The sequence below is a fragment of the Heterocephalus glaber genome, unplaced genomic scaffold, assembly GCF_053883595.1.
Source record: "Heterocephalus glaber isolate CG9 unplaced genomic scaffold, H.glaber_assembly_v1.0 deba00001719, whole genome shotgun sequence".
NCBI classification, from domain to species: Eukaryota; Metazoa; Chordata; class Mammalia; order Rodentia; family Bathyergidae; genus Heterocephalus; species Heterocephalus glaber.
In genome coordinates, this window is record NW_028258432.1 from 3,325,492 (window position 1) to 3,397,580 (window position 72,089).

General features: G+C 41.2%; 1 protein-coding gene and 1 long non-coding RNA gene across 9 annotated transcripts; one reads left to right on the forward strand and one right to left on the reverse strand.

Annotated features, from left to right (window-relative positions):
* Window positions 1-2,249: 2,249 nt before the first annotated feature.
* Window positions 2,250-37,166, forward strand: Fgf9 (fibroblast growth factor 9). Of its 8 annotated transcripts, none has more exons than XM_087199458.1 (3): window positions 2,250-2,460; window positions 13,680-13,783; window positions 35,921-37,166. In XM_087199458.1, the coding sequence occupies exons 2-3, from the start codon at window positions 13,754-13,756 to the stop codon at window positions 36,164-36,166; spliced, it is 276 nt and encodes a 91-aa protein (XP_087055584.1). In that variant the 5' UTR covers window positions 2,250-2,460; window positions 13,680-13,753; the 3' UTR covers window positions 36,167-37,166. The 8 variants fall into 8 exon arrangements, with proteins under 8 accessions (XP_087055584.1, XP_004854914.1, XP_087055586.1 ...); XM_004854857.4 differs by lacking the exon at window positions 2,250-2,460 and adding an exon at window positions 3,797-4,895; XM_087199460.1 differs by lacking the exon at window positions 2,250-2,460 and adding an exon at window positions 6,734-6,987.
* On the reverse strand, window positions 5,987-7,927 carry LOC147821733 (uncharacterized). Its single transcript, XR_015446616.1, has 2 exons — window positions 7,741-7,927; window positions 5,987-7,598 (listed from the first exon to the last, which is right to left on the reverse strand). It is a non-coding gene; the product is annotated as an uncharacterized LOC147821733 (long non-coding RNA).
* Window positions 37,167-72,089: the final 34,923 nt, after the last annotated feature.

The following is a 72,089-nucleotide window of genomic DNA, read 5'->3' on the forward strand; positions in this document are numbered from 1 at the left end:
ACAAGAGCCCAATGAAGAATGTAACTGTATTGTATACCTAAAATGTATCAATAAACTTAATGGAAAAAATATTTCTTCATATAGACCTTGCACATTTTTTGTTAATTCTATCTCTAGAGTTCTTATCTCTCTTACTGTTTTGCCCTCATTGCAACTGGGGTCTTTTCCTTCATTATATCTTTTATTAGGTGGTTGTTATGTACACTCAGTGGTTGTTGAGTATATATGCTTGCTATTTATTTCGTGGAAACATGTTATTAAAAATTAAAGATATATGTCTGTAATAATACAAGGCATTGTTGCACAAGAGGAATTTGAGGTCCAAGACCTTGGCTTTGCCATTTATTAGTGGTGTGGCAATACTCCTGTTACTTAATTTCATAAGTCAGGTTCCTCATTTGTAAAATGGGATAAATAGTACTCACCTCACAAGGCACAAAAATACTTAGTAGTGTCTGAAGCACAGGAAGCAGTGAATAAATGCCAACTGCAATGGCTCTATCCTGTTAGCAAGCTCAAACCTCACCCATAGGATCAGACTGGGAACAGACTTCAATCTTCCCAAAGCACCCCTTTTCCATTCCATCTCCTCACACTTCCTAAGCAAAAGTCCATAAGCAGACCAAAGGGTTGTGGAATGGAAGGGGGGGGCAGGGTGAATGGAGGAAGGGCTATGCCTTTATCCTTCTGGGGAGGGACTGAAAGGACTCCATGCTGATTTGCTTTAGGAGGAGGGGCCAAGGAAATTAAAGGTGACACAAGTTAATGGACAAAGCAGGGGATGTGAACAGAGCTTTTTTTTTTTTTTTTTAAATCGCTACCTTAAATTTATAGAGGATTTTATAGCTTACAGGTCACTTTACATACATGCATCTAAACCATCTTCATAGCAACTTACTGGGACCTGCAGTCACACAGGGAGTAGGTTGGGGGGTGGGCGACATGTTTCAGATCTGTGGACTACTACTCAGGTGCTCATTCCTCTTCATAGCCCTCTTGACTTTCCTTGATTTAACCCCATATAGGTCTAGGTACTAAATTGGCAGTAGAAAAGACATGAAAAACATGATAGAAAACACAGGAAGGACCTGAGTTCGATCCCTGGTACAAAAAACAAACAAAACACACACACACACACACACACACACACACACAGGAAAAGGGAAAACATTTTGAGAAGAGATAGCATAAGAAAGCTCTGGGAATTGAATCAATAATAGAATTTGCCAAATACAGGCAGAAATTCGTGGGGGAACTATACTTGATCTTAGTCAAGTGTAAGGAAGAGTCTAGTGGAGGGTATGTGGTATGCTACCTGTTTCATGTGCACTTTTTCTTTTATTCCTAATCTCAGTCTTCTGAGGTAGGTGTTACTCAGCTGACTATACCACGTGAATCTAGAAAGCAAGGCCACAGGCTTATTTGAGCTTGTGAGTACCAGGAAGCCTACGCGTAGGAACTCGTGGTCATGCCATGGATGTGAAGGAACCTTGAGGGTTTTAGTCCCAGGAGTGAGGTGAATGCTGCAGAAAGAAAGGACTGCGCCAGGCAAAGCCACCAGCAGCTGGAGTTGGGGATGCAGATGACATGTGGACTAAGCCAACTGCCGTGGAAGAGCAGCCCGCAGGAGGAAGCTGCTCCATCAGCTACTTTGCCCTCCCTCTCTCTTCTGCATAGCTTTTAAAAAGTGACAGTCAGGAAGCTGCAGGATTTGGAAACAGCAGTGGTCTTTGCTCATTGGATGACAGTCTAAATTCAGACTGAAAGAATGTGGCTGGGGACAGCTGGTGGAAAAGGTCCCAGCCCAGTCCTCAGCGGCAGTGTCCACGTGCTGCTCCCCCTCTCCGCCCCTTTCCAAGCGTTCCCAGCCTCCGTCTCCGTCTCACTCTCTGCCTGTCTTCCGTCAGTCTTTTTTTAAAGTAATCCAGCCTGGTGCACTGTGCCCAAGTGGTCAAGAACAGCCTTGCTTCACCCGGTGCTGCTGGCCGCAGCGGTGATTAATGAGAGCTACTCTACTGGTTTATGAGAAGCGGCGCTTCCTCCCCAGCTGCTTTTATCTGCCACTGGGCAGTTAACATTAAAGCCGACTCTGCACGACCGCGGCTGTGCCTACAGTAAAAACCACCGGGCAGGGCCCTCCTTCTCTAGAAACTCGTGAGCAGGACGCAGTGAGCCAGTTCCCCGGATACCCAATGGCCCTGGACTGCGGCAAAGGGGTGTGGGAGTGGAAAGAAATGGGGGGGGGGAGCGCTTGGCCTCTCTCTTCTTCCTCCGCGCCCGTGGGGAGCGTACCCTGCACCCCGGGGGACAGAGGAAGGTCGCTCCAGGTGGCTGGGACCTTCAGCCTTCCTGCGTCCCCGAAATCTGCAGATTCATTGCTCCCTTTCACCTTCCGGCGAAACTCTCCGGTCCGGAGTAGGGGCTAGCTCCAGATCTTCACCTCCAGCCTTTAGCTGACTTGTAAGGCAAATCTGATTTCTCCCCGGTAAAAAGGCTTCGATCCGCTTCTCCCCCACAGGGGTCTTATCTCTGCTTTGGACTTAGCTTCCGACTCTTACGCCGCTGGCGCTGCGCTCAAGTCTCAGCAACTTTCTCCATCTTGACCCGCGAGTCGGGCCATTTCTAAGACAATGTGAACAAAGAGCAGCAGAGAAAGGAGCCAGGGCCTGCGGGCGGGCTGTGGGGCCAGCGCTTTTGTTCTGGGGGCCCCAGCTCGGCACCCGCAGCCTTGGGGATCCCGGCGCGGGAGGTGGCCCGGTACGCAGAGCGCGTCCCGCTGCGCTCTCCTGCTGCTTGGCCCGGACAGCGAGTTTCTTTGTCCCTGCCTGCTGCTGAGCGCGAAGGCCGCTGGCCGCGAGCGAGAGCCGGAGCCCGGGACCGAAGCTCGGCTTCCACGGCATGACCGAGCAGGGACGCGCACCCGCGGCCCCAGTGTCCTGCGAGCGCCCCGCGCCCCGCGCGCCCGGCGGGCTTCGGGCTCCGGAGGGACACGCTGGAGACTCACTTTCCGCTTCTTGAGCGACAGCAGGGTTCGGGAGGGCTCATCTCGTCCTAGTAGTGGGGCTTGGGGGCCACAGGGAATCCCCGGGAGCGCTCGCCTCCCTTCGGACTCTCCGAAGACGGGAGCGCGTCCCGGGCGCGAGCCGAACTCCGGCCCCGAGGCGGGTCTCTGGCGCCCCCCTGCCGACCATGCCACAGCCCCAGCCCGGAGACGCGCAGCACAACGCCCCTAACAAAATCTAAACGGTGGCCACATCTGCAAGTTGCGCGCGCGCGTGTGTGTGTGTGTGTGAGTGTGCGTGCGCGCGCGTGTGTAGACTGACCTCCAACTGCCTTACCTGCAATATAGTTTGCGCTATTCTGTGTGTCTGCTAGAGAATGAAAGAGAAACTGCCATGTCCATCCAAGCCCATCAAACCACCCCGTTCCCTTCAACTCTGTCAACTCATATTGTATAATGCAATGCAAGATCACGGAGTGCACGTGAAAACCACTTCCTGGTTTTACTCTGAACCTGCACCCGTGGAGCGAGCTAGGTACGAGGTGACCACCTTTTATTCCGCAGGAGAACTTGGAGTTTCGGGTGATTCTTTCCTTCCGCAGTGCATCTCTCCTCGGCTTCTCTTTCGGAAGCCAGGGCTTCTCGGCCGTCTTCCCAGGAAGTTGCACGCTCTGCCGCGCTGCGCCTGGCCTGCAGCAGAGCAGACGGAGGGGGAGGAGGGCGCTAGGACCGCGGGGATCCGGGCGGCACGGCGCTACCTTAAACCCAGCCCAATGCCGCCGCCTGCGCCACTCTGCGCGCGGCGGGGCTGCGCAGGAGGAGCGCTCCGCCCGGTGCCACGCTCCGCGGGCTGGCGCGGCGACACCTGTTCGCGGCAGCCCGGGCGCACGCGAGCTCCGGTCTCAGCTCGCCTCGCCGTCCGCTTGCCGCCCGAGCTAAGCCAGCGGATCTCTGCCGGGCCTCGGGAGAATTCTGGATACTAGCTCTGGACGCCTAAAGTTTTTTCTTCTTTTTGTTTTATTATTATTAATTTTTTTGCAGGGGGACTGGGAGGGAAGATTGGTCGCCGTGAGATCCCCCACCCCCCCTTGAAGGATTCATGCTGATGTCTGCAGAGTCGGTTAGAGAGTAAAAACAGCGCATGCCTTCCTGGAGTCAGGATCCGTAAATTCTGACGTAGCCCGTGCATCTTAAAAATCCCTATAATAACGCCTGGGCATTTAAGTGGCTATGGTCATTCTGATCTCAAAGCAAATGGAGAAACTACGGATTGTTTTCCTTATTACGGTCGGATGGGATGAAGACCTTCTTGCCTGCTAAGCGTTGGGGATCTACCTATAGAGATACAGTTAATAGATAATGTTCGCCAATATGTCAGTGTGCGAGTATAAAGTGGTGGTTTCTTAGACTCTCAGTGGTTTGACCTTGAACCTCTGCCAGTGAAACAGCAGATTACTTTTATTTATGCATTGAATGGATTGAAGAAAAGAACCTTTTTTTTTTCCCTCTCTCTGCAACTGCAGTACGGGAGGGGAGTTGGATATACCTCGCCTAATAGCTCCTGGGTTGACACCATCATTATTGTTTATTCTTGTGCTCCAAAAGCCGAGTCGACTGATGGCTCCCCTAGGTGAAGTTGGGAACTATTTCGGTGTGCAGGATGCGGTACCGTTTGGGAATGTGCCCGTGTTGCCGGTGGACAGCCCGGTTTTGTTAAGTGACCACCTGGGTCAATCTGAAGCAGGGGGGCTCCCCAGGGGACCCGCAGTCACGGACTTGGATCATTTAAAGGGGATTCTCAGGCGGAGGCAGCTATACTGCAGGACTGGATTTCACTTAGAAATTTTCCCCAATGGTACTATCCAGGGAACCAGGAAAGACCACAGCCGATTTGGTAGGTATAACATTAACCCTGTAGTGTCCACGCGATGACATGTTCGGTTTGTAACTATTAAGAAGGTGGCGGTGGTTGCGGGGAGGATGCGGGAAGGTATTTCTCTCTCCCCTTTCTCTGTGTCTTGCCAGCTCAGGGGAAAAGAAAGAAAGAAAAAAGCCTCCGGAATTGCAGATCTGCTGCTGGCACTAGTGCAAGTCTACATTGAAAGGCCTTTTTTTTTTTTTTTTTTAAAGGGGGTTACGATGTATGAATATAGCACAAGTCCCTAGTTCTTATGCATCATGTACGCGGGAGGGAGGATGGGGTTTAGGAAGTTTCTTTTGAATGGACTGACTCCACGAGCTTAAAGCTTTAATCATTAACTACTAAGAACTTAAAAATACATTCAGTTTCCTTAAATCTTGTGCCCAGATTAAGTTTTTTCCCCCTAATAAGTATTCTCTTGAATTGTAAATCAACCATATTGTTTATCTCCCCACCCCATCCCCCCTTGCGGGTCTGAGAGCCCCGTGGGTGAAGATTGCTGAGGATTGTTCTGTGGGGAGGTGGACTGAAGTCAGGTTTTTGACTTTGTGAGCAGCACCGGCAGAGATGTCTGGGGAAAATGACTTGGGAAGGGGTGGAACTCTCGCCAGGTGAGTTTGTCCTTCCAGCTATCAGTTATAACCTCTGCGTTTAAATTTCCATAGTGTGCAGCTTTGTGTGTGTGGGGTCCTGGGTGGCTGATGCTCCCCCCCCAGTGTGTGTGTGCGCGCGCGTGCAAAACCTTCGAGCTCATTTTAAAGGACATCCCGAGGATTTCATTTGCCACAGAGGGTATTTGTGACTCAGCACCGAGGGCTGCAGACTGGAGGGTGGTGACTCTGCCCACTTTGATGCCTGCACACACGTGCCTGCTGGGGCACCTGCAGCCCTTCAGCACGAAGTCAACTAACACTGTCTTGATTGGGGTGGAGACAATCTTGGGTATTCCGCGCCCCCCTACTTTAAAAAAGCCAGTTTGGGCAACCAGACTGTTGGAAGGAGTTAACTTCTGAGTGAACCCACCTGACAATACTTAAACTAGGTCGTAAAACAAAGTCCTGCAGTGATTTTTTTCCCTCATGCTTTAATGCCAGATGTTTAACACAATCTAACTCCACGCTTAGCTTCGTGGAGTTGTAGGTGATGCCAGAAGGTGAGGCGGGCTCCGGTCTGGGATGGAGGTCATTCTTGATACACGAGGCCCAGGATTTTTCTCCTTTTGCTTATTCCAGAGCCTGAGCCCAAAGCTGAACCTAGTAAAATTCTCTACCTGTCTGTCTTCTCTTGCTGCTTAAAAAAGAGTCGTAGCTCATTGCTGTGCAATTATTCAGCTGAAATATAAGCGGCTTCCCACCACCCCAGAAGCAAGGCATCTCTGGTTATCTGGAAGACTAAACTTTGCTAGAAGTGCTTTTCGATCGGGCCGCTTTAAGGGCTGCCGCCTGCTTAGCGTTCAATAGCAGAACAACAGGCAGTGGGCGGCAGGCTGGGAGGCTAGGGCGTTGGGCCGCGCGGCCACCCGCCGGCACGCGAACGTCCAGGCGGCGGGGGCGCGGGCTGGGTGCGCCCCGCAGCCGCCCCGGGTCCCGCGCTCGCGGCCAGCAGGTGCGGGTCAGCGGCCCCGCGGCGCAATCGGCGGGGCCCAGCCTGCTCCGCGCGGTCCTAAACTCTCTCGCCTTCTGGCTCTCTTTGCAGCGGGCTTCGAGGCGCCCTTCGGAGCTGCGGAGACCCCTGTGTCTGTGGGCGGCGGGCAGAGGCTCGCAAGCTTCTAGCCGCGTTTAGGGACTCTGATCTTTCTTTTGCCCGAGCTCAGCCGCTCTCTGCCTTCTCTCTGTGTGCGAGTGGGGTCTGTCCGGGCCGGCGGCTGCCGCCCCGGGGAAGCGCGGTGGTTTGCGGTGTGGGAACGGCTGGAGGCGCGCGCTGCTGCCGGCGAGTCGGTGGCGGGGACTGAGGACTGGCTGGAGGTCGGAACCAAAGCTCCGCGGTCGCGCCCCGAGCCCCTCCACTCTGGCCGAAGCGCACAGCCAGGGTTTGGAGGGTCGGCGCGCGCTGCGCTATCCGGGAGGTGGGTCGGGGCCCTGGCCTCCCGGACGGAGCCGCAGGGGAAGAGGTGGGGTGGGAGGACAAAGGGCCGCGGAGGCGGGTGGCTGGGGCGGCGTGCTATTGTTAGCCGCTCCGCCAGTGTGGGGCTAGGGCCGCTGGCCTTCCTGCCCCCGCCTCGGCGCCGGCCCTGCGCGCGGGAAGCCTGGGTGCGCGCGGATGCGACGGGGTCGCACAGCTGCAGGGCGCCGCGGCGGGGGGGCGGGCGGCCAGCTGCACGGTGAGAATTTACCGGCAGCTACGCTGGGTGCAGCGTGGCTGGGCCCAGGCGCGCAGAAATCGCGGGATGTTCCAGTTGCAGCTGTTCCGTGCACCTCCACCCCACCGAGGGCTTTTTTTTTTTTTTTTTTTTAATGCAGTCACCTTTAGGATAGGACGTTTGGCACACGAAATCGAGTCATCAGAAATTCAGTAACTCTGCCACCGAGGAGAGCAAGGATGCAAGGGTGGGCACCACACGGGTGGGCAGAGCAGGAGAGGCGCGTCCTGGGGTCATCCGACAAGGACTGCAGGTACAGCCGCTGTACAGGGGCCCCTCGAACAAAAACAGCTAGCTCTCCTCACCGCTCCTTGGTCCTAGAGGTTGGAGGAAGCTGTCGCCAAGGAAATGACATCTCCTCCCGATTCGCTCCGCACAGTACGTCCCCGGCTTCGAGCTAGCAGGTCGGCCCGGTGCTGCGCGGGGGAAGGGTGCGCGGGCGTAGGCTGTGCCACTCACCGGTGCTGGCTGGAGCTGCGTGGGTGGCTGTACGCAGTGGGGGTGGGAGGACGGGAGGTGGCAGGAGGGTGAAGTCTTTCGTCCGGTTGCAGCAAGAAGCGGGCCCCCGGGGTGACGGCAATGCCTCGGTCTCCTGGCAGGTCCCAATATTAGCAACCTCTGCAACCTTGTGCTTGTGCTGGGAGCCTCCTTCTGGTGCCGGCCCGGCCCTGCCGGAGAGGACGTTGTGGCCGCAGAGGCGCTAGGACCCGGCGGCGCAGGGCAGGCGGAGGGAGCGGTGGCCGCGTGGGGCCGAGGCGCTGCGACGACGGCGACCCGCGTCACACCTGGCGCTCGGGCAGGGCCTCTGCCCGCCTCCTCTTCCCCGGGCCCCTCACTTCGACTCCTCTCTGGGGACCTTGCCCCACCCTCAGCCTCAGAGTAGCCGGGGGTGGGGGTGGGGTGCGTTTGCGCCTTCAGTAGAACCGAAGATGCGTTTTCTGCCTGAGAGGGAGCAGCAGAAGGAGGCGAGCTGGGAAGAGGGGCTCTGCCGCCCCTGTGCAGCCGCAGGTGACTGCAGCTGCTGGCGCCTTGGCAGTGACCCAGCGCACAGTGCAGGGGATGTGGGTGCTGTGGGGCAGCTCGCTATTCGTGCAGGACCTGCAGCCAGCGGGGCAACTTAGGTGGGGTCTTGAGGGAGCCCTTTGTCTTTTTCCCTGGGGTGGGAGGTGTGGACCTGAGGTTGAACCCACAGAAGAGGAGCTGGGGATTATTTCTGTGGTCCACAGGCTTGTTGGGGTAGGTGGGGTGGTGTGTTTGTTCCTATCTATATTTTCGCTTTTAGGGCAGTCTGGCCTAGCTAGATGGGGAAAAGGGGGAGCAGAAGATCCGTTGGGCAGTGGTCATGTAGAGGAATAGAGAAGTGTACCGGGGCCTGGGGCAGCCCAAGCAGGCTCTCCTCTGGGATGGGATTGCAGCTCTGGACCTTATCAGGTCCAGATGACCACCCCAACGGAGCCTCCTTGGAGTGGGAGGCAGGTGTCAGGCCCAGGCTGCACCAGAGGAGAGAACGCATGATAGTGTGATTTTTTTTTTTTTTTTTTTAATAAACGAAGGTTTAGAACATCTTGTTGCCAGAGTTTTGCACTTTAAAACATTCTGTTCTTGGTACTGTATCTTACTTTTCAGTGCCTCATTAAGGGTAGGACTGCCTCTTTAAGGGACTGTTGTTTAGGCTTGCTTCAGATTCTAGAAAATTTGGTGGGGTTCTCCTTCCATTCAGTTCATTTCCTATGCAAACTCAGGATTGCTCAGGGTGATGCAGACTGGAACTTACTAAATACAGGCACAGAGGTGCGTGACTTGGAGCCTGGGGTGGGCTGCTCTGGGGGAGTTGAAGCTCTGCTGAGAAGGGGGAACCCTTGACTTCACAACTCCACGATGTGCCCGTCTCTCTCTCTCTCTAGGTATAGGTATATGTATGAAATATTAGGATGTCTGTGTTAGTTTTTTCTTGTTATCAACATGATAGAGGACATTTATTTATATGCATTCAGTTATTAATTCAGCAAACTTACTGAAGAGCTGTTAGAGCCAGGTTGACAGATGGTTTTTCAGGTTGGGTGGATGAAGTGGCTTTGGTCCTCCCTCCCACTCCCTGAGGCTGACCCTGCTACAGCCTTTGAGGTAAAGCCCAGCCCAAGTGGGTCCTAGGAGGCTGGGCCAACATGGGGCTAATGATCCATCTGGGCAGAGGGAGGGAAACCCCATCAGCCCTGGGACTGATCCCTAATAGCTCTGGAGACCCGGAGAAGGAAGAAGGCTTGATCAGGCCATTTTCCTGAAGTAGTGTAGACGTGGACCTGGTTTCTTGTTGATCCAGGGTGGGTGATACAGGGCTATCATCAGACCATGTGAAGCCCAATAAACCCATCCTCTTTTGGGACTGTTGGCCACGGTGCAAGAGAGTAGGGAGATGACTGCTCACCAGACTTGTACGCCCAGTGTGGCTCCATCGTTCCCCATACTTGGGCTCTTCTGAGGCACAGTGAGCCAGCTGAGGCTGTCTTGGTTGTGCCCACGAGGAGGAGAGACAGGTTGCTGTGATACTTCAGTGAGGACCATGATTTTTAATTTAGGCACAATTCCATCATTCCCTTCTTTCTTCTGTTCCTTCTTTTGCTTTGTCTCCTCTTAGTCATTAAAGGCTCAGGTATCTCTACGGAAAAGCCTTTTCCTGAGCTGTTCCAGATCCCACACCTTCAGTCTGCACAATGCGTACTTGTGTTTGTAGGGTTGACTCAGAGGACGGCTGGAACCACTCGCTGGGTACCAGTTCTGGCCCAGCAAGGGCTTCACAGACCTGGCCGAGGTGATGGTTCAGCATGGACAAGATGGTACCAGGAATGATAAGGATTCCAGTCTGGTTGGGTGGGATCCTGTTAGTGGATTGCCAGGTCTCCCTGACCTCAGAGTATTGATGCTCCCTGTGTGTGGGAGAGGGCTGTGACTCACACGTTCTGGTTGTCTACTGGCCCTTGGGTCACTAGGTGACCTCATGAAAACCTGGGCTATTCTCTGGAGATCTGTGTTGTCAAGGAGCTGCAGAGACAGGGTGGGTGGTTGGAAGTGATGAAATCTTATTCGCCGGGGTCACCAGATCATTCTGTCCTGTGTGGATAGCTCCTTAGAGACTTATCTCAGGTATTTAGGGGGAAGTTGCTTCTGACTTGCCTTCCTCAGACTGAAGGAACCACCTGCCTTTGAACACTGCCCACACCCTGAACATCTGTCTGTTCTCATGCCTTCACCATTCTGTCACTGCAGTTATCTGGTTATTTGCTTTTCCTGCTACAGTAGCCCCCTCCCATCTGCAGTTTCAGTTACCTGTGTCCCTTTGTGGTCTGAAAATATTAAGTGGAAAATTCCAGAAATAATTCATAAGCTTTAACTTTAATTATAATATATTATAAATGTTCTGTTTTATTATTATTGTTAACCTCCTACCCTGCCTAACTTGTAAGTTGAGCTTTATCATTGGAATGCGTGTATATAGGAAAAGTGTGGTATATATAGGATTTGGTACTCTCAGTGGCTGAAAGCATCCAAGGAATGTTACCCCCTCCCACATACAGATAAAGAGGCACTGGTGTAGCTGGTGAGCAGCCTGACAGTGCAGGGCCTCTGCGGGCTTATCCATCTTTATATCTTCAATAAGTGGCATGGTGCTTGGCTTATAGTAGTCGCTCAATAATAGTTTGTTGGATGAATAGATGGATGTGTCTGAATTTCAACTGTCTTATCGAGACCAGGAAAGACCAACATAGACAGCTTAATACTTTCATTTCTAAATTATGTATCCAATAATTTCTGAACATAACTATGTGAAAATGGCAAATAAATCACAAACACTTGAAAAAAGGTAAAACCAAATGTTAAGATGTGTGTCATAGTTAAGGAAATAGGTCTAAACTCTGATTGCTTGGGACAAGTTATTTAAACTTCTGAAATACCAGTTTTCCCATTTGCGCTTGAGGGGTTAAAACATTGTAATGCCTAGGGTTGTCCTTAAGACTGAGGGAGAGAAGGCCTCTCATTGGCATAGACTAAATGCTTAAGTATTTTAGCTATCATAATAATCATTATTATTGTTGCTGTTATCCTTGATGTTGTGCATACCAGCCTGTTAAATGGTTTTATGAAATCATGTTGGGCAGATCTGGTGGGCACTGCTGGCCACTATTTGTTATTTCTCAGAACTGCCTCCTGCTTAGGAAAAACAGAAAGATTATCATCTCCTGCTCTTACAGGATGCAAGTATCTTTTCGTTTTGTGATTAAACCTCTTTTTCACTGACTTGGTGAATTAGATTATACAGACTTGAAAGAGGGCAAAATGTTTCCTGAATTTCATGTTAAAATGAGAACAGGAGATGAATTAACTCCTTATACTAATTTCAGGATGTATATGATTGTGTGTGGTTTTCGGAGCTAAGAAGAGATTCATGTATACCAGACTCCTAATAGGAATAATAGACCACAGTTTTGGTTCTTTGTTTTGAAATCTAAAAGTTAGGAATGGTAAAATGAAATAAAATGGTTGCATCGAAAAGGGAGTACATTTCATGTGGAATGGATCCCATGGAAATGTTGGTTCTTTTACCCTTCCATTTGTTTTCCAAGATGGAGAAAGACTAGTTATAAATTGTCTAGCTGTAGATGCATTTTTCATGATATAGTCATAGATTATTAGAGTCAAATTGTAAATTCTCTATATACTTTTCCAGGTACTCTTTCATATTCTATTAAAATCAGTACCTTTGCATGTGCAGATATTCTGGAAACTGTATGCATGAGATAATTCGTAATATTTTGTGCTTATAAAAGAATTAGGAATGGTTTCCTGGAAGAAATAGCTCTTTTTTTTTTGCATCACGTTGAAACAGAGTTTCCTCCTGGTTAATCCTTTTCTTTATTAGATTTATGTAGTTCATGTCTTCATTTGATTACAGCACAGTCTTTTGTGACAGTAGCAAAATTAATTGTTTAAAAATCCACAAAGTGCTTTTTTATTAGTCACATGAGACTGACTATAGACAGTATTACCCTAAGTTTTTTCTAAACTCTTAAATGTAAGTAAATTTTTTCAATATTTGAAGATATTTTTAAAAGAGCTCAGTATTTGATTTGTTGATACAAGTTCCACACAAAGTGTAATATTTTATAACAAAAATGGGAAAATGGCTGAGCACAAGGAATATTAACAGTACCCTGAATATATTGTGGGATAATCACTTTAAAACAGCAATATGTTTACAGAAATTGAAGCTATTGTTGCGTGGCCATAAAATTCTGGATTTATGTCCAGCTTAGGTGTTGTTATTCTTAGTGAAATAAGCAAGGGGAGAGACTGAAATAAAAGATCATTATGTTGTTTTGATTTTGGGATATGGTATTCCATGCCTCTTTTAAATCAAGAGCATTTTTTGGAATCTAGGATATTTTTCCATCCAGAATATGATGCTGTCAGAATTGTTTAACTATCTCCTTGAGGTTTAGATAAGTGCAACAAAAAAAGATCATTAAAAATAATAAGTATTTTTATATCAATATAAGCTAGACTGTAGTTGGAAAATTGTTTAAGTAGAGATATTTGGGATATGTGTGGGCTAGTTTAGTTTTTCAGTTGGAACTCAATAAAGTTATGCAATAGAGGTGGATAATTTTCTGTATAAATCAATCAAGGCTTTAGTTAGCAGTTCATACTCTTATTTTGAGAGACATAAGACCATTCTTTAGCAGGAATTTTTTTCTGATCTGTACCTAATACAAATTTCTTTTTTTGTTTAAACAATAGATGTTTATTTCTTAACATTCTTAGAGGAAGTCCAAGGCGAAGATTCCCAGACATAAACACTTCATCTCACATTTATAAAGTAGAAGTAGCCCCCATATCCCAAACATCTCTGCTTAAACAATTTTCCACCCAAAGTCTTTCGGGTATCAATACTCTTCTAGTTATTAAACTATGTACATTGGCTGATCTGTCCTGTCACTTTTTAGCATGTCTCTGTGGATGGTAATTAAAAAAAATGGAAATGTTTCAGTTATTATGTCAGTCACCTGGGTACGTTGTGTGTTTCCCATGTTGCCCAGGCTGGCCTCAAACTCCTGGGCTCGAGCCATCCTCTGCTCTCACCTACCCAAGTAACTGGGGCTGCAGCCACCTACTACTGTGCCTAGCTCACGTTGCTAAGTGTTTTGGGGTCAAGATAGAATTTAGCTGGCAAATCAGTTCTTTTGGGCTGTGGTTTTCAAAGAGAAGACACTTCTTTAACTTGTCTGAAGTGACCTCTGCTGGGGCCTGGGGCCACTTGCCCTCCAACCCCCGTGGGATGCTAAGACTCTGGGATGTGGCCTTTGCCCTAACTTTTCCTCTGCCTTCTGATGTTTGGCTCACAGGCATTCTGGAATTTATCAGCATAGCAGTGGGCCTGGTCAGCATTCGTGGTGTGGACAGTGGACTCTACCTCGGGATGAACGAGAAGGGCGAGCTGTACGGATCAGTAAGTATGGGACACGTTGTGTCAATTTCCCTGTCCCGTGTTTTGTTTGACCTGCTTTTTCTCTAGATTAAAAGAGCTAGAAATGAAACAGGAAGGTGAATGTCAGTTTTTACTTTTTGAGGCAAGCCATTCCACTTTTATTAATACATCATCAACTGCATCTTCACTGGACCAAAGTTGCTAAGCAAATGCTTAATATGCCAAACCATCTTCATTATCAAGAAAATAAAAATTCACAAGTGTGAAAATTCTCATCTTCTTATATTGAATGGGAGTTATTTTTGAAATGAATTGAAATGATCTAAGCTTTGCCAAGCATTGTAATTAAAACTAGAAATAGACCATGCAGTGAGTCTCAGTCCTTTCTCTGAACGACGTAAGAGTTTAATTATGCAGGGGGAGATGGAAATTATTGTCAGATAGCTTGTATGTGAGCAAGAATATAACAACATTGTGATTATTTGCAAGTATTATGAGTTTTTTTTCCTCTGGCCTCACTTTCTATTCCCACTGGGTTGGAAGGTCCTTGGGGGGGCAGTGACAAAGGATTTATTATACCCTGCCAGGTGCCAGGCCCTGAGCTAGGTGCTGGATGTAGCTGTGAGTGAGACAAAGTCACTGCTTTTGCCGTGCAGGGAGGCGACTCACTGTACATCCTAGATCTCTTTGCTCTTCCCAGCACAGTGTCCAAAACACAGTGCGCTGCACACGGCAGGAACTTAGGTTTTGCTAAGTTTTGGGTGAGTATAAATGATAGATTGTTTGTTACTATATACTATCTTGGCGTTTCAACAATAAAATGGCAATCAAATAAACCTTTAGTTTTTCATAATTATTGGCAGTCAAGTGAGAATTTAATCCATGCTATCTGGAATATGAGAACTTTGTTTAGAGCCTACAAAAAGTTGAAAATTAAAAAAAAAAAGTCTCAGACTGGAAAAAGCTGTGGAGGCCTCAGTTGACAGAAATGAAAGGCAAAATTTTTTCTAGATGTACTCCTTTCCTATCCATATACTAGTTAAAAATATATGTACATATATATAATTCAGAAATGCTCTAGATAGGGTACATTTTCACTCAAATATTTCAGAGGACACGAAAGTGTGGACTGCGTAATTTGAATATAACACACGCCATTTTGAATGATTCAAGATGTGATTTTTCTACCTTGGTAAAATTTCAAACAATGGTTCATGTATATTTAAAGTGCTTTTTAAAAGCATATATATACATATATATATATATATATATATATATACACACACCTGTGTATAACTGTGTAGGTACATATATATATATATATGGATATATATATCTAAAGTACCTTTTAAGAAAATAAATTATTTAAAAATATGTTTGTTAAGTATAGAATTGATGTTAGCTTTTTAAACACAGCTCTTGGTTTAGGCAAAGTTATTTATTTCCTGAATGACTTTTGCCAACATTTTTTAAGTGTGAAGAAAGACATATAAGATATAGCATACATGAAGGAAACTTTTTAGCATAAATAATATAAAACGATGTTCTTTTTTGCCATGCCCTGTGTTTTTTCACTTTTATATACGGAAGGTAGCTTTAAGTTGCTCTCAGTTGAATTCAGTAAAGTGCTCTTTTGTGTGTGGAGCAGAAGTTCTATCCTTAAGTGGAAGGGACTGTGGGTTTATCACAGTGGTCTCCAAACTTTTCTCATCACATATCCCCACCGAAAAAGGTGATTTTTGAGTATCTATCTTAATCTGTGCACATTGAAATATTTTAAATCACACATACAGAATACAGTTCCTATATATTGTCTTGTTTCATAAAACATTTTTGAAGGGTATGATGAGCAAGTAAACCCAAGTGGAGGCCATATGTCATTTGCTCCAAGCTTTACCTATGTGCCTCTTCGGAATATTCTCCACAGCTGAGGGATGACCAGGCTGTCATCTAAAATCATCAGCATGATCCAGACGCCTGCGGTTTCTCAGGTGGCAAGGAGAGCGCATTTCATTTTGTGTGCAGCCAAGCTGCCTGTGGGATTGTTCACTGGGCTCAGCCTCATTTCCCTGTCTGTGTTATTTTGGTCGTTCCCTGAGTCATCTGTCCTCTCCCACAGCTGTCCTCTAGTCTGTGTATGTCCCAGTTCATAGAAAGGTGCTTGGAGCAGGTGAGCAGTACCTTGAATGTAGACCCAGTGAGCACCCGTGACCATACTGCAGGAAGTGGCATCGGGAAGTAGAGAGCTGGAGAGCCCCAGTTTGCATGTTGTCTGGGGAGCCAGACTGCCCCGTTAGGTTTCCCGTGAATCCTCACTGCTTCAAGTGGGGCTTTTTGAGCATGTGAGGGGTGAGGGGTTGAAGTGTGCTTTTGTGGCCACTTTACTACCTGATAGCTCCAATCATAGAATCCCAGCTGTGCAAAGGAGGGAGTCCAAGAAAAGACAGAATGGCCTTTCCTTTTTGTTTTCTTGAGAAATATAGACCTTTTCCTATGAAGAGTACCTTCAGATTTGGAAATTGCTCTGAGTGTGCCAGAAGAGACTGTTTTCCTCATTGTGATTTCCTGTGATGCTTCCCCATACTCCGCATCTTCCATCTCCAAAGTATTCTCCATGTTGCTGGCAGTTACTTTCAATGCCCAGGTATGAGTGTCACTCTCCCCCTCAGTCCCTTCACATACGTGCCTGGGAAGGATAGTGCCCACATACTTTGGCATAGTATTCAGTGCTTTTCATGAGCCACTTTACCTTGATCTGCATTGCTGACATAATTCCATTCTGACTATTTGCTGTTTTTCAAGCATGCCATGTAGTCTGACTTGTACATGTGGTCAGGTTAATTCCTCTTTCTGGAATGCCTTTCTCTGTCCTTCTCTGCTTGATGAAGCAGCACTCTTTATTTAATAGATCCAATGAAAATATCAATCTCTTCTGCAAACTCTTCATCCTACCCTGAACTGTAGCCCTAGTTGTTCTAGTTAGCATTTCTTGTGTTTTCCTGTTGGTCCAATGAATACTTTGTTTATATTTCCAATATTACATTGGTAGCAGTACAATTTGTAGTATGGCCCAGTATATTTTGATATTCCCCAATGGATCAAAAGGCATAGAGCACATTTTTTTCCCTTGTGTTGCCTAATGCACAGCGATGGCCATTGTACATGGTAGGTGCTTGGTAAATGCTCACTGGAGTGAAATGAATTAGAAGTTGTGATTTGTTTCCCTTCTCTTCATGAGCTATATAGGCATGGGCCTTGAAGTATATGCCCTAGTATGGGGGGTATGCACTCAGGATGCTAGTTGCAGGAAGACTTGCTGTCTTCCATTCCCTTGATTACTTGGCTATGGCTGTGTTGTCCGTGGTGTGCACAGCCTGAGGGGGCAGGAGACTGGAGAAAAGATTGTGCAGCAGCAAGAATAGGGTTGAGCTTTCATCAAGTCTTTGCTACTAAGTAGGCACTGGGCCCTTATTTTCCTCATCTCTAAGGTGGAGAACTTGAGTCCGAGATGTGTGATGGATCTTCCTATTATGGATAGAGTTTAGGAATTCTATAGTTTGGATTTTGCAGGTTTCCCTCTTGATTCTCTCTGCCACATTGTGATGCTTTCTGTGCACACACCGTTTAGGCAGCGAGATCTTTTGCTCCCTTGTGCAGAGCTGGAGGTGTGCTCCCCAGGCAGCAGGTATTTCCCTTTGGTCTGTACCTTCTGGAGGTGAGAGAGAGAGGGGGGAGATTCCTCTGGGGCTGGAATCTCATGTTTCCCATTGGGTGTGCGGTAATCATGACTGGCCTGGCAGTGGGAACGAGGAGCAATCAGATTCCTCATTTTTATTGAGACTGAGAAAAGGAAAAAGAAACAGGTGGTGAGTCTATTATGAAGTACACAGAAAATGGGGCTTCCATAATCCTGTGTGACCTTGAGTGAAGGTTAGCACACTAACGTGGAATTTGTTCCTAAATGTCAGAAAACACTGACAAGACTGACCTCATTATAAAAGAAGGTAAATAAGAGATTTTGGGAAATAGGAGTCACTTTTATGAAGTAAACTAATGTGTAAATTTAGCAAAAACCCATTTAGAATGTACTTTTGGAGATTAATTTGGTCTGTACATTTATATAATTTTTCTTTTTGGCCTCCAAGTTCACCTTGAGAATAGATCTAAAAATGAAAAAAGTAAGTGGATAATACTTGTTAGGAAACTAGATGGGATTCTGATATCTCATTAGTTTGGTTATTGTATTCATGTGTTAATTTATCCATGTGTTTATTTCTTTATTTGCTCATTCATTTATTTCCCAGTCATATCTTTTCCGTGTCTAGCATTGTGATAAGAGCATAACCATGAAACAGATATCTCAAACTCTGATAGAAGAAGCATCTTATAAATCACTCAGTGAAATGTGAGATTTACTAAAGTGGAGGAATGCACACACATCTTGGTAGCCCAAAGGACTGCTTAAAGAACTGTATAGGACACTTGGGTGGTAATATTTGAAGGTGATCTTGAGGGATGAATAGGAGTCGCATCAAAAGAAAAGCAGACAGGTTAAAGCACATAACCTTTCAAAGGTATAGGCCAGAATATGCTGCCAGGTTAGAATTTAGAGAGGGTGATAGATTGCATGTATGCATACACAACCAGAGAATTAGAGTATTACTTCACATTTGTCACTTTGATTTTTATTAAAGGGACTTGCGATAAGGCTCAGGTAGTTACATTAGGGGCTTAATCTAAATTGTCTTGAGTATTATCAAGATAATTTAACACATCAAAAATAATTGGCTATAATAAATGCCTCATTTGAAAAGAATGCTGTGAAAAAAATGAATCTCCTTTAAGAAGCTCACATTTCATGAAAGGTATTTATTTGATCTTTTCATTAAAAAATAGTAGCACCAGGGCCGGGGATTTAGCTCAGTGGTTCCGCCGCCTGCCTCGCAAGCGCAAAGTTCCAAGTTCAATCCCTGGGTACCAAAAAAACAAAAACAAAAACAAAAAAACAGTAGCACCAGCTGTAAATTGTAATGATGTAGGAATGTGGAGTGCCGAATCTGCAAAAGTGATGCCTAAGGGCAGCACCCAGCTGGGGAAGTACCAGCATCTCTGCTTTGTAGCTCTTTAGAGCACTTACTTTATTCTACCTACAATTTTAATTCTTGCTGGTCTCTCCCACTGCAGAAAGGTTTGGAAGTTACAGTCTTTGTCTTATAATCTTTCTATCTTCGGGAGGCTCAGCTGTGCACTTTCTTTGCAGTTGGCACATGGTAATGGTCATTGACCCAATTATTCAAGCAGTCCTGAGCCATGCACACACAGAGTCCACTGTATTTGAGCACTATGCAGTGATAGCACTGTGTACTCTGGAGTTGTTCACTTACAAAGTCCAGCAGTTTTCACAGCTATTACCTCATTTGTGTCCCACACCAAGCAAGGGAGAGGTTGATTGACTTGGTCAATGGCCTAGAACTTGTAGGTACAGAGTGAGGACTCAGGCTTACTTACAGTGCCTTGGAACCATGCCTGCCATCATCTTGATACAGGTGTTTGTTAAATAGGAATTTACTAGTGGGTTTAGTTATATTTCCAGGGTCATCACTGGACCATAATTTATATGCATCGGTAAAATCAACAGCCAAGGTAGAGTGGGTTTTAACTGTGTTTCCAATGCTCACAAACTTTCTTTAATAAGCACACTAGTTGGGGCAGTGGCCTTTCTGGGTAGAGCTATACTCATTAAAGAAGTTCCTTGCATGGTGTTTCATATTGTACAGTAGGTGAGAGGAGCCCTGTAGATCCATTGCTCTCAGAATTGTGGAATGTGCCCACCTCTTTAAAAGTAAAAACCCAAGTATGGTTGTTCCTTAATATCTGTGGGTGATTGGTTCCAGGAAACCCCATGGATATGAACATCTGGATGCTTAGGTCCCTTCTGTAAAATTGTACAGTATTTGCATAGGTTCTGTGCACACCTTCCTGTAGGTTAAAACCATCTCTAAATAATGTATAATATTTGGTACAATGTGAATGGTAGGTAAATTGTTGTTGATAGGGAATGACAACAAGAAAAATACTTGTACGTGTTTAGTACAGATGCAATTTTTAAAAAATGTTTTTTGATCCATGCTTGGTTGAATATGTGGATGCAGAACCCACAGTTAGGGAGGGCTGGCTGTATCTCAGATGCTTAGGGCCTCATATTGACTTATATTATTTTACTACATTATTTGAATATGTACAAACATAAAAATGGATATAAATTCCTTATACCTACACCTCTTTGACAACTTTAATAAAAAACATATTTCTTTATAGTTCAAACCAAACTATAAGGTGAAAAAAAATCCAAATTGGCATGATGGGCTTAGAATAATGGATGATGTTCCATGCCTGTAACTAGGATACTGCCTCCTTCCCCGTAATGGGTCCAAGAGCTGTGGCTCAGCTGTGTCTGAGCTCCACATGCCTGCTCTTTAGAGTGCTGGAGGTGACTGACTCCATTCTCTCCCTAATTGCCTCCTCTCTGACTTGCTGTGAGACCAAATGATGCTTCTGGTCCCCAGCATACCACTGATTGACCAAGTGTGCCTGTTAGTCCTGGTGGTGAAAGTAGCCTTGAACATAATTTTAAACCTAAAGACTGCCATCTTTCCATATACATGGAGTGAAGGAGGAATTGGTTTTAGGACCCTCCTTGGATACCAGAATCCTTGGGATGTTCGAGTTTCTTATATAAAGAGGCATAGTATGTGCATAGAACCTACTTACGTACTCTCATAGTCTTTTCTTTTTCCTTTCTCTTTGTCTTTTTCCTCCTTGCCCAATCTCTACTCTTTTCTTGCCAGTATTGTGGATTGAAATCAGGGCCTTCGCACTGAGCTATATCCCCAGTCCTTTATAAAATTTTGAGACAGGGTCTCCCTAAGGCACTAAGTTGCCCCAGCTGGGCTCAGACTTGTGATTCTTCTTCCTGCCTCAGTGACCCAGAGTGCTGGGATTGAAGGTGTGGGCCACTGCCCGGAGCCTCTTATTGACTTTAAATCATATCTAGATGACTTACAATACCAATGTAGTATACGTAGTTGCTGTACTATATTGTTTACGGAATACAGACCAGAAAACCTGCATCTGTGTTCATCACAGATGCATTTGTTTGAGCACTGTTGCTCTGTGGTTGGTGGAGTCCACAGATGTAGAACCCATGGTTGTGGAGAGCCAACTGTGGTCGTATGTGGTTATGAGGCAGTCATCTGGAAGACTCTGAATATTCCTCAGACCATTCCTCTACTTTTCCATTGAAATGGAACGATGGAGTGAAACGTTCTTGGAGAGAAGGTGTGGTCTTCCAGGTCATGTCCTCCGTCTTCTGGAGATCTGCAGGTGCCAGAGTTGGAAAAGACGTCCATGGCTGTGCAGCCCTGGGGAGGAGGAGGGCCTGGGAAGGGGGGGTAAGAGTTGTTGCTGCATCTGTCTGCAGAGTCAGTTCTGGGCATCCCTTGAAGAAGCAGCACAGCTCTGGGGGTTCATGGATCAGGACACCTTACCAAATGGCAAGGCACCACCGAAATTAGTAATCTGTTCATACTGCTTTGATGGGAGATATTCAGGTATGTCTGTACAGAGTCTCCAAAAAAATGTAATTCATATGAAGGAAGTGAAGAGGTTCCTTTGTTGAATAGTCAATCTGATGTCAGGGATGCTCAGGAATGGGTGGTTTTCCACAGATATTTTAGGTAATAGAGCTTTGCCTTGTATTTCATAAATGCACAGCCAGTTTTCAAAGGATTAAGTAATAACTCTTAGATGACAAAGAAGGCAGCACCCCAGAAGAGTGTCTTGTATATAATTTAGTGCAGACAGTCTCTGTTTTATTTATTTTCTTTTTTGAGACTGGGTCTCACTATGTAGTTCAGGCTGGCCTTGGACTTACTGTGTACCACATCTCCTCCTGCCTCAGCCTCTCAAGTGCTAGGACGACAGGTGTGCACCACCACACCTGGCCAGCCCTTGTTTTAGAGATGAGAGTGGAATTTTAGTGGCTTAGTGACTTAAGGTCATGCGTAGGTATCATGTAATAAATTAGAATTTGAATGTAGGTAAATTCAAGGACATCTTGTTCCGTGCATATGTCTGTCAACAGTGGCCACCCATTTCTGTGAATGAGTTTTTCTTTTCTTGCCAGGATTAACCACATAGTGGAGTAAGATTTTAGTATTTCTTTCACAGATACGACTTCTAGAGGGATTTTTTTCTTTCTAGTAGCCTACTTTTATTTGGTGGTTTATTAGTGGTTCATTTGTTTCCTTTGCATTTAGATGTCTGGCCTTTACTTAGTGGAAAACCATCTTTATAGTAATGTATTTGTTGATTTAATTTTAGTTAGGTTTACATTGTTGACCAGGGTAGCAACACTGACTGATTGCGATACACTTAAAACATGCTGTTAGTATGACCAAATTCATAGAACCCAGATCTTTAGACTTCCCAGATGTTGGAAAGGATTTAGTTCTTTTTTCCTTCCCTACCTCCCTTCTTTTCTCTGGGGCTGGAACCCAGCATCTGCTATCTCTGAGCTGTACCCCTAACCTGTTCAGGATTTAGTTTTAATTATGAATTGCTTCTGATAGGTTGGAGGAGAATGGCTTGGACTCCTAGGGAATATACAGAGGAATGGTCTTTCTTCAGGCTCAGGAATCCACATATGTCTTAGTTACTTTGTCATTGCTGAGACACAATACCCAACACCCACAACTCTAGGGGAGGAACAGTTTATTTTGACTAACAGTTTGCAGAGGTTTCAGTCCATAGTCGGCTGGCTTTGAGGCAAGGAGGTGTGGCAGAGGGGCATAGAGAGAAGGCATGGTCATGGCATGACAGACAGGAAGCAGAGAGAGGGATCAAAGGGGGAGGGAGGGTGACAGACCCTTCTAGGCCACTTCCCAGTGATCCACCTCCTCAGGCCAGGCTTTACATCACATTTAGCTGTAAACCCCAGTCACTCCCAAAAGCTCCACCTATGATTGCATGAGGGTCCAGGGATCATCTATATATAAACCATAACAACACGACAAATAAAGCTTTCCTGTGTGATCTTGAACCTTCTCTCTGCCCACCCTTGATTTCCTTCCTGTTCCCTGCTCCATGCTGCTGTGTCCTTGAGTCCTTCCTTCTCAGTCCTGGCTGGAGATAAGGCTTGAGAGAGAGGTTTGAGGAAGCTCCAGGTCAACTGCTTATTGAGTGTCCATTTCATACAATAACCTTGGAGTTGCAAGGTCTCAAGTTATGTTAGTTTCCCAAGGCACTCCCAGTACTTAATCCAGAGTCTTTTGTGTAGTTGGTGCTTAGTAAATATGGAATGGATGTATGGATTGTCAGTGGGATTCCAAATAATTTGTTTCTTTCTTTCTGTTTTTGGCATACAGTGACTTATAAGTGCCTAGTTTGTAGTAGGCACTGGAGAGCTGGCAAAGTTGACATAGAGACCTATGGTTCCTGATGTTTCCAGTGGAAGGGTCCCTTTTGGATAAAAAGTGTTAGGGAGCTCCATGTGATAGTAATTGTAAGTGTCTTTTGATGACAACAACTCTGAATTCATGAACACTACAAAATGAACTCATTACTGCTGCAGATTTGAAAAGAGCAGGGCAGTGGGTCTGTGTGGTAGTTGTTTCATTTCTGTGGTTTACAAGCAGGGCTGATCCCTGCTTCCCTGAGTCCTGAGCCCTGGTGGACACAGACGACGTCCCATGAGTGTGAAAGTTGGGGACGCTGAATACCACCAGGAGACAGCAGTGTCAGGGATAATATGAGCACTGGCCTACCACATCCCGGCTCTTCCTGTGTCCCCAGCCCCACCCCTTCCACATTGAGGAGCTCCCAGCCCTCCAGGTCTCCGAATCGTCCTTCATTGTGGTTCTCCAGCAGCACTGCTTATCCGGGGTACATTGTCATACAGGTCCTGAGCTGCCCCTCAAGTGGAGCCACAGTTTCTTTGACTGCTTTTGAATTGCAGAGCACCCTCCTCAGTCCTTGAGGGCACATTGGAAGTGCTCTAGTCAGTTACACACACAATCACATACTCATTCTTCACTCACACAGACTCCGTCTTTCCCTCTCACACAGCCCCTGGCTACACACCTGCTCACATGGTCTCTCTCCCGTGCACACACTTACCTGCTCACACGCTTGTTTCCTCTTCTGCCCAGGCATACTCTTACTTGCATACCCACACACTCCCTCTTTGTGTTTCTTTCACAGAGTCAACAAACGATATTGATTGTCAATTAGTACCTTACCTGGTGCTAGAAATACAGTCAGTCCCCAGGATTTGCAGACTCTGTTTGTGAATTTGGTTGCTGGCTAAAGTTTGCTTGTAACCCCCCAAATCTACGTTTGTTTCACTTTCATGATTATTTGGGAACTTGTGCAGAGAAGCAGAAATGCAAGACCCCTCTATGTGCGTGTCCCCTGCTGGTCATGGAAGGCCTGGCTCTGCCTTCTTGTCTCAGGTGTCGGCCTGTAAGTAGAGTCCTTCTGGGTAGCTGTTTATGCTATGTATGTTTGTGCCTTTTGTTGGTGATTTTTCCATATAAAATGTCCCTGGTGTAGGGCTGAAGTGCTGTCTAGTATTGCTGAAAGCCCAAAAAGGCCCTGATGTGTCTTAGGAAGCAAGATTATATGAAGCCTTGTTAAGGCCTGAGTTATGGTGATGTTGACTGTGAGTCTGATATTAACGAATCAATAATCTGTGTTAAATAAGGTTTCTTTGATCAGAAACATACAAAAATCTAGGCTAAGTACTGATAGGTTGACAAAAGTTTTATGACTAGTGGCTCATGGGAATCTCACTGTGTATTTCCCCCAGGAGATTCAGTATTCTGGGAGATTTTATAGAATTTAACTACCTTGGATAATGAGAATCAACTGTACCCACAGATGCAAATATACTTCCTTGTGTGAGTAATTTTAGAACTGATTCAGGAAGAACTTGCAACTTAGTTGGGGGAATGAGACATGTAAACCAAGAATTACAGTTTGCTGCAATAAGTGTTAGAAATATGTCTAAAAGGGCACAGAGGACTTGCAGGAGGGAGATGAGGTTCAGGGGAAGGAGAGAATGTCAGGATCATCCACAGAGGAGACAGACAGCAACAGGCAGGTGTTCCTAGAAGAGGAGAAAGCTTGGAACGTAGCTTTGCTGCAGCCCCAGTAGCCTAGTGCTGCTGGATGTACCCTGATTGATCTTTTCTCTGCTTCTGTTTATCCCAGTGGCTACCAGAGGCTTCTTTGTTGACATTTGTGGGGCCCTCCCTGCCTGAATCATCAGCTACTTGGGATGTTGCCACTGTGTTGTTCTATGGCTTGACCTGGGAGGTGCCTTTGAAGCTCACAAAAAAGTGGGGCCCACTGGAATTGAGTGGGAACCCCTTCCCCTTGGCAGCTTCAGCAGTGGCGTGGCCACACTGCCCCTCTGGTATCCTCCCATGCCAGGGGCCGACTTGAATTTGTGCGGAAACATCATTTGTCAATCCGCTGGCCTGGTGTGCTTCAGCAGCATTGTGACAACTGGCTGAGCAAAAGCGTGTGCTCCCCACACTCCTGCTCAGAGGGCTCCCCCGAGGATTAAAAGGTTAGGGCGTTAAGTGGGAGAGACGCTGGAGCTGTCTTCCTTCCTGCTTTCTGTAAGGCTTAATATCCTGGCATAAGTCGATTTCCCCCTTAATCTTTTCTCGTTCTGTAATTCTTCATTGAAATCCCCGTTGAAGTTTACTTTTCCCTTGTAATGAAGTGCCCAACGCTCAATGCCGTATTTCAAGACCAGACCTGCCAGGGTCATACCTCGTGGTGCGTAATGCGATTGCTTCGCTGTAGCATTGAATTATTTTTGCCTATTTAGCTGCCATGTACATAATCTGCTCACGCTCAAGTTTCTCTCTGTTCTGCCCCCTTTTCCTTCTCTCTTCTCCTCCTTTATGCTTTCATTTTCCATATGAATCACTGTGGCAGGTACTTTTATCCTGGTTGTGGTGATAAACCCTGAAGTCATGGAGGCACAGGGCTTTCCAATCTCAGCTCTGTCGCTTGCTAGCCCAGCAACCTTGAGCAGTATTCTCAAGCTTTCTGAGCAGAGACTGTGAAATAGGGCTGACCAGAGGTGCCTGATAGCCCTAATGTGAGGCCTGGGATGCAGGGGACCAGTGCCTTGTGGCTCAGCTCATACTCCGCCCCCAGTAGTCTTCTTGGGTCCCCCTGGCAGTGATGGAAATGCCCTCCTGTGTGACCTCTGATTGTCCTGACCACATGGTAGAGGCCGTGACATTGTTTCTTGCAGATGTGAATTCGGAAGGCTCATGCCATAATAGTCTCTGAACATAAATAATTTTCCTATGGATCAAAATATGGCATTTCTTTAATTATCCTTTCAGATGTTAACCATAAAACATATTTTATCAAGATTAATGTTACATAGTCTGTTCTCATCTGTAGGTCATAGTTATCCACTTAGCTAAATAAATTTCTTTTATTAGGGATTTCATTTACTCTGTAGTTAACCTTATTTTTGTTTAATGTTCACGTATTGGTGAACTTACTGGCTGTTAGATCACCCAGAATACATACCATCAGGGTCAGTTTTTCTGGGTTAAGGCAGATTTTTTTTTTTTTTTTTGGTGCCAGGATCGAACTTGGGTCCTTGTGCTTGCAAGGCAGGGGGTGGAACCACTGAGCTAAATCCCCGGCCCCTAAGGCAGATTTTTAAAAAGGCCTCATCAGCATTTGCATTTGGTATCTCAGAGGGTTAGGACTAGTTGCTCATAGTTGCTCTCGGTAGCCACTGGAAGTAGGCTGTTATACTCCCAGAGAGCGGCATCCTGAGAGAATGAGCCGTAGGTCTGTCAGTGTCAAGGAGAGGAAGGGCCACTTGTAGATCTCAAGGTGGAGTTAGAGGAAGGGTTGATCCCACAGAAGTTGGGGCTGACACGAACATCGAACATCGTGGGAGCCAGGAGTTGGGGTTCCCAAGGGATAGAGGAGGGGCCAGGGAGAGGGTTTGTCTCTCTTGCAGTCTGGTTCAGGATTTCTCTGTGGGTGTTGTGTGAAGATGGGGTGCTGGGAGACACAAGCACCAGCCGGGGATGGTTGAGAAATTCAAAGTCCTGTGGAAATATCCAGTAAGAACCTAGGGAGCCCCAGCACTGTTTCTTTTTTGGTGTCACATTTTCTCTGCCTGTACCACACACACCTCTAAGGCTCTACTCAGATTTCAGCGTCCTATACATTGCTAATTTTTTCTTTCTTGTGTGACTTGATTTTTCTTCCTGTAGATCCTCTTGGGCAGTTGGTGATGGAGGTAGGGTTTGCTGGTCAGGCAGGTAGTTTATTCGTGAGCCATGTGCTGTAGGAGGCCAGTGTTGAGGAGAGGAGGCGGTGAGTCCCGCAGGGCTAGAAGTAGTAACAGTGTCGAAGAGTGCATCCTGTGAAAAGCTGGGGGGCCCCTGGTGACAAAGTGGCTCCTTCTTTCCTCCTTGAAATAGTAGCCTTGTTCTGTTCTCTCGGTGCTGCTGCAGCCTCTGTTCAGCCTGCAGTTCTGACCTGCTGCCCCTCCCCCTGCAGAGGGCAGCGGATGCAGCACGTTTGGTTTGATTTCTTCCCCTTGTTTTTCAGCTCCACAGCAGTTTCTTTTCTGTTTCCTGTTCAGTATGTCCTTCTAGAGTTATTGTGGAGAACTTTGTTTTCCATGTTTTTGTGTGTCCAGCACTGAATCACTGGAGACTTAGACTCAAAGGGATCTTCCAGGGCTGGGGGATGTAGCACAGTGGTTAGAGGAGAGGCTCTGGGTTTGATCCTTAGCATGAAAATAATAAGAAACAAAAGGACCTTAGAAAACTCTTTGTCCAAATGTCCTAATTTTACAGAGAAGGAAATTGAGGCCTGGGAATGGTAGCTGGCTTACCCCACATGTGCGTGTTTCTGAAAGGTTGGCACATTTTTACTAAGGAAATTCTGCGTATCTTCCAGTTCTACAGATCTGAAAGATGTATCTTTGGCTTTATACTATCATGTTTTGATTTCTCTCTTTTATTTCTGCAAACTGTGTGCTGAATTTAGCCTGCTTTGTTTATCATAGAAAGTCCAAGCTACATTTTCCCTTTTTGGTTCCATTTCTCCAAAATATTTGATGATTATCATGGAAACAAAGTAGTTGGATTCAGTTGTCTTTGTATGGTGTCCTTGTATTCTTATTTCCTTAATTTTGCCTCAGCCTTTTAGCTTTTCCATTGTCTAACAGTCTAACCTTCCAAAGCCACTCTGCTTTCAGTTTCTGCTGAGTAATTTTTTTTCTTTTTTGGTAATGGAGATTGAACTCAGTACCTTTCACTTGCGAGGCAGATGGCGGAACCACTGAGCTTAATCCCTGCCCATGCTGAGTAATATTTTAATTTGATGTATTTTCATCTTTTGCATATCTGTGAGATCCTTTTTAAGTGGTTATTGAATGGTTTTACTACTCTTATTAGGTTATAGTCCATGGTATGAAATGTGGCATGTGATTTTTAAAAATTTGGTGTTTTGAGGTCTTAAAAGAAATTTGATGAAAATTTCCAATAGGTGTGTGGGGAAGAATTACATATACATTGTCTGTGCATTAACATAGGCCAATATTGAACTTTCCAGATTTGAATTGTGTTATACTTAGAGCAAGGCTTTATTTCCCATGTGGGATTACATCTCTGAAAATGTATAGAAAGTCTATGAGCTAACATGATTTGCTAAACAAAGATTTGTATTTATAGGCGGTGTCTAAGGAAGGCCTGTAAATTGTCTCATTTGTCCTATTTGGCAAGGCCTGTCCTTGGCAGCTTATTTACTGCCACATGGCTGGTGAGCAGGCCGTGTGGAAGATGTGTATGCATGTGAGCGAGAGTGTATGTGTGTGTGTGTGTGTGCGCGCGCGCGTGCGCATGTGCCTAAACTCAGGCTAGAAGCTCCCTCTTTGAGTCTCTAAATGGTAAAGTAACATTTTGGTGAGGAGAGGTGTTTTCTGTTTTATTTTTCTTTATTGAGGTAGGGGAGGAATGGAGGGAATATAGGACTGATGAATTTCATATATTTAATATTTTATTGAATTAAATAAATATATATTTAAAATGTTAATGTTTTATTTAAATTTGCTTATTGATTGATTGAAGCAGGGTCTCACTGTGGTGGCCAAGCTGATCTCAAACTCCTGGACTCAAACAGTTTTCCTACCTCAGCCTCCCAAATGCTGGGACTGCAGGTGCCTGCTACGGTGACTAGCTTAAGTGTATTTTTTAGCTGACGCATAAAAATTACACACATTCGTGGAGCACCATGAGATGCTTTCATTATGTTTATACATTGTGTAATGTATTATTATTATTGTTATTACTTGTGGTGCTGGAAATTGAACCCAGGACCTATGCATGCTAGACAGGCACTCTTATCACTGAGCTACCTATCCCTCCAGCCCTTTGTGTAATGTTTAAGATATGTTGAACATATCTATGTTGAACATCATTTCTTTAGGGTGAAAACATTCAAATCCTTCCTTCTGGTTTTTTAAAGTACATAGACAGTTTTCTCTGCAGTCTACTCCTGGGCAATGGCACAGAGCTCCTTTCTCCTACGTAACTGTGACTTAGTCCTCATGCCCTCCACCTCCCTCAATTTCCTATATTTTGATGAGACAAAATAGAAAACTGCCTACTGACTTGCTTCATTTTGTTCACATGGACCCAGACACAACCAATTTCATTGTGCCTGCAATTCCAGAGGCAATAGTGATGGCCAGGAGCATGGGTACCAAGGAAGACCCAGCTGGAAAAGTGGAGAATTTAAAGAGGTTTTGAGAAACAGGACTTAAAGTGAGGCGTGTTGAAGGCACAAGAGGGTCGGATCTGGATTCGAGTTTCGAATAAAGTAAGAAATGGTGCCTTCCTGCCTCTCCTCTGTTTGCTGCTTTCTCTGTAGTTGGGGACTTCTCTCAGGAGACAAGAGTTAAAAGATCTGGCTTCTTATTAATGGTCCTTTAGTCATTGTGTTTAATCACCCTGGTCCTTGCAATAAGTCCCATTAAGGCTTTACTGCTTGATTATTAACGAGGAAGAGAGCATCTGGATGAGTAGTTGTAGTTAAGGAAGGTTTAAATACCATGACTGTAATAAACACTAGATATGAGAATGGAGGATTACATCAAAGTCATTAACTTATGAAATGTTCAGGGACTTACAATTAAGTCAATGCCTGTGTAGTTACTGTTCATGAATTTATGTGTTGTATTAGTTTATATTGTGGTAACGAGTAGTTTAAACAACCTATTGAGTTGAATAAATGCAACCATTTGGATAGTGTGATTAAAGCTACACCATATATATTAATATGGAAATCGTGTTTTAAAAGAGCAGCATGACACAAGTCTCTTTGCAATAAGAACTATTACCGAGTCTTAAATTTTGAAACAACTCTGATTTCATTTCTAAATGAGTAGAGATATGAATTGTGCATAATAATGCCCATATGAATTACTCATTTTCAAATTGTCTAATATTTTAAATTAGCGTTTGTGTAAGTCTATGTCTTATAACATTCCTAAGTATTCCCTGGGCTGTACTATACTTTTTACATTATTATCTCATACTTTGGTGTTAACAGGAATGGTAAAAGGTTTGAAGTTTTAATTTTAGTTTTCCCTACTGCTCAGAATTTGATGATATAAAATGAAAAGGTTTCCATAGTTGCTAACATTCACCAGATTTTGTTCCAGAGCATGGGCTTTAGTAGACTTTTGAATTAAATCCACATTCTCCGCCCAAGTCTAGTGATATAATCCAACAGTTCAAAGATAGGTATGCCATAAACAGCTATAGTTAAATAATCTAAAAAAATTTAAAACATGGAAATACAATAAAACAAGAATTGATCACTTTATAGTGGAATACTCTATAAACTGTCTGCATTGGAAACATGTGGTGAATTTTAAAACATCTGAGTTCCATAGTTATAGAGTGTATAGTTGATTTGAAGGCAGACACTCCCCCTGTACATATGTAAGAATACAGGTTGATATATTTTTTTGCTGTTGCAGGTGGTACCCATCTACTTATTTTAAAAATAGAAATAGTTTTGGAATAGAAATATATAACATATATTCACCTCAGCTAAATATTTCATTACTCAGAACAGAAGTATACTCAAAGATATTAATTCTGCATATTTGCTTCTCTGTCTAAAACAAAAATCACATGTTGATATAATCCAAGTCAGAGGACAAAATTATTTAAAATATATGCATGATATAGAAAAGTAACAGTCTTTAATTTTAAATATTCATTTTAATTTTTATGGTATATAAGCTTATCAGGGTGGCATAATTGGTATAATTTCAGGGGCTGAAATAGTCCAGTGGCTTTGCAGTTTGATGCCAGCACAATTTCACTTAACTGGTTATACAACCCTTCTGTGTATGAGACCATCATGAACTCCTAGCCATCATGAAAAATGTTGGCTATAAATTACACTGTTTTATAATCAGATAATTCACTTTATTTTCTGGGTTGCCTAGAGGGTTCTGTGTGTATAAATGATGCCGAAGGAGCCTTCTAGGGAAGCAGAGATGTATTCACTAAGCTGTGAAAACTGAGTGGTTCCATTTCTTAGCTTATTAACATTTTAAAAAGAGTTGTTCATATTCTTTTTTTTTTTTTTTTTTTTTTTTTGTGGTACGGGGATTGGACCTTGCACTTGCGAGGCAGGTGTGGTGCCACTGAGCTAAATCCTTGGCCCCATACTCTTTTTTTTAAAAAAAGTGTGCAATAAGAATCTTAAACTGAAAACAAATTCATATTCTGTTTTCAGATGCTGATACATTTGTTGCTGTAGAATTTTTCTCATGCTATTTTTTTCCCTCTCTACCTCTTCCTTTTGCAAAAGTGTATTTTTCTTAAATTTTATTTTGAGGTAAAGACAAAAGGAAGTGCCTATGACTCAAGAAGAATAGCTGCTAGCCATTCCTGAGCATGGCCTGTGAAGTCAAACCCTTGGCCTGCAGGATGGCTGCCCCTTGGGAGCAGCAGCTGGGCCTCATGGATGAGCCAGGCTGCAGGAGCCACAGGACTTAGCCCGTGGAAAGGAACTGGAAAGGGCCCTGTCCTAAGCTCACTGTATCTTGAGTAGTGCACCTGGATGTTTCTTACTTTAGTGGTTTCATTATCATAGTAACAAGACCAGAGCAAATCATCTCACATCCTGGCCTTTTTACCTGCCCCATGTATTTAACTGGAAAATCACACAAGTGGTTTTCTAGGGTCAGTCCATTCCTAAGAGGTTGTGATACTAACATAAAAGCCACAACACCATAGTTTAGTAGGACTTCCTCTTGCCCAGCACTGCCCTATGAGTGCCTCTTTATCACAATCCTGTCTTCAGATGGTTGTGACAGGTCCAAATGGGTCCAAAATGCTTGGACACCAGAAGTGTTTTGGATTTCAGAGTTTTTCTTGGACCTTGGAATATCTGCATAGACTTTTAGCATCCCTAATTAAAAATCCAAAATTCTGGGCACCAACATGATGCCCTGAAAGTTCTGGTACTTGGAGCATTTTGGATTTTAGATTGGGAATGCCCAGCCTGTACTCACCTTTTTCAATGAGGAGGCTTCTGAGACTTACAGAGGTGACCAAGCAGTGATAAACATCCTTGTGTGAGTAAGAGGTGGCATGAGTCTTCTTAACACGTAGGAGCAGGCTGTCTTCTGCTGAGGCTCCCTAGAGCTCTTGGGGATGCAGGCAAGGCCATCGTACTCAGGTATGCTTATCATCAAAGAAAATACAAACTACGCCTAACTTATGTCTCCAAAAGGAGGAGGGATTGTTCTACATTTTAAAAATAGAGATTAATTTGGAGATGTTTGGCAGGTGATATGTTTGCCTACTGAGAAAAAGTAAGCATAATTTAAACCATTTTTTCCCTGTCCTTTGTAGAACTGAAGGCTCAGCATCCCATTCCAAACTTTGGTCTATTTTATTAATGAAAAAATAAATGTACATAATTTGTTTAGAAAATTTACTTAATTACAGCAAACTAAAATCAGCTCTTTTTAGCTAGGAATAGCTAGGAATAGTCATGCCTGTGAGCAGACTGTTTATTATGCAGATGGAAGTAAAGACTAAAATAGCTCTTAATGGCTTTAACACACTCTTTATTTCATGGCTTATAATAGGGAGGAGAGAGAAGTGTTCATGCTCATGCTTAGCACAGGAGGGGTTGCATTTTCCGGAAGACGGCCCTTCTAGAGTCAACTGCAGAGGGAGAGGAAGGGTTGCCCCACTGTGCAGCCCCCAACCCTGCAGGGTTGAGCTTCCTTAGGCCACCCCCCCAAAGGAACAGTCCAGCTGTGTGTGGAACTGTGGGTAACTGCTCACTTTCTCTACTTAATTCATTTTGTCCCTGTAAACCCAGCATCAACCATCTGAAGTTCTCCCATCATTATTTTTTGCCTTGCCTTATGTAGTGGTTTTTCTTTTTGTTTCTTTTTCATCTTCTGTAGCAAAACTTGGACAATGAGATAAAAGTTCATTGAAAATCTGGGGATAGGGTATAGCTCCTTGGTAAGACACTTGCCTAGCATGTGTAAGGCCCTGAAAACCAAAAACAATGGTGTAACAAAATAAAACAATACAGCAACAGCAACCACCGCCTGCTCAGTGCTTTTTGACACTCGGAAGAGCACTTTTGAGGAAGTGCAAACCTTCAGCAGCCAGGTCCGATGGGTAAACTTTTGGGTTAAGGAAGAGACACTGAGAAGCTGGCCTCACACTGGGCTGTGGATTTGTTACATTCCTTCCTTTCCTCCTCTCCTGTGCCCTCTTGACTTATTCCACAGTCGGAGATGGATGGATTCTACCAAACTGCTATCTATGAATTCAGAATGTTAAGTTGTGTTCTCAGCTATACAGATGTAAAAAGGGCATCTATTATTTTGGTGGTGGATGATGTTTGGTGTCTGTTGTGCGGGTCTGGATGACAGAAAGAGAAGAATGCCCAGTACTCTTCTTACATTGATTACAGTCCTCTCTTAGGATCTATAGCGGATGGGTTCCAGACCCCCCCCTCAGACACCCAAATCTGCTCATGCTCAAGTCCCTGGTATATAATGGTGTAGCATTTTCAGAGAACCCCACATCCTCTCTAGATCTTCTCTAGAAAACTTACAATACCCAATGAAATGGAAATTTTTGGTATACAGTTGTTATACTGGATTGTTATGGGAATGAAGGAAAAAAGTCTGTACATGTTCAGTACTGATGCGATTTTTAGTCCAGTTATTTTCAACCTTCTTTGAATTGATGGATGTAGAACCTGCAGATAGAAGATATTTGTTTTTTATTTGTATAAGGTGCTGGGTGGACAAGAACAGAATTAATATTTTTAAAGGTAATTTTAGTATTTATTTTTTTAAAGTACCATCTAGGAAAGTATTCATTTGAAAAGTTTCAAGGGAGTGATAAGAGCCAAAAGGCCAGTTAGTCCCACTGTCTCTTTTCTCCAGCGGCCAGCTCCAGTGCATTTGCTTCTGACTGGACAGCTTCTGTGGCTTTGGGATGTGATGTGTTTGTTATCTCTGGTCCCGAGTGACACAGCCATAGGAGCCCTAGGCTGTAGTGTTAAAGGGATCCCGCTTTTCATAGTGCTCAGGTGGAGGAGGAGACAGTGAAGAGGACAAGGAACCTTTTCTTGCTCTAGGATGTAGGAGGAAGTAGAGGTTTCTTCTTTATCTATATGCCTGAGCATGTGGCTTTTTAACTTGGGCACTCTTCTATCTAAATTCAAGGAAATAGGATGGCCAGTGTATTTGTTTTTATTTCTGTGCATCAAGAAAGACTCAGTCATGATAGAAAGGATTATGGCCATCTCTCCCTGTCCTCGGGTTGTACATCTACAGATCCAAGCAACTGTGGATTGAAAAAAGGTGCATTTGTATTGAACTTGTACAATTTTCTTGCCAGTAGTCCCTAAACAATATATTATAACAACTAGGTGCGTAGCATTTGTGTTAGGCATTATAAATCATTTAGAGATGACTTAAAGTACATGAGTAGATATGTATACATTCTATGCAAAGCATTATGCCATTTTGCATAATGGACTTGAGCATCTAGTCTTTGTTATGGGATAGGGAGATGTCTTGAAATTGAACCCTTGAAGATTCCAAGGGATGACTGCCTATGTTCCAGTGTGGACAGAGAATTCTCCCAATGGCCTGTTACAGATGACTGTTTTGAGAATTTCTGGATTGGAATCATAAAGGGCTGGGACTCAGAAATCTACACTTTGGAAAAGTATCTCACAGTGAAGCTTGAAATACTCTTAGAAATGCACATGGCTGCTTAAAGGGACAGAAAATGTCTGATGCCATTTGTAGTGCCGCAAATGTTGGTCACATAGCAAGGACTTCATACAAAATATACTTGAGATGAGGCAGTGAGTGGTCTGAGCTTTTAGATTCAGTAAAGTGCTCCCTCCCAGGATGGTCTCTGTCTAGTTGCTATAGTAAAAATAGAAACGACCTTGTGTGTTAGTTGTCCTTTGAGTATGATGATTGGCATGTGGAAGAGTTTTACTAGGAAATGTTTAGAGTGCTTTGTGTTTGAGTCCTTATGAATAAGAAACTGGAATGTTGTTAAATTGATAGAATCATGCAGTTTTTGTAAAATGCATTGTTGTAGTTAAAATAGATTTAAAACATTAATATTTTCTCATCAGGTTTATACTCTTTGAGCATCCGTAATCTGGAAACCTGAAATCTGAAATGTCCCCAAAATGCAAAATTTTTTGAGCACCAACCTGGCACCACAAATTAAAAAATCCAAACCGTGAAACTTTTAATGGAAAAATATTGTGTATGTGTATAGTTGTATTTGCAATGTAAATAAATGGTCAGGGTTAGGCCCCATCCCAAAGATATCTTATTTTAGGTATGCAAATATTCCAGAATCGGAAAAAAGCCAAAGCACTGGTCCCAAGCATTTTGGATAAGAGTTATTCAGCTTGGACTGTGCAATGTAGACTATTGCTTTTAATGTGGCAAGTAGCTAATTTTGCAGCATATGTATTTATTTGTTTGTTTGTTTTTAACAGGACAAACTAACCCAAGAGTGTGTATTCAGAGAACAGTTTGAAGAAAACTGGTATAACACGTACTCATCGAACCTATATAAACACATGGACACTGGAAGGCGATACTATGTTGCGTTAAATAAAGACGGGACTCCACGAGAAGGGACCAGGACTAAACGGCATCAGAAATTCACACATTTTTTACCCAGACCGGTGGACCCCGACAAAGTACCCGAACTATATAAGGATATTCTAAGCCAAAGTTGACAAAGACAATTTCTTCACTTGAGCCCTTAACAAAGTAACCACTATAAATGGTTTCATGCAGTGGGTTCTTATTGATTAGCTGTGTCATCACCTCAGCCCCACTGTTGCCAAACTTTGTCGCATGCATAATGTATGATGGAAGCTTGGACGAGAACATGCTGATTTTGTTCTGCACTTAGAGGCTGGTCCTCCTGGAGGGCTGCCTGGGCCATTGCTGGATTTCCTGTGGAAGAAGGGGAGAGGGACTGAGCGAGAGGATATGAGTGCGTGAGTGGGTGAGTGGCTGGGGACACCCGAGAGACAGGCACGCAGGACAGCAGCCCGATGCATGCTGGGAAGTAGTCGCGCTTTTACATTTTCGATCAGTTGTACTTCATCCTCTGTCAGCACAGCTGTCATCCTTCTACTCATGAAGACTTCCGGCTGGTGGCCCGCGCAAGGGTACGCTGCATTTTCCAAGGCATGGAGGGGGCAGTCTCACTTAAAAGACCTTTCCAGTTAGTTCTTGCTGGTATCATCCCAGTAAACTTAAAGCAAAGACCTCTTAGTTTAAAAAAAAAAAAAAAAAAAGAAAGAAAAGAAAGAAAAAAGGAAAAAAAAAAGAAAAATGAAAAAAAGAAAAAAAAGAAAAAAGTTAAATTTATTTATAGAAATTCCAAAGGCAACATTTTATTTATTTTATATATTTATTTATTATATAGAGTTTATTTTTAATGAAATATGTACAGGCCAGATAGGCATTTTGGAAGCTTTAGGCTCTGTAAGCATTAAGTGGCAAAGTCTGCTATGAATCTGTGGTAAATTCATGCAAGTAGGTATAATGGTGCATGGATAGGAGACCTTCTAATGACCCTGATGTACTAAAGGCGACAATCTATTTTGTGCCCATATCATTGTAAACTTATGCACATTGCTCATGACACTGAGTATTCGCTCTTCAGACTGCTTGTTTCATAGCTTATCCCAGAGGATTAAAGATAAACTGGGTCTCAACCTTTTATTCTGTGTCTGTAATTTTCCTCTCTCACAAGTGACTCCATCACTGTAACTTCATGGTTGGGGAATATGAGGGTTGGTATATGTCTTACTTGTTTAAATCTATTGCAGAATATACCAAAGCAGAACAATACTATGCTTTTTATTTTAGCCCACCTCCAGAACTAAGATCAAACAATGTACTGATCTCAAAAAGGGAAGAAACAAACAAAAAAACTTACCTAGCACAGACTTTTTAAAAAAATGATGAGTCAAATTAACATGATCATTATTGTAAACATTTTATTTGTGCACTTGGTATCAAGTATGAAATTATACACATACCATAGGGACACTGTAACATCTTTTATAGAGAATTGCTTTCAGCGTGAACTGTCGTGATTATATGGTAACAACATCCTTCAAGTAAAACTTCCAACCGGAAACCAATAAACCTTTATCAATAATGACGAGGGGGAAAATATATTTGTTGACTGTGTTTATTTTTTAAAATGGTCTTCACAAGCACTAAATTCTTTTAGAGGGGAAGGTTACTATATAGAATATCTTTATAAGGCTTTTATAATATTTTATGCTGAAAATGATAATACATATTTCTCTGGTAGCAGTAATTTTAAAACTTGCCTTTGGACAAGGGAGACCATTTCTTACTGTTTACTAAGGTGATAAGAGCCAAATTCTTAAAGCAATATTTAAGAAAAAAGGTCTATAGCTAATTCTTATACACATAACATTTTTTAGCCAGTTACATTGGGAAATTGAAAATGACAAGAAATGTGTTGGGATTTGTGTAATTAATTTTAAAATTTAATATTCTGACTTTGTTTTACTCAGATGCACATTCTCTATGAAAAGTAAAGATGGGTCACTGGCAAGGTAAAGCTTTTAGGAAGGAGAAGAGCATTTCTCACTGTCGTGAGCACAAACACGTAGCCTCCTATGGTCCAAACTGGAGTACATGGTGCTGCCCTTCTGCTGATGTGCATTAAGGGGGAACTAAGTCTGACATTCGAAATTGAGAAATCTCATGGAGAGAGGGAACAGAAGCACTGTAAAATATTTGATATATGGTAAAGATCAGAATGTCCTCTTCATTTATGTTCTTGGGGATTTTTCCCCCTTTTACTTTTGAAAAGGAAACTACATTTAATTCTGAGACGTGGTATTCTTATTTATTGTTTAACTCTTTGCTGCTGCTAAAACACACATATTCAGGCGTTAGCTTTTCCAAAAGGCATTACTTTTTTTTTTTTTTTCTGCTGAAAGAGATTAAACATTTGATCACAGGGAAGAATCAAGTTTCTAGGATGTCAAGGTAACAATATTTATCCTTGCAGAAATTGATTTTAGAAGACAGACAAAAGTAATCTTAAAGTAGCATGAGAATATAAATAATCTGCCTAAAGGAAAGAAAAAGAATTGTGAAAAACATCTCCATACATTCCTAGCAAATGCTACTTTAATGTCTACTTTTGGAGTTATTTTGTTCTGGTACCTTTTTTTTTTTTTTTTAAGGAAAGCAAAATGTTACATGCTTTTGGCAATTGATACAATAAACTGTAATGGTCTGTAAATAAATACTGACTTATGCAATGTATGTAAATAGGCGGTCTGGGAGTGTAGATGGCTCAGGGTTTCAGTGAGCATTACCTGCCCAGGGGAAGAGTCATCCTCAGCTTACTTGCCTCCTGTTGGATGGTAGCCCTGGCCTCTGTGGAATGGGGGTTTTCAGTTTCACAGACAGATGCTCAGATAGCTAAACCACTATCTTCTTGGTGCCAACACTTGCACCATGGTTCAAAGACTTACCCAGCATGGACTGAACCACCTTCCCATCTGTCATGCAAATGTCCCCAAACAGTGTTGCAGGACATGCCAGGTCAGTGTTGGGGAATCTGCCCGGCCAGGTTCTATTCTGTAGATAAATGAATGGCTTTCGTGGATGGCATTTTCATTTAATTTCATCTCATTAACTCTACAACGTTGTGTTATTTACTTGATATATGTAATTGTATGTAATCACATACAGGATTATGTAATTTGTGTAAATGCATAATTACAGATTTTTGAAAACTCCTATTTTTTACTTGATGTCCATGTTGGAGCTGCTTTAAATTCTGTGCCTATATGAACCAATAGAATTTTAAAAACACACTCTCCTTGCTCATACAACTGTGCACGTGTGTCGAGGGGCTGTGGGTGGTGGGTGGTGGAGGGGAGGAACAGACACATCCAGATGTCTTTTCTGTAAGCCCTTGAGAATGAAGCAAGCAATCTTCTGGAATGAAGATTTATGAACTCACAGCAAGCGAAGCGCAGTGTGTGTGCACATTTCTGTGGATTGGTGAATGGACAAAGGCATATTGTTTGAGGTCAGATTCTGTTTGCTGTATCACTTGACCTTGAAATGTGCCAATTTTAGATCCACTGTGCTTGGTCACTTACACAAAAGAGCAATGAAGTGGCAGGGATGGGGAAATATTCCAGATGGATTCAAAAGATGTATTAGTCCTGCTTCAGTGTGTGTGCACGTGTGGTCTGCACACTAATAGAATACCCACACGTGCCAGAAACGGTTCAGTTTTAAGTTGATATTTTATTCTTAAAAGTGGAACGAGGGGTCTGGGATTTAGCTCAGTGGTGCCATCACCTGCCTCACAAGCGCAAGGTCCTGAGTTCAATCCCCAGTACCAAAAACAAAAAAACCTGGAATGAGAAGGAACTATGACAATAAATTGTCCCTACCTTCTTCAGTACACAGGCCAAAGTTCAGGGATTCTGGTCTTTAGAATAGACTTTGCTACCGAAAGTGTGGCTGAAAAATGTGTGAACAGTGGCCTAAAAGAGTGAATTTTTAATTTTATTTTTTCACCTGTAGTGTGCTTCTGCACTTGCCCGTAGGTCTCTAGGAAAATTTTCAGTAAACCTTTTCTTCAACAGAAAAGAGTGTGTAGAAATAATAAACTAGACTCTTCAATAATTTTCTTTAGGGAGAAAGTGAAAATGAATGTTCTTAAATGTGTTTTCTCCTCCTTGTAGGAGAATCTGCTTACTTGACAGACATCTGCCCTTCAGGTCAGACAATTAGTCTGAGGTCTCTTTGCTATTTTGGCTAATATAAAAGAGACAATTCTTAAAATTCTCATTGTTCTCCAACTCTATTGCAGCTTATATCCTGGAAAACATTTAAGCTTTAATTTTAATTTTAAAAAACACCATGGGCTTCCTGGATATCTGAAAAACCCGTAGGAAATTGTCCTTGGAACTGTTCCCCCCACCCTTTCTCAAGATCCTTTACATGATCTTTGTGGTTTTTTGTTATAATTTCCATTGATAAGTGTGGATCTGGCCAGAAAAATTTGAAACCAGAAGCTAAGGTGTTAAATGAAGAAGTTGTATAATGAAAACATCCACAGTGAAACAACTGGTCTGCCCTCACTCAGGGGAAGGGTGAGTATTATCAGCAATGCTCATGGTCCAACTTGGAGACCTTATTTTAAAAAAGCATACACACAGGGTTTTTTCTAGCCATTTTGTGGGACATTGCCAAACATTCTGTAAGCTCCATTCCCATTGCCTCTGGCTTCTAGCATCTGCATATAGCTTTGTGAGATTTCTGTTTCTTACTAACAATAAGAGAACTTTTCCTAGTCTGGGAGGAGAATAGCTTATGACTGCTGTTTTGTGAAGAAGCAATACTCCAAGTGTCTCTTTACTCTGTGGTTGACCAAACGGTTTTCTCCCAGTCTCACCCTTCGTATCTTTTTATCCTCACTCCTCCTTCTTTCACTCCATTATGCGGAGGTGACATCGGTGGGGATGGAGAGGACAGGCACGGTCACTGGGCACCCACTGACTGCAAACAAATAAATGATATGGGATGTGTCATCACGATGAATATGGGGCTGAGGAAGGTGCCCAGCTGTGGAAAGTTACTTGCATGCCATCCAGATGTTGCGGGCCAAGAGTGGTGAAATGCAAAGGTGAAATGCAAAGGATGAGCAACGGTTACACAAAAGAGATGCGTCAATTCTGTATATTCTAAATGTGTCCAGGAAATTCTTTGCCCTTTGAGAATTTGGGCTCATCATATTTTGTACTGATATTTGTCATGTAACTGTGGCTGAGCCGGAAGATATAAAATGGGTGCTGGTGGATTGGCCAACTCTGGTCTTGTGTGATTTCTACAGTTCATGGAGGGGTGTCAAGAAGATGTTTGGAACCACAGTCTGAGTCACATCAGCTCTGTTGCCCTGGACTTACCTGAGTCCTCATTTAGAATACTCATTTCTTGCTTTTGGTTTCTACCCAGAAGATGACCCTACTAGCTTTAGTTGATACTACTCATTTTAATTTTCTCCTCTCAGTTTCCTCATGGCACAGACAAAAATCTGCCCCATAATAATAATGAAAACAAAAGGTGTGAAACTATAGTATAATCTTGAAAATATATTAGTTGTTCTTTAAATTGAGCAACTGCTGTATGACAGGAAACAGTGCTGGGGATATAGTAGTACACACACACCAAAACAGACAGTATTCTGACCTTGTTACTTAAATACCAAGCTAGATTCTATCTTAATGATTGTATAATCTCATGGTACCTGTTCAAGGCATGTTGGACTGGGATACTAAGATGATAAGACAATCAGAACACCTGGTTATTTTCCATGAACTTCATTCTTCTTCAACTATATGTTTAATTTACTGTAACATAGAAGAACTTTGGAGCAGCCCCACTCAGTTTCTGTTATTTTAAGTAGGACAACATTTTTTTTGTGACACTGAGGAATGAACTCAGGGCCTTCCCAGTAGGGCTTGACATTATAGTCCTCTGTCTCAGCCTTCCAGAGTGCTGGGATTATAAGAATGTGCCCCAAGCTCATCGTGGATGGCATTTTAAATGGATGTCCTCATATTTAGTGGTAGACATCGTTCTACTAGCTGAGGTTCTTCTTGGCAGTTAGCGATTTAGAGATCAACACAATGGAGGCCACCCTGTTCAATATCTTCCCCTGCTAGGGAAAACACAAGGAAAAGGCAATAGAATTTCATATGATCAAGAGTAGACTTGTGATGTCCTTTGAGGGGATGAAACTCATTGAAGTCATCACTCACTGGACTAAAAACTGATGAGGTGTGGACCGTGCCTCATCTTATTGTAATACAAGAGGGCATGTAACGAGAGCTTTAACACTGAATGATACATGAAATGATACATCTTGGTTAGAGGGATAAACCCTTCATTTTGTTTATCTTCACCAGAATTACAAACCTATAGTTAATTAGCTTTCAACTTCCTTGTGGCTTACTTTATTTTCTGGGTACAGGGATACTATGAATTCTGGCCCTCTTGGATCTCTCCCTCTCTATCCCACATTTAAAGAGTAGACACACTTAGATGCCTGTCATAGAATGAGTAGAACTGACAGAGTGTGATAGATTGTCTTTATAATTTCCCCAGAAGAGTTTTATGCTCTTTAATTTGGCTTAGGAAATGAGAGCTAATCGAATTAGAGGAGCTTACAAAAACAGGCATATTGGCAAGAAAAGAAATTCTCCCATCTTCCATGATTGACCCTGGTAGGGTAAATATGAAAAGCTAAATATTTCCACCATGTTACCATAAACCTAGGATCTGAAGTTCCACCTAGGGATGGATGAGAGTTATGAATGACTGACTCTTTTGTAAGTGGACACGAAATTAGAAACCAGGCCATTTCTTCTGATGATCTGCTTCAAAGAAGCAACTGAAGTTTTGTGGTGACTTTTATGTACTTATATAAATGCTTGCTGCTTAGTCTTCTTGGAATATTTCTTATACAAGCACGCTGAATTCTATTCTTATTTCAGAGCTTTCCTTTTGTTCCAGATATACAATGCTTATTCCTATTAAAATACAGATTGTTGAGTGGGTGAGTTGTATTTACAATCCTTCCTGTTGAAGCACATGAATTAACCATCTTAAAAATACAGTCTAATCACATCTTGTCCACATCCATAAGCCTCAAACCCATTCTACATTCCATGTGGTTGTAAATGGAATTCAAATGGATCAGTACCTTGAAATGATCAAAATGCATCTCATATTAGTTGTTTTGGGCCCTAATAAGCTATCTTCAATAGACATTTGGGTTGTATAGATTTTTCAAACATCAGAAGTTTAGCTTTTAGGAAAATTAAAAATATAATGTAAATAGCAAATATTATCCTTGTAGCATAGATAGAAAAAGTTATTTTATCTGAAGTCATGGATTACATTTGATATTTTTTAAACAAACTTTTGAAAATTGGCCAACAATTGAGTTTTACTTTTAGGTAAACCCATGATATTCCAACATGTCTATAATAGCAAATGTTTGGCTTATACCTTCATCAAAATTCAAGGAAGGGAACTTTGTAGTAAAACCTATCTATTTATTGAGCAAGAAAATTTTGATATATACTGTGTTCCAGGAGTATGAAAGTAGAAATTAAAATTTGTTTTCCTATAAAATTGAATGCATTGACCCATTTGGCTTAGGCCTACCCCTTGGGGAAACATTATGAACTAACTGTCGTAAGCTTTTTTTTCTCGTATCCTTACTGGAAAACATCAATTCTTCATAGGAAAAGGGACTGGTGTGTGGTTTATGTGGAATACCATCTATTTAAATGATGGACTCAGGCCATTTGGAAATCTTCTTTTGGTTACCATTCAACCAAGTGGTTAAAATTGTTCCCAAAGGAATTCTTTCTTGGTTTGACTTTGAATTGAAAAGTGTCTTTTGAAAAAAAAAATAGTACATAAAGTCAATATGAAGTAATTTACCTTTTTGGTATGCTTTGTAATGATAAGTTCTATATTTTTAGTTCAGAACAGCAGTTTCAAAATTCTTGTGTGACTGTTTTTATCTCAGAAACATGTGACAGCTTGTCATGAGGTTATCTTATTTGGGAACCACACCCAATGGTTCTGAGCACATTCAAAGAACTATATTAAGGTGCATGTGACAAATGTATGAACACTTTATAAATAAATTTGATTAGTTACAGCTCTCTAGAAAGGGGCTTTGTACTAATTAGTATACAAGTATAATGGAAACTGGGCGAAGGTAAGGCAAGGAACACCATCCAGGAAAATGCCTGTTCCTACCAGCCAGACTAAAAAAACCTCAAGATTTACAGAGCATTGGATAGAGTGCACAGAAGAGTCTTGCCTCTGATGTAGGAAGCAATCATACACTAAGCATGGTTTCAGTCTCACCTAAGATACTTTGAAAGCAAAACTAGAAATGATCAAACTACTTTAAAGTTACTTAACTTCATTGCAAAACAAAGCTTTGTAATATTTATAGCAAGAAAAATATATTCAGCACCAAGTACACACAACTACACAATGTCTGGCATCCAATCAAAAATCATCAGGTGTACAAAGAGGCAGAAGAACACAACTCATAACAAGGAGAAAAAAACCCTCAAACCTGACGTAGAACTACAAGGATGTTAAAATGAGCAGAAACAGTATGACTATATCCCATATTTTTATAAAGAGTTATGAAAGTTACAAGCAAGATTCAAATTGGACTTCCAGAGATAAAAACTCAGTGTGAGACACGAATAGAGGGGATTAATTTCAATTTATATATACTGCAAGAAATGTTAAAATTGTGTATGAAAATTATTAAGATTTTCTAATATGTGTTGAATGTGTTGTTAAATGTATTGAAACCCTAAAATCCTTCAGAGAGTAGGACAAGATACCTGATATGGATATATACAAAGGGATGAAATGTTAAGTATATGAATAAATAATTAAGATTTTTTATGATAATTCAATTATTTTAAATTGAGAATTGACTATTTGAACAAAAATAATAGCAATATAGTATAGGATTTGTTATATATGGAATAGTAAAATGTATGACTAGCTCAAACTTCAGAAGAGAAAAATAGGAGCATGTTATTTTAAGGTGCTCTTATTACATGTGGAGTGGTAGAATATAGTAAGTTAAAGGTATGTGGTAGTAACCCTTAATCACCAAAGTCATAAAACAAATTATAACAACATGATATACTAAATATATTCATACTAATAATCACATTAAGTGTAAATGGTCTAAATATTCCAAGGCATAGGGTGTCAGGTTGGACCTAAAAAACAATCTGACTTATGCTATCTACAAAAGATATACTTGAACACTGATATGTTAAAATAATGGAACAAATTTATTTCATGCTAACACTAATTAAAAGAAGTGGCTATATTAATATCAGGCAACTTTGATTTCACAACAAAGAATATTGCCTGGTCTTATGGTTTAAATATAAAATGTCTTCCAAAGACTCATATATTATGAGCTTGATCCTCAGTGCAGCAATGTTCAGAGGTAGGGCCTAGAAAGGTGTGTAGATCAGGGAGGTGTTAGCCTCATCGTAGATTGATCTGTTGGTGAGTTCATAGTTGAGTGTGCTGTTAAGAAGTGGGGTAGAGTAGGAGGAAGTTAGTCACTGGGGGTGTGCTTTGAAAGTAATGTCTCTTTGAACCCTGCTCCACTGCTGGTGGGAGTGTAGACTGGTGCAACCACTGTGGAAATCAGTATGGAGATACCTCAAAGAACTAGGACTGGAAGTCCCATTTGACCCCGCTATTCCACTGCTGGGGATCTTCCCCAAAGAATTAAAAGAATCATACCACAGTGATATATGTGCACCCATGTTCATAGCAGCACAGTTTGTAATAGCTAAAACTTGGAAACAGCCCAAATGCCCATCAACTGGAGACTGGATAAAGAAAATGTGGTTTTTTTTATAAAATGGAGTACTACTCAGCCATAAAAAACGAGAAATTAGAGACATTTATAGCTAAGTGGATGCATATTGAGGCAATACTCTTAAGTGAAATAAATAGGACACACATGTGTAAATACCAAATAGTTTCTCTGGTGTGAGAAACTGGAAGTGTAAATAAGGACTAAATGTATAATAGGTCATGTGAAATAGGAAGAAAAGGGGCAAAGGGGAAGGAAGTGGGAGGGCTAGGGGAAAGGATAGAAGGGAATGGGATTAATATGAGAAAATGGAAAAAGAGGAAAAAAATCTTTGTAAATAGGGAGGGCTGGAGGGGTTGAAGGGAGGGCTGGGCAAGGGTGAAAAATTAAGAACCAAGAGAGACTATGTAAAGGTGCAAATTTCCCATGATGAATGTCATTATATTGTATACCTAAAATGTACCAATGATTAGAATGAATAATCGATAATGCAAAATAGGAAGAAAAGGTCCAAAGGGGTAGGGGTAGTGGGAGGGGCAGGGGAAAGGAAAGAAGGGAAAGGAAAAATGCTGAGAAATGGAAAAAATGAAAATAAAGTCTTTGTAAATAGGGAAGGGTGGAGGGGGTGAAGGGAGGGCTAGGAATGGGGAAAAAATAAGAACCAAGATGCATCATGTAAAGGTACAATTCCCAATGAGAAATGTAATTGTGTTGTGTACCTACAATGTACCAATAAAAGAATTTAACAACAAAAAAAATAGAAAGTAATGTCTTTTCTAGGGGTTTTCCACTCTCTTTCTGCTTCTGGCTGCCATGAGTGCAAGCTTTCCTCCACCAGGTCCCTCCACCATGATGCTTCTGCCTTAGAGCCAGCTAGCCATGGACTGAAACCTCTGAAACCAGGAGCCAAGATAAACCCTTCCTCCTTTAAGCCAGGTATGTCAGATAGACAGCAAATTATTAAGAATAGACAGAAAATTATTAAGTAGACAGCAAATTATTATGAATACAGAATATTTATACACACTTTTAGCCAATGTGACCTAGTTGAGGTTTATAGAACACCTCAACCCACTATAACAGGATATGTATTTTCCTCAAGTGCACAAAGAACATTTACGAAGAAATTTGAAGCCATAAAATAAGTCTCAATACATTTAAAATGAATCAAGTCAGCCAAGTATGCTCTCTGATAATCAAATACAACTAGTAGAAAAGTCTATGGGTAATCTCCAAATACTGGAAACTAAATAACATATTTTAACTCCCAGTTCCAAGAAGAAATACAAAGTGAAATTATAAAGTAGAACAGAAAAAAAATTAAAATGCCCTGTTAAGAAAATCTGTAATGCTTATGTAATACTTCTTGGGGACATTTATAGCACTAAATTCATTGCTGTATTAAAAAAGAAGAAAGTTCTCAAATCAATAATTCCAATTTTCATCTGAAGAAATTAGATAAAGAAAAAATTTAAACCCGAAATAAAAAATAAAGGGAATATAAATATTTGAACAGAAATTAAGGAAATAGAAAACAGAGAAACAATTTAAAAATGAAACAAAAAGTTTTACAAAATCAATAAAATTGATAAATTTTTAGTCAAAATGATTAGGGAAACAAGAAAGATGTATGTTATAAATATAAAAGGGCAGAGATTCTACAAATGTTAAATTATGGGAATATTAAGAACCATTGATGTTAATATTTCATGTTGAATAAATTCAACAATTGAGATAAACATGCAAGTTTCTTGAAAAATATGAATTACCAATATCAAAGCTAACTAAAAAAACCCACAAAAACCCAAAAAACCAAAACCAAAACCAAAAACCCAATAACAAGAGTAGCCTTTTTTTTTTTTTTTTTAAAGGAATTGAATATTTTTTTTCAATGTTAGAGATTGGATCCAGGGCCTTATGGGCTCTACTACTTAGCTATACCTCAGCACCAAAGAATTGAATTATTAGTTAAAAACCTTCCTACAAAACTCTAAGCTTAGAAAGTATCACTGATAAATTATGCAGAAATTTAAGAAAAAAAGAAATTCTATTTTAAGGTAAACTCAGAATATTGAAGAGAAAGAACTAACTTTATTTATTTATTTATTATAGTTTTTTTTTGAGACAAGGTTTTCCTATGTAGTTCAGGCTGGCCTTGAACTCACTATGTAGCCCTGGCTGGCCTCACATTTGTGACACTCCTCCTGCTTCAGCCTCCTGAGTGCTGGGATTACAAGTGTGCCACCACACCTGGTGAGAAGGAATTACTTTAAAATTGATTTTATAAATAAACCAAAGAAAGACATTACAAGAAGAGAAAATTATAGACTATTATTGCTCATAAACATAAGCACAAAAATTCTAATCATAATTTTAGCAAATTGATCTAAATATATTAAAAAGAATAAGTTATTTCCAAGTGGAGTTTATTCCAAGAATGCAAGTTTTGATTTATACATAAAAAATTATCATCTCAAAAAACTTAAAAAATTGACAAAATCCAAATCATTCCTGATAAAACTTAGCAAATTAAGCATAGAAAGAAACTTCCTCAACTTGCTAGCATGTCTATGAATAATCTATACTCATACTTATAAAGGGCTGAATGCTTTAGTTCAAAGCTCAGGAACAAGTGATGAATGCCCACTTTCCATTTCTATGAAGTATTGTATAGGTGCTCCTCCAGTCCAGTGCAATAAGGCAAGAGAAAGCAGTGAGGGTATCTGCATAAGAAAGTAAGAAGAAAACCTCTGTGAGAACAGATGGTATAATCATGTATGTAGAAAACTTGATGAGATCTACAGAAAAGCTAATATACTTAAAGAGTGAGTTAAGCAAGGTAGCCAGATTCCAAAGCAATATATAAAAATGACTTGCATTTGCACATTTTATTAGTGAATATACAGATATTGATATAAAATATCCTTTAATAGGATAAGACATTAAACAGGAATAAAAATAACAAAAGATGTTTAAGACTAATGCATTACAAACATCATGTTCATGTATTGTCATGATGTCTATTTTCCACAAACTGATACATAGATCCCAGGCAATCCCAATCAATAGCTCATAAACATTTTAAGATTTTATTATTTTTCTTTACAAATTAACAAGTTGATTCTGAAATTTACATGGAAATAGAAGAGCTAAAACAACTCTGAAAAGGGACAAAGTTGGAGGACTGACACTTCATGAATTCAAACTTTGATATACGGCTACAATAATTAAGATAGTGTGGTATTTGCAAATGATGTAACTGAGAGAGACATCTGGAATAAAAACCTCTCAAAATGCAAGAAAATGAACAACACAGTTAAAAAAACAGGTCAAAGATTTGAACAGATACTTCACAAAAAATATACAAATGGCAAATGAGCACATGAAAGGATGTTCAACATCACTGCTCAGTAGGAAAATGAGAAGTAAAACCACAATGAGAGCATTACACACCTATTAAAAGGAGAAAGTTTAAAAAGTTGTTCATGATAAGTGTTAGTGAAGATTTGGAGGAACTGGAACTCTCATACACAGCTGGTAGGAATGTAAAATTGTTTAACATTTTTTGGAAAAAATGTTGACAGTTTCTTAAAATCTTAAACATAAGTGAATCACATAAGTGTGATTCAGTTGTTACACTTATGCATATGTACCCAATAGAATTAAAAGGTGTTCATACAAAGACATGTGGCTTTATTTGTAAATAGTCCCAAACTGTGAAAAACCCAATGTATATTCCAAGGGAATGAACAGTAACCAGTAATAAACTACTGAATCTCAAAATAACTATGCTGAATGAATGAAGCTAGAACAAAGAGGAGTATACACTCCTCTACATGTTCATTTAAACATAATTGTAAAAAACTGAACCTAATGTAGGGTTCTAGCAAGAGCTGTGGTTGCCTGAGGATGAGTAGACAGGCTGAGGGAACACAGTTCTTTCAGGAGAATGGGGAGACTGAGAGCAATGGCCATGCTAATGATCTCAACTTACCAAGTGTATAAATATGGTAAGCTTACCAAATTATAAATTTGCTTGTAGATTTGCTTGATGGTAATTGTACCATGATAACAAATGAAAAAATATGGTATAAACTATTGAAAGCAATATCAACTTTCCTGAGCTGTCATGAAGATGAGCTAATGGATGTTGGTTTAATCCCATTCATTTCTCTTTTCTTACAATTACAGCATTATGGTTTTCCATCAAGGAAGAGTTCCTCCAATTTGCTAAGTAGTGGGCAAAGGAGGAATTCAGAGGAAGAATAACAGTATTAGAATATTCACTCTGATTGACTTTTCCTAAAATTTCCTTCAGCTATATGGACTGGAGGAAAATGACAGATGAATCTGGCTACAAGGGAAGGTATTTCCTGACAGCTAAGGCTGAAAGAGTCCTTCATTAGGATTTTCAATCAAATTTCTGTCTGGGAAACAACCCCATGGAAGAAAGGGGACCAACTTACACTATATAATAAAGAAGATGTGGAAGCAAAGAAACAAGCAATAAAACAAAAAACTGGAAACATTGAGTCATGTATGTAACATAGAAAAGAGTATCTTTTTGACATGCTTTGTAATGATTAGCTTTGTAATTTTCATTCCAAACAGCAGTTAAGTTTAAAAATTCTTGGTTAGCTGTTTTTACTCAGAAACACATGACTGTTGGGAGGCTAAATCGGGAACCACACCCCATGGCTCTGAGCACAAAGAACTATACTAAGTGCCATGGGACAAATGTACAGACAAATTATAAACCCATTTGATTAGTACTCGTCTCTCATAGGAGCTGAGCATTTGAAGCAAATGCAAGAATGCAGACTTATGCTATGAAGTTGGTGGGGTATGAGAGGGAAGAATTAACACATGTAAGGTGGTGACATGATGCCTATCCTTATGATTGTAGGACTTTATACTTAATGGTCAAGATTGTAGGGTTATAGATTTTGGTCCAAGACAAGTTATGGGTATGGGAGGGAGGGCCAATGGAAGCTTCATTCTTTGCTTTTTACAATAGACATAAAAACTTTTTATATGGAGGGCAGTGAACAAATCGGCTCTGATTTGCTTCAATAAAAACCAGGCCATTCTATGCTCTGCAGTGTAGTCTTGTGCATATTATTAAGTAAAATCTACCACACGTAAGTGTGACATGTTCCATCTCTGCTCCTTTCCAGTATTTGAAAAGGAGAATGGAGCCCATTAAAATATTCAGCATTGGCCGCCATCCCAGGCTCCTAGGGCAGAGAAGCTGAGCCGGTCCGAGCACCCTGAAGGAAGCTCCCCCACTGCCATCCCATGCTCCTAGGGCAGAGAAGGTGAGCCATGCAGGCACCAGAAGCACCCCTCCCCCCGCCCATGGAAATGAGAAGACACTTAAACAAGCCTCAAAAACAGACTTCCGGATCACCTACAGCAACCCCAAAGGGAAACGAGATGGAACAATCTGATACTCAACCACCTGGACTCTCTGAACTGGCAACAAAAGAGGATCTGGGAAAAAGGAAATCAGAAATAATTACTCAGATAACAACAAAGATTGTGCTCATGGTGCAAGACATGATTAATAAACCTAGAGAGGACACAGTTAAAAAAAATAGAGGATCTGAGGAACATGATGGAATCCCAACATAGAAAACAAATGGAATCCATAAAACAGATACAAACAGATTTCCAGGAGATTAAAAACTCCATCAAAAGTCTGCACAGCAGAATGAACCAATGTGAGGATACAATTTCAGATATAGAAGATAAGATTGCAATTAGTGACCAGGAAAAGAAAAATTGCTTTAAAATTGTAAGGGAACACAAGAAATCAATCCAGCAGCTGCTAGATAATGCAAAGAAGAATAACATAAGACTGATCGGAGTCAATGAAGAAAGAGGAGAGAGTGCAGATGACATAAAAAAACTGTTCACAGAAGTGATGGCAGAAAACTTCCCAAGGAGGGGAAAAGAACTTGACATACATGTAAGTGAGGCATATAGGACTCCAGCTAGCATTGATAAAAAAATTGTCCACATAGGCATCTAATAGTTTAGGATTCCAGAAGTCCCACAGAAGAACAAAATTCTACAAGCAGTGAGAGAAAAGAAACAAATCACATACAAAGGAAAGCCCATCAGAATCACATCAGACTTCTCAATGCAAAGCCTCAAGGCAAGAAGAGCTTGGAGTGATGTATTTCAAGCCCTAAAGGAAAACAGCCTCCAACCCAGATTGATGTACCCTGCAAAGCTATCTTTCAAAATTGATGGAGAAATAAGATACTTTCATGATAAATAACACCTCAGAAACTTCATGAATACCAAACCAGCACTCCAAAAAATTTTAGACAATATCCTAGGAAAAGACAATGAGGATCACAATCCCAGGAAACCCAGCAGAATGAATCCATTGGGCATGACAAATTAAATGCAAAGGGGGAGAATCCAACAAAAAGAAAAAGACATGACAAGCCTTCTAAAACTTTTAATTTCATCTCCCTAATGAGGGTATTATTCAATCTTATTATTGTACTGATTAATATTTTTCTGATTCTAGAGTTGCACACCTTGCCTTGTGCTATACTGGCTATTTATCATCTTATGTCTACTTTTTAATTGGGTTGTCTATTAATGAGCTGTAAGAGTTCTTTATATATTCTGGTCATAGGTTATATGCATTGTAAATATGGTCTGTTTAAGGACTACTTTTCATTTTAATGATGTCATTTAAAGTTCTAAATTTTGATGGAATCTCATTTATCAATTTTTTCTTTTATACATCATATTTTTTGTATCCTAGGAAGTTCTTGCCTACCCTAAATTCATAAACATTTTCCCTTATAATTTCTTCTTAAACTTTTATACTTTTAGGCTTTCATATTTAGGTTCATAGATCCCTTCAAGTTATTTTCATGTATGGAAATAAAGGGTTGAGTTTAATTTTTTATATACGGATACTAGGTGTTCTAATGCCGTTTGCTGAAAACACTATCTTTTCCTTGGCTCTTGAATTGAGTTTATATCCTATAAAATGCTAATGTTAAATAATCTTTCAAAACTCAGTGGACCATATATGTGTGGTTCTATTTCTAGATTCTCTGTTTTATTCCAATGATCTATATATCTTCCCTTACACCAAAACTGCCTTGATTACTGCAGCTCTAGAAGAAGTCTTAAAATTAGGTACTAAATGTCTTCCAACACTGTTTTTTTTTTCTTTTTTTAGCTTTTCTAGGTCCTTTTTACTCCTACATAGCTTTTAAATTTCAATATCCAATTCTTCATTTATAGCAAGTATACACAGACCTGAATTTTTATATATACCTTGTGTTTTCTAATCCTGCTAAATTAAAGTACAAGTTCTAGGGGCTCCTAGAGATTTCTTACTATTTTCTCTGTAGATGATCATTTCATCTACCTATAAAGATTTTTGCTTCTGCCATGCCAATCCTATCCTAGTTGTGTCATTTTATTGCCAGACTATTTTGGTGGGGACTAGGTTTCAAAGTTTAATGGACAGATAAAGAGTAAGCATATCTGCCCTTGTTCACAACCTTAAGGAGAAAGCATTGTATCTTCTCCATTCATATAAGGTGTTCTCACTGGAAGTATGGAGTACATGTCTTTAATCTGTTGAGAAGGTTCTGTTCTACTTCTAGTCTCCTGATAGCTTTTACCATGAACAGCTGTAGAATTTAGTCCAATACTTTTTCTCCAACTAGTGACAGGATCATATGGCTTTTTCCTTTCCTCTGTTAAAATGACGACTTTTGGGGGTGGATCATTCAATGCTGAACCAACACTGCCATCCCTATAATAAAACCACTTTCTACATCCTGCCAGATCTGACTTCTAGTAGTTTGTTTTGTTGAACAAACTTCTATGTTCATACTTTTTTCTTCTATTATCTTTATCCAGTTTTAGGATTAGTGCAATGTTGATTTCCTAAAATGAGGGGAGAAGTGTTCCTTCTTTTTCCTGCTTTAATTGTTTGATATAATTTATCAGTTAAAATGTTTATGAGCCTGCTGTTGTCATATAGGTAGGTTTTCAAGCTAGGAATATACTTTCTTTAATAGGTGCTATTCAAATTTTATATTTCCTCCAGAGTTAGGATCATTAATTTGTCTTCCAAGTTACTTCTTAGAAGTTGTCAAATTTATTTCAAAACAGATTTTTGTAATATGCTTTCTATATCCTTTTAAATTCTGTAAAATCTGTGGTAATGTCTCCTAGATCTTGATATTGTAATTTAAAAATATATAATCAATATTGTGTAATAGGAAGAAAAGGTCTATAGGAGCAGGGGAAGTGGGAGTGGTAGGGGAAAGGAAAAAAGGGACAAGAAAAAAATATGAGAAAAGGAAAAAAATGGAAACAAAGTCTTTGCAAATAGGGAAGGGTGGAGGGGGTGAAGGGAAGGCAGGGGAATGGGGAAAAAATAAGAACCAAGATAGTCATGTAATAGTACAAGATCCCAATGATGAATGTAACTGTATTTTATACCTAAAATGTACCAATAAACTTAATGGGGAAAAAATAAGAAATAAAATATTCAGCATTTTTCCTGGAGCTGATTCCATCGGGCAATGATAGTTTATAAAGAATATTGATTTGCATTTTTCCATGGATGCTTATAGATAAAGATCAGTGAAACCCTGATATATTAAGAATAATGGAAATTACATTATAGTGTCTTTCTTAGGCATTTTAAAACCACTAATTTTCCACCAAGTGGTTTAGTACAGCATTTAAAGCCTCAGACATAATCAGTTCTCCTACATTTGAAACTCATCTCCACCATGTCTTCTAACTTTGTGAGTTGGGATCAAATTACTTCCCTCTTTGTGCCTTAGCTTCATCCCTCTATCCTCGTGTCTATAAGGGTTGTCAGGGTAAGTAAGTATAAAGCATTTTGAATGGTGCCTGGCACATAGTAAGCACTCATCAGATCTCCCTTATCCTTATGCACTTTACATTTGAATGCTTAACATAAGAAGGAACTGTGACTATCCTTGCTCTGTAGATAACAAACTAGTTAGTTCATGCTACATCTGTGTTGGAAATTCTGCTTCCTGACCTTGGCCTTAGCTTTTCTTGCCCATGTTGTTTTGTAATGCCAGAGTCCACAGTGTCCCTTGCAAACTGCAGTCCCTCTTGGAATGCAAAGTGGTGGATGGGCACAGTCTCCCTTATCTTCACTACATTCCAGAAAGGTGATAAAATGGCCTGGTCTCGTCTCACCCTTTTTCATTTATTTTTCTGAATTGGAAATTAATGGAAGTTAGAGTGACTCAATTCAATTCAACTGACAATGGGAGTGAGAAACAGTCATCTTTGAAGTCTGACCAAGTTTCTCAGCAATAAGCCCCAAAAGCTTATCCCAACAATAAGCCCTCTCTCTTCTGTTCAGTCTTCTAGTAATATATGTGCTGCTGAAGCAAGCACTGTTCAGTCTTCTAAGTGTATTATTCCATCCTCCCTGCAAAGGAATTTGGCCAGAGAATAGTCCAGGAATCCTGAAGAGATAGCGGCCTGGACAAGCATGTACTTAGATGACAGAGAAAGACCACAGGCTGCCCACTAAGGACTAGGCTTCCCTTTGTCCATCTAGTGGATAGCCAGGCCAGAGCACAAAGGGCCTTGAGATGCATCTTCAACTGTGCAGAAAAGCCCAGTGACCTATGGGCTGGTGGTACAATGATGAAATGGGAGGGAAGAAACCATGGATGTACCTAGGAAGTAGAACCTCCAACCCACCTGCTTTGGGCTGTTACCCAAGAGAGGAATAAATAACAATTAAATTAAATTCATAGAAGGAGAAAATGAAATGGTGTTTACCGAGCGGTTGAGGTGCAGTGACTGGGGAGATGTTGGACAAAGGATACAAAATTTCAGTTAGTAGAAATAAATTCAAGAGATCTATTGTATGTCATGATGACTATAATTAATAACAATATAGTCTATATTTAAAACTGCTGAGTATATTGGAAGTGTTGTCACTACAAAAACGTCACATAATGCATATGTTAATTAGGTTGATTTAGCCATTCCACAATGTGTACATATTTCAAAACGTCATGTTTTACACCATAAATATATGAAATTTTCATGTCAATTAAAAAATAAATCTTCCAAATCCCCCAAAAAACATATCATTGAGACATTATTATCCATGCAGGAGATTAGGGTGTGGCCAACTGGCTGGGCAAGTGGGCATGACCTATCAATCAAGGAGATCCAGGACAAAAGCCCAGAAAAACAGTTCCCATGCCCTGCACCTGGGACCAATCAGAAAGTGCTACCTTCAATTCTTCTGTAGGAGATCAAGAAAGTTTTTGACAGGACAGCCTAGATCTGACCTCAGCTTGAAGAATGGGAGCTACAAAGATGCCCACTGTTGAGCTCACGGCCACTATGGGCTTTCTCAGTGGCCCACTGTTACTCTGTAGAGCTTACTTCTTTTCATACCTTTATTAAATGTAAAACCTCACTACAGTTTTTGCCTGTCTTGTCCAGTTCTTTGTTCAAGATAACAAGATCTGGAGAGAATCCCTGGAAAGAGTCTACAGAATCCCGGAACCACTAACATTATTGATTATTTTATTTCATCTTAGCCTTTTCCCCAACTTCTAGCAGCCTTATGCGGGCTCTTTCAGAAGAGTTTTGCCAACTTTAAGTGAGTAACAAATTCTAAAGACAAAGAGAAAACATAGCCCATGAGTAGTGCAGCCAGCCCAGGTTCATTAGGCGAGGAAAGTTTGTTTCATAGAAACCGACTTTGCAAGGTTTGGAAAAGCTACACTTTTAAATAAAGCTAGCTTATTAGTGACTCTGTTAGGTATATCGCTATGCAGTCTCTTCTGTTTGGAATTTGGTGGTTTATGCTACAGGCCATGCCTACATTTTGTAAATGACCTTTGAAACCACTTCAGAGATTACAGAGAAAGTTAAAAAAAAATCTGTGCACAATGAATCAAGCACCAGAAGTGTGGTGCTGGAGGAACATAGGATTGTCTTATTATGTCTTCCTATACTTAAAAAAGAGACAGTTTAGAAGATGGTGTAACTTCTCATTGCACCAATTTTATTTATTTTTTGCTGTTTTTTTTCTTTTGTTTTGTTTTGGGTACCAGGGATTGAACTTGGGACCTTGCGCTTGTGAGGCAGGCAGCAGAACCACTGAGCTAAACCTCTGTCCCCTATTGCACCAATTTTAAAAGATGCCTAAATCCATATTCTTCCATCTCTGTAATTAAAGAAACAAAACCACATTAAAAAAAAGCTAACAGCATGTTTTTCTTTCTTGTTATAAAACAGTACTTGAATTGCAACCCCCTTGCTCACCTGATTACTTATCTCTTTGGAATTAAATGAGAAACATGGGTGTTGACACCACTGGGAGGTAATGGAGTCACCCATAAGAGCTGTTTGGGTGCTAATCTTGCTGTGGGAGTGAGCAGCTTTGTCGGTGGGTATGGCAACACGAGGAAGACAGGAGGGATCAGGGATCCAGGCAATTTTGGATTGTCTCTTTGCGTAGTGGCACCCACCCAACTTGCTACCACAGCACTTCTCTAGGGCGTTGCTGCAGAGCCTGGCTGGGCTTCTCTGCCTTCTCTCCTTGCTGGGTGGAAAAGAATTCTGAATCACCTCTCCTTACTCCCTACTTCTTTTCCTCAGGACCTACGAAATATTACTTTACCACTACATATTGCTAAGCATCTCCCCTGAGCTGGTGTGTGACTTATACATTCTTGTTGAAGAGCTCTGTCTGGATAGTGCTTTACTGATTCCAGTTCAGTGTGTCCAGAGCTGAACCAGAATTGAGCTCTTCAATTCTGCTCTGTCTTCTGGGAGAACAAACTCTACCATGGCACCACCATTCACTCTGGCCATGAAGAGAAAACTTGTCTTGTCGTTGTCCCCATCTCCTGCCCTAACCCTGCCTCCCACAATTACCAAATCCTGTGGATTTACCTCCAAATTATTTTTCAAAATTATTCCCTTCTCTCTAGCTTTTGTGCTATCCTGTGGTTTAAGCCCCCATTTTCAGACATGGATTCCTCATCACAGCTCACAGTCTCCCATCCAACCTTCTTGGAGTTGCCAGGACCATATTGGACTGCAGACCTATGTCCCTGGGACCTGATATGTTTTGCAATGTTCCAAACTATAGGAAGGCGAGATGACATGCATACTACATCAAGTAACACCCCAAGAAGGGTCTGAGCTAGAACCTCACGTTCCAACAGCATCTTGTTTCTGCACAGAAAAATTTATGGCATTAAGAGAATAAAACCTACACGTATCTGCAGACCAGTGCAGGTCGGAATTGGTATACATCCTAGGTTCAGATTGAGTCTGATTTTATTGCCAGATGTGTTAGGGATCAATCATTCACATTCTCAGCTTTTTGCCACCTTAGTTAAATTTCAGCAGGGTTGTGCCACTCTTTGTTTTAGGAAATTTGATGAGTAACCTTGGCAATACAAATTGAAACAAGACTTCCCAACTGCTACAACCTAGGCAATTTCTTCAAGGTTATCCCTTACTCCTTCTCTTCCTGCCCCACTACCTTTGAAATGCCAGTGGTTCCCCAAATGCACTGATCATTTCTGCCACTTTAAATGAGATAATGCTATATTTGTCTTTTTGTGTCTGGGTTATTTAACTTACTTATAGGATCGTCCATGGTGTCACAAATGGCAGAATTTCCTTTAAAAAATTTATTATGTAAAAAAAGGCTGAATAGAATTCTGTTGTATGTATATACCACATCTTCTTTATCCACTTGTCCATCAGTTGCTAAAGATTTTTTTTCTGGTGGACAGGAAAGGATGGAAATACATTAGTGGGCTAGAAATTTGCAAAAGCATAGACTTATACATGAATTTATTTGGAAAACATAGTGGAAAATAGTTGAAATATCAGATTTGTATAGTGGCCCTTCTAATCTGAAATTCTATATCCTAGAGTCTACAGCAGTGATCCTGGTAGGATTTTTTTAATATTACAGATTGAATGAATTCAGGACCTTCACAGTGAGCTACATCCTCAGCTCTTTTTTATTTTTTTGCATTGAGACAAGATCTCAGTAAGTTGTTAAGTTGCCCAGGCTGGGCTCAAACTTGTGATCCTCCTGCCTCACCCTCCCAGAGTGCTGGGATTACAGATGTGTGCTGGGATGCTGCTAGATTTTGGTGCTTTAAAATGATCAGTACTACATACCAAAATTGGTAATAAATACCTTATTTCATCATATTTGTTTGAAAACTGGTCATCCATTCAGTATTTCTTTTAGCCAAAGCACTTCCACTTGCCCCACGTTCAGAACTGAGTGGGAAGGCATGGCAATAAAGTGTCATATAAATTGGGGCCAGAGATGTGCAGAGACTGGAATCTAATATGATTTAGAAAAATAAGATTTTCTCCTTCTGAATTGGAACATTATTTGGTATCTTTAATTTCTAGTTCTCTCTTGCTGTCTTAAAAAAATCCCCAACAACACAACTTCCCCAGTGTTCTTCATAAATTGTCCTTTTCTTCATCTTGCCCTCATTACCTAGGTTGTGTCTCCTCGTACCATGCTAAATAATTCTTCCTGTGGGTGTTTACATGTCCGCATTATTTATAGGCTGTGAGATTTTCCCTGCTGCTTCTCAGCCGTCACCACCCAGACGTGCTGTACATAGTTAGTTATTTTAATCTTTCCTAGTAAATCAAGTCTCCCAACCTCCCATCATTTTTATTACTCTTCTCTGAACTCCCTTCAGTTTTTTCTACATCTTTATGGTATCGAAGTGCCCGGAATTTAATGTACTTTTCCAGGTGGGGTTTGAGAAAGGCTTTTAAAAAGAGACTCACCTCTGTTCTCTGCTGATGGAACCATTGGGAACAAAGCCCAAAACTACATTAGCTCTTTTGCTGCTGTATCAGCTTTACTAACTCATATCTAATTTTCTTCTCACTGTCGCCCTGCCAGCCCTTTCACACAGCCTGAGCAGTTGGTCAATGTGTAGAGCTGGCTTTGGTATTTCTACAATGGCTAACCCTTAGCTTAGAATGAGGGTTCAGTATCAAGGATGAGAGAAAGAAAAACTTGAGGACAGAGACCCATAGAATACATCTAGTGATATATTAGTTTTTGTTACTAAAATGAATAACTGAGATGATCAGCTTAAAAACAGGAAATATTTATTTTGGCTCATGGTTTCAGAGGTTTTAGTTCATGGTTGGTTGGCCTCTGGAGCAAGGCAGAACATCACAGCAGGGAGCATGTGATGGAGGAAGCAAAGAGACAGGAAGAGGTAGAGCCAGGGTTCCAGTATTATCATCAAGGCCATGCCTCCAATGATCTCACTTCCTCCCACCTGCCCTTCCAGTGGTGCCACAGGCTGCAGACTGAGCATCAACACCTGGGCTTTTGAGGACATCTAAGATTCAAATGCTAAGTAGTAGTGTAATTAATAATAGTAACTATATGTGTCAAATTCTGGCTGTGTACTAGTTTGCATGCTGAGTGTTATTTATAAATCCTATTTCATATGCATAGAGGGAAACTAAGGCTCAGAGAGCTCTGGAAGTTGCTCAGTTAAAGGTGGGATGGTGGGGTTTGAATCTAAGCCAGCTGGATTGAGGAGCCTTTGCACTCAGGAACCAGCACTTCTAAAGGGGATGTGAGAGGCAGGTGGTGAGAACAAAGTTATACACAGAACTCTAAAAGGCAGCCCAAGGCACTGGAGGGAAGCTCAGTTTCAGGGTTTGCTCAGCTGAACCATGGTAAGTTACTGTGTGGGCCTTATTTCCTCATCTTGCAAAAGCATGGATGTGCAGAAGACCATTGAAATCTTTCAGTAAGTGAGATGAATTCTTGGGTGTCATAGGCACTCAATGAATGTTAGTATACCTATTGCCTGGAAAGGAACTCAAGGAGTTATCCAAACTAGAATCAGAATGCCAAGCTCGGTGAGACAAACCCTGACAGAGCAGAGGCAGAGAATTAAAAAAGTTTAGTCTGAGGAATAGAATTAGCTAACATGAGTCCAAGGACATTTCTTTCTTTTTTAAAAAAATTAATTTTATTGGTACGTTTTAGGTATACAATATAATGACATTCATCATTGGAAATCTGTACCTTTACATAATATATCTTGGTTCTTATTTTTCCCCATTCCCTTGCCCTCCCTTCAACCCCTCCATCCCTCCCTATTTACAAAGACTTTGTTTCCATTTGTTCCTTTTCTCATATTGATTCCATTCCCTTCTTTCCTTTCCCCTACCCCTCCCACTTCCCCTTTCCCTTTGGCCCTTTTCTTCCTATTTCACATTATCTATTGTATGTTTTGGTCCTTATTTACACTTTCAGTTTCTCACACCAGAGAAACAATTTGGTATTTACACATGTGTGTCCTATTTATTTCACTTAAGAGTATTGCCTCAATGTGAATCCATTTAGAAATAAATGTCTCTAATTTCTCATTCTTTATGGCTGAGTAGTACTCCATTTTATTTTTAAAAAACCCCACATTTTCTTTATCCAGTCTCCAGTTGATGGGCAGTTGGGCTGTTTCCGAGCTTTAGCTATTGCAAAGTGTGTGGCTATGAACATGGGTGCACATATATCACCGTGATATGATTCTTTTAATCCTTTTTGCTTTTGGTACGGGGGATTGAACTCAGGACATTGTGCTTTCGCTGCAGGTGGTGGCACCACTGAGCTAAATCCCCAGCCCAATTCTTTTAATTCTTTTGGGAAGATACCCAGCAGGGAAAAAGCTGGGTCAAATGGGACCTCTAATCCTAGTTCTTTGAGGCATCTCCATATGAATTTCCACAGGGGTTGCACCAGTCTACACTCCCACCAGCAGTGGAGAAGGGTTCCTTTTTTCCCACAGCCCCATCAGCATTTGTTACTGGTTGATTTCTTGCTAGCAACCATTCTTTCTGGGGTGAGGTGAAATCTCAGCGTAGTTTTCATTTGCATCTCTCGAATGACCAGTGGTGTTGAACATTTTTTCATATGCTTATTTGCTATTTCTACTTCTTTGTCTGAGAAATGTCTGTTCATTTCAGATGCCCATTTTTGGATTGGGTCTTTAAATTTAGGAGATCTTATTTTCTAAAGTTCTTCATAGATTCTAGATAGTAGACCTTTTTCTGAGAAACAGCTGGTAAAAATATTTTTTCCCACTTTGTGGGTTGTCTCTTCATTCTGTTGGTGGTTTCTCTTGCTGTGCAGAAGCTTTTTAATAAGAAGAAATCCCACTTGTTGATTGTGCTATTTCACGTGCAACTGAGATTTTGTTCATGAAATCTTTTCCTATGCCAATGTCTTCAAGAGTTCTATCTAACCTCTGTTCCAGTCCATTCAGCATTTCTGTTTTAATATTTAGATCTTTAATCCATTTTGATTTTAGTTTAGTGCATGGTAAGAGATATAGGTCTAGTTTTAATCTTTGGCAAGATGAAACCCAATTTTTCCAGCACCATTTTTTAGAGAGAAATCTTTCCTCCAGTGAGGGTGTTTGGCTCCTTTGTCGAAGATGAGGTGGCTGAGTGTGTCTGGAGTTGTTTCTGCATCTCCTAGTCTGTTCCAGTGGTCCTTGAGTCTGTTTCTTTGCCAGTACTATGCTGTTTTTATCACAGTAGTGTTGTAGTATAGTTTCAAGTTGGGGATTGTGATACCCCCTACCTTGTCTTTATTGCCTAGAATTGCTTTTGCTATTCTAGGTCTCTTCAGGTTCCAAATGAATTTTTGGATTGTTTTCTCAAGGTCTGTGAATTATGCTGCAGGAATTTCAATTGGGATTGCTTTGTATAGCAGTTTTGGAAGTATGACCATTTTTACTATATTGATTCTTCCTACCCAGGAGCAAGGGATGTCTTTCCATTTCCTGATATCCTCTTCAATCTCTTTTTTCAGAGGGCTATAGTTTTCAGAGAAGAGGTCTTTGATCTCTTTTGTTAGGTTGATTCCTAGGTATTTCAGTTTTTTGGATTCTATTGTGAAAGGAATTGTTTGCCCTATTTCTCTCTCAGTGAGTCTGTTGTTCATGATAGAGGAAAGCTATTGATTTTTGTGTGTTGACCTTGTTTGTATCCAGCTACTTTACTCAATTTGGTTATTAAGTCAAGAAGACTTTTGGTGGAGTTCTTGGGGTCTTCTATATAGAGTATCATGTCATCTGCAAATATTGACAATGTGATTTCTTCATTTCCTATCTTTATTCCTGTATTTCTTTCTCTTGTTTCATTGCTGTGGATGTTTCCAAAACTATATTGAACAGGAGTGGTGACAGTGGACATCTTTGTCTTGTTCCTGATTTTTGTGTGAAGGATTTCAGTTTTTGACCATTTAGTATGATATTGGCTATTGGTTTTTCATAGATGGCTTTTATCATGTTGAGGTAGAGACTGTGTAATCCAATTTTTTGTAGGGTTTTTATTATGAATGCATGTTGGATTTTGTTGAATACTTTTTCTGCATCTATTGAGATGATCATATCATTTTTGTCCTTGGCTCTATTAATATAGTGTATTACATTTATTGATTTGCATATATTGAACAATCCCTGCATCCCTAGGATGAATTCCACTTGGTCAGGGCGTATGATCTTCTTGATGATCTTCTGCATTCTATTTGCCAATATCTTATTATGGATTTTTGCATCTATGTTCATTAGTGAGTTTGGCCTATAGTTCTCTTTTTCAGTTGGATCTTTCTCTTTATCTAGGAATCTGTTCATTTTTTCTGTGTTTTCCATCTTATTGGCATATAGGTTCTCAAAGTAGATATTGAGGATTCTCTGGATTTCTGCTGGGTCTGTTGTAATTTCACCCTTTTTATTCCTACATAAATGGATTTGGGTTTTTTCTTTTTTTGATAAGGTTGTCTAAGCATTTGTCAATTTTGTTTATTGTTTTGAAGAACGAACTCTTGGCTTCATTGATTTTTTAATGTCATTGTCTTAGTCTCCATTGCACTGATTTCTTCTCTGATCTTTATAATTTTCTCCCTTGTATGAGCTTTGGGTTTGTCCTGCTCTTCTTTTTCTAGAAGCTTGAGGTTCAGCATCAGGTTGTTTAATTGGGCTCGCTCTGTTTTCCTAATATGAGGATTCACTGCTATGAATTTCCCTCACAGGTCTGCTTTTATTGTGCCTCATAGATTCTGATATGTTATAATGACATTGTCATTTAATTTTAGAAACTGTCTGATTTCTTCTTTAATTTCTTCTGTAGTCCATTGATTATTCAGAATGTGTCGTTCAATTTCCATGTGTAATTCTTGCGATCTCTTTTGCTATTGATCTCCAATTTCATCGCACTATGGTCTGATAATATACAGGGGCTAACTTCAATTCCTTTGCACTTACTTAAACATGTTGTATGAGTGAGAATGTGGTCTATTTTGAAGAATGACCTGTGTGAAGCTGAAAAGAATGTGTATTGTGATTTTGTGGGGTGGAACACTCTGTAAACAACTGTTAAGTTCATTTGTTCCACAGTTTGATTGAGTTCTAGTATTTTGTTGCTTATTTTTTGTCTAGTTGATCTATCTATTTGTGACAGGGGGGTATTGAGGTCCCCCACTACTATTGTATTAGTGTTTACTTGATTTTTCATGTCTGTTAGTATTTGTTTTATATAGTTGCGTGCACTAGTGTTTGGTGCATACATGTTTGTGATTGTCATCTCTTCCTCTTGGATTCTTCCCTTTACAAGGATGTAGTGTCCCTCTTTGTTTCTTTTAATCAGTGTTGGTTTGAAATCCAGTTGATCTGCAAAGAGGATAGCTACTCATGCTTTCTTTTGGTTTCCTGTGGCATGGAGTATTGTTTTCCATCCTTTAACTTTCAGTGTATGAGCTTCTTTTTGAATTAAGTGTGTTTCTTGTATGCAGTATATTGTTGGATCTTGCTTCTTGACCCATTCTGCCAGTCTATTTATTTTGATTGGTGAATTGAGACTGTTAACATTGATGGTTCTAACTGATACGTATTGACTTATCCTTGTCATGACCTTTTCTTTTTGTTGGATTCTCCCTCTTTGCATTTAATTTCTTGTCATGCCTGATGGATTCATTCTGGTGGGCTTCCTGGGGTTGTGATCCTGATTGTCTTTTCCTAGGGTATTGTCTAAAATTTTTTTGAGAGCTGGTTTGGTGTTCGTGAAGTTCCTTAGGTGCTCTTTGTCGTGAAAATATCTTATTTCTCCATCAATTTTGAAAGATAGTTTTGCAGGGTACATTATTCTGGGTTGGAGGCTATTTTCCTTTAGGGCTTGAAATACTTCACCTCTGGCTCTTCTTGCCTTGAGGGTTTTCATTGAGAAGTCTTCTGTGATTCTGATGGGCTTTCCTTTGTATGTGATTTGTTTCTTTTCTCTACCTGCTTGTACAATTTTGTTCTTTGGTTGGGTTTCTTGAATCTTACCTATTATATGTCTAGGTGTAGATATTTTTTTGATCATGGCTTATTTGAGTCCTATATGCCTCACTTATCTGAATGTCAAGTTCTTTTTCCCTACTTGGGAAGTTTTCTGCCATTTTTTCTGTCAAGTTTTTTTTTTTTTTGCCTTTTCGTCAACAGTTTTTTTATGTCATCTGCACTCTCTCCTGTTTCTTCATTGACCACGATCAGTCATATGTTTTTCTTCTTTGCATTGTCTAGCAGCTGCTGGATCTATTTCTCAATTGATTACTATTTTTAGGAAAGTTTTCTTTTCCTGGTCACTAATTGCAATCCTATCTTCTATATGTGAAATTCTGCCCTCACATTGGCTCATTTTGCTGTATAAACTTTCAGTGGAGTTTTTAATCTCCTGGAAATCTGTTTGTATCTGTTTTATGGATCCCATTTCTTTCCCATGTTGGGATTCTATCATGTTCCTCAGCTCCTCTATTTTTTTAATCTGTGTCTGCTTTAGATGTATTAATCATGTCTTGCACTATGGACACAGTATCTGTTGTTATCTGAGAAATTATTTCTGATTTCTTTTTTTCCAGATCCTCTTTTGTTGCCAGTTCAGGGAGTCCAGGTGTTTGAATATCAGATTGTTCCATCTCATTGCACTTTGGAGTTGGCTTAGGTGATCTAGAAGTCTGATTTTGAGACTTATTTACATGTCTTCTTGTTTCAACAGATGCACCCCTTTGCACCTTTGTTGAGGTAACTTTTTGCTTAGCCAGTGGTCTTTAATTCTCAGCAAGCCACTAAGCAGCCTTTTCTCTGCTGCTCACCAGTGCACCAATTCCTGGTTTCAGAATGGTTACCTTCTGGATCCCTGAGCTGACTTGTTGTCTGGGCAGGCTTCTGGGTGGAGCCTGTACACACTTGGGATGGTGTCTAGGTGTGCCTCTGGCTAGGGCCTACTGCCCTACCTAGCTGTTGTCTGGGAGTGCCTTTGGCTGGGGTCTGTGCGCATTTATGGATGGTATCAGGGTAGGCCTCTGGCTGTTGCTTGTGTGCCTGTGCAGCTTTTTCCCAAGTGGTACTTTGGCTTGGACCTGTGGGTCCAAGAGGCTGGGGTCATGGCTGGGCCCTGGCTGGACCTGGCTGGACCTGCCTGCAGCTGTGCTGCTGTGTTCCACACTGGCTTCTTGCTGGGATCTGCATGCACTTACCACCAGTATCGGGGCAGGCCTCTGGCTGATGTTTGTGCACCTTTGCAGCTCTTTTCCAGGTGAGTCTTTGGCTTGGTCAAGCAGCTGGGGTCGAGGCTGGGCCCTCTCTGGACCTCCCTGAAGCCATGATGCTCTGGTCCACACTGGCTTCTCCCCAAGGACATTTGTAAAGGGAGTGTCATTTGATGTACACCTTAGTGGTGCTCACCAGCTCTGCCACACACAGCCACTTCTTGACACCTCATGGGTTTTCATCTTCTTTTTATGTGAAAGTTGAAGTTGAGCAATTTAGCTTTATTACCCTTAGTTCTTATGTCAGCCTTGATCAGGTGTGTATGCAAAATGAGGTTTCATGGGGGTACAAATGATATATTTAGGATGCAAATGGTGTTTTCATGTGCAGAAATATGGCCTTCTATTAGGAAAAAAATGAAGTTGGTATTATGAAACCACTGAACAAACATTGCTGGTGTCCCCCTCTCTCCATTAGTTTTCAATATGCTTATTTGTGCAGCAGTTCAGTGTCATAGAAAGTTATTGTCATTGGAGATAAGCTGATCTTGAACATGGATGTTATTTCTCAGTTTTGTAAAATTGGGCAAGTCATTTATTTTATTTTAACTTAATTTTTCTTATATTTCAATTAGAATTTCTGCCAGCAAATTGTCATAAAGTATAAGTGAAATATGTCCTATGCAACACTTGATGTCCAAGCATGTGATCCACAAATTAGATTTTTGCTTCTATTTACCTCTTATTTTCCTTTGTAACTCATGTGGTGTATCATTTGCCAAACAAGTCACATAGCAATGTATATCCCTAATTTATCTAATATATGTTTAGAACTATAAGATGTATCATCACCATCACCACCACTACCACCACCGTCACTACCATCACCAGCATTTATTGACCACTCATTTGTGTCAGGTACAATGCCAAGCGTTTTATGGATATGATTTCATTTATTATTTACAATTAGCCTATAAAGTAAGTAAAATTATTATTGCAATTTTGAAAATGAGAGTGAGGATGCTTGGAGATATTAAATAACTGGTTCAGGGTCACCAGGATAGGAAAGATATAAAAGAAACATGAGCTATGATCCCTGCCCTGGGGAAGTGAATGATCTGTTGAGAAGCAAAACTAAAGCGCATACAAAATTAGTGACCTTTAGAAGACATTATGAGCAAGTGCCAGATTGCATGGTTCAGGCTGGAAATGCTGCAGAGGTTCAGGGAACAGGACTGATGAAGGTCAGCATGTGTGTTAAGTTTTTTGTTTTATGAAATTAACACACATTGAAGTTTCCTTAGGTACTGGAAGGATAGGCATGGTAAACAGAAACCTCAGGCAGTCATTAGACTTCACAAGAAGCCAGGAAAAGTTATGCCAACAGGGTTCTTAGGGGCAACAGAAACAGAGTTAGACTTGGTCCTATGGAAACTGGACTTAGGAGGTTGTATCAGATCCAAGGATGCTCTAGTAACAGAGTAATCTTGTGGCCTGGCAGCAGCAGGAATCCTGGCTCCCTCTTCTAAGGCTCCACTGTGAATGTAACGACTACTGGCTGGTGTTTTTATTCCTGCTCTGGCCAGGTCTCCCTCTGTCTGTATCTTCTGCAGAGATTTTTCAGACAGAGCATCTCATCAGTCTGGCCATATCTCACTGTCCTTATTTGGGGAGAACTCTTGCACCTGGCAAACTCATCAGTCCATGCCCAGCCTGCTGACTGCTGATCTTGCTTAGGAGCCCACTCGAGCCCATCCAGCTCTGACTAAAGGATTTTGTTCATTAGAACATGGTCGCATATGCAGAAGGAGCCTCTTGGACAGCTGCATCCAAGGTTGGATCACTAATGTTTCCACCACAGGAAGCTCTAGTGCAGCAGACATCTCAATTGGCTTGTTAACAGAGAGGGAAGATTCATTGAAAAATTGAACCTGGACAGGGAGGGATTCATGCATTTCAATTTGGGAGAAAAATATCTTAGAAAAGGCTGAGCTTAGTTTTGGTAGCAGAAATCACAAGAAGAAGAGTGGGAATTAGGGTCATGTTTGTAGATAAGATCAAGAATCTTACAAGTCAGGCAGAAATATTTGGACCATAGTTTTGAGGCAGTAGGGAAGTTGGGGCTTTGGAGCATAGCAGCCAAGAGAAAATGGTATTTAGGAATAACCAGTATGGCAGATATGAAGCAGAAGGTGGAGCAGGCAAAACCAGTGACAGGGATTCTATGTTAGCTTTCTGTCACTGTGACAAGATACCTGAGATAATAAACTTACAAGGAGGAAAGATTTATTTTGGGTCATGGTTTCAGAGGTTGCAGTCCTTGTTTGATTGGCTCCATTGCTTTGGGGCTTGTCATGAGGTAGAACATCATGGCAGGAGCACATACTCATCTAATGGCAGCCAGGAAGCAAGAGAGACAGAAGAAGCCTGGGTTCCAATGTCTCCTTCAAGGGTATGCCCACAGTGTTACTTCCTCCCATCAGGCCACACCCCCTAAAGGTTCCACTGCCTCCTAATAGTGCCACAGGCTAGGAACCAAGTTTATAATATGTGACCTTGGAGGGACACTTAAGACCCAAACTCTAGCAGGCTCCGGTCAGGAGATGGTTATGTTCATCTAGATGTGTGATAGGAAAACAGGATTCTTTTTCAGAGAATTTAGTTTCCTGTCCTTAGGGACCTTTTAGGATTTCTAGCCCTTTTTCAGACTTAGGCAATTAACATGTTCACATGATGCTGTGTTTATTAGATACTCACATGGTCCAGTTTGAACAGCAACAGAAGACCTATTTGAATGAACTCAAATCGTAGAGTAGGTTGGTAATGAGTCACAAGTTGTGTTAAAAATAGCTGTTTGGTTTACTTCATTCACCTGCTTGCTAAATTCCTGAACTAAACTCCTGCAATTCTTGTTATTGTCTTTTTACTCCTATAGTTTCTATTGCATTTCTTACCTTTTCTTCTTAAGAACTCCATTCTCAAGTTTTGTAGAAATGACTTCAATTTTTATTCTTGGATTTTTATGTGTTCTTACAGGCTGCTGCCTGACCACCACCAAGTCAGTACCCAACTCTCTGAAGTGCCTCCAGAAAACATGTGTACTGAGAGTTTGATTAGCTTTTTGCTAAGAAATAATTCAGAGTTTCTGGATCTTCTTTAGAAGACAAGTCACTAAAATATGATTAGCAAACCACACACCAATGATGGTTTTGCTTCCCCTAACAAAAGTCATTTGATTGTTTGTTGTGTTTTCAATATATTTACTGTATTTCAGAAAATCTAAGTGCCATTGATTAGAAGATCCATTATTAGTAAATATACCATGAAATAAAATATAAATAAAATAAAAAAATATACTGCCAATAAGACATACATGAATATGTAAGATACTGGCTAGAGTTTGATATTAAAATTGGAATATAGCATGTTTTAAAATTGATGAATTATGATGGGTTATAAGAATCTTTTGAATCATGTTTTCAAGTGGGAAATAAACCAGTGATAGAATTCTGGCCCAAATCCTTATCTAACCCTAACCTGAACACTGCCTAGTCTCATGGCTAGCCTTTTTTTCTTTTTTCTTTTTGGCAGTACTGGTTATTGACTCCAGGGACTCACGCATGCAGGGCAAACATGTAACTACTAAGATATAGCCCCTGGCTCTTTCTATTCTTTTATTTTGAGACATGGTCCTGCTAGATTGCCCAGAATGGCCTAGAACTTGGGATCCTTCTGCCTCATCCTCCTGTTTAGCTGAGATTACAGAAATTTGCCACTGTGCCTGGCTGGCTAACCTATTCTTAATCCTAATGGAGCCTTAATTTCTAAACCTCTCTCTTTACTGCACCTCCTCAGCTGATCACACTGTAGTTTTAATATTATGATAGAGAACTATTCACATGTGAAATGGTGTCTCAGCTCTCCTGTCATCACCTGCTGTGGGATTGTCATCCTTATTTCTCCAGGCCCTTTAACAGCTTCCTGTTTGTGTCTTTACCTGGTCTTGGCCTTTTATATTCTCCTATATACAAGCCATTTACTTTTCTAAAATTAAAATTGAATTCTGTCAGTTTCTTTAGTCACTTTTCCCCCTCTATCTGGAGTGTACTTTGTTCCTTCTTTGCCCAGCAAGGACCTCTTTCCTATGTTACCTACTCTGTGGTGCCTTTTGAGATAGCATGAATAAACTTTGGTGTTCTGTCCTTTTATAATCCATGAACAATTTCCCCAGGGATAAGATCCATGGTGTAGTACTGGGTGGAGATGAAGTCTAGGCCACGTGTGAGGTTTGTACTGGTGAGGTCCAGTCCAGTTGTGGCAAATCTATGGCACATATGCTGCAGTGGGCACGATGTGAGCCAAGTGTATGAGTTGTTTTTTCTAAACTAAAACCTCAATATTCAGGTTTAATTGCAGGGTTGGTACTTTGTGATAAATAAGTGGGTTTTGGTTTGCAGTTTGGGTACTTGCTTTCTAAAAGGTTCACCATCACTGGTCTGATTAGCAAAGTTTCTGGGTGACTATTGATCAAACAATATGATAACTGAGAGACGTAGTTGTGAACAAGAATTTTCATGGTCCTAGCATCAGACTGGAAGGTTAGAAATAGGAATGAGGGCTCATTAAAAAGATAGTAAGTTCTCTTCTTTGGCTCTTTCTGGCTGCTTTCCTTGAGTTCTTTCCATCTAGGTTGGTTTTGGATCTAAGGCAGGTGTTGACAAACTGCAGCCCACAGCGGAATCTGCTCAGGGCCTCATTTTACAAATAAAGTTTTATTGGAACACAGCCATGCTCACTGCTGTATGTCCTGGCTATAGCTGTGTCCCCAGTAAGACAACAGGGCCATGCAAAATCGAAACCTACTTACTATTGGGATCTTTTTTTTTTGGTACCGCGGATTGAACCTGGGACTTTGAGCTTGTGAGGCAGGCGGTGGAACCACTGAGCTAAATCTCTAGCCCCACTATTGGGATCTTTACAGAGAGAGTTTGCCAAGCCCTGGTTTAAAGTGATGGGACACCATAATATATTGCTTGACAGATTAAACAATCACTTTTATTTCCATTGAAAAAAAGAAGCAAATGATGAAATAAGTAAAAGATAGTATGTAAAAATAAAAATAGAAAAAATTGTCAAAGCAAAGGACTGGTTAAAAAACTCCAAGGCTTCAGTCAAGGCCTTTGTCTGAACTTGTCCCTTTGAAACTGTTGGGCCACTGTTGGGCTCTGTGTCTGTGGTAACCCTAGGATCAGAGAGGCTTTGAGAAGGGAGAGGGAGCCATGGGTAGTCTGCCCTTGGGTGCGATATAGGGAATTTATATCTTGGGAGGGTGGGCTTTTGCACTGAGCTATATCCACAGCCCTCCCCCCTTTAATGTTTTTTATTTTTAAAGACGTTCTTGCTAAGTCACTCAGATGCAACTTGAACTTGCGATTCTCCTGATTCATCCTCTCACAGTGCTGAGATTTCAGGTGTATGCCGCCACTCCTGGCATGGGACACTTGGTTTTGAACCAGGGAGATCAACTCCTTCTTCCCTTCCAGTGTCCCGG

Coding starts and splice junctions, on each gene's coding strand:
- Fgf9 (XM_004854857.4), top strand. CDS start 4,619: ATGGCTCCCCTAGGTGAAGTTGGGAACTATTTCGGTGTGCAGGATGCG. Junction 4,896..13,679: donor GAAAGACCACAGCCGATTTG/GTAGGTATAACA, acceptor TTTGGCTCACAG/GCATTCTGGAATTTATCAGC. Junction 13,784..35,920: donor AGGGCGAGCTGTACGGATCA/GTAAGTATGGGA, acceptor TGTTTTTAACAG/GACAAACTAACCCAAGAGTG.